The sequence below is a fragment of the Magnolia sinica genome, chromosome 6 (assembly GCF_029962835.1).
Source record: "Magnolia sinica isolate HGM2019 chromosome 6, MsV1, whole genome shotgun sequence".
NCBI lineage: Eukaryota > Viridiplantae > Streptophyta > Magnoliopsida > Magnoliales > Magnoliaceae > Magnolia > Magnolia sinica.
The window spans coordinates 7,435,843-7,499,140 of record NC_080578.1 but is presented as its reverse complement, the minus strand read 5'-3'; the positions used below and the strand labels follow the sequence as shown (position 1 = coordinate 7,499,140).

The 63,298-nt window shown below is 40.0% G+C and overlaps 4 protein-coding genes across 7 annotated transcripts in view; 3 read left to right on the top strand and 1 right to left on the bottom strand.

Annotated features, from left to right (window-relative positions):
• The first annotated feature begins 5,650 nt into the window (after nucleotides 1-5,650).
• LOC131248133 (phosphatidylinositol N-acetylglucosaminyltransferase subunit P) lies at nucleotides 5,651-13,141 on the top strand. Its single transcript, XM_058248206.1, has 4 exons — nucleotides 5,651-6,007; nucleotides 9,153-9,225; nucleotides 11,120-11,238; nucleotides 12,904-13,141. The coding sequence occupies exons 1-4, from the start codon at nucleotides 5,827-5,829 to the stop codon at nucleotides 13,026-13,028; spliced, it is 498 nt and encodes a 165-aa protein (XP_058104189.1). The 5' UTR covers nucleotides 5,651-5,826; the 3' UTR covers nucleotides 13,029-13,141.
• A 3,136-nt stretch (nucleotides 13,142-16,277) lies between these two features.
• On the bottom strand, nucleotides 16,278-31,241 carry LOC131248132 (SUPPRESSOR OF ABI3-5). Of its 3 annotated transcripts, none has more exons than XM_058248203.1 (16): nucleotides 31,096-31,240; nucleotides 28,704-28,840; nucleotides 28,459-28,499; nucleotides 27,327-28,137; nucleotides 27,164-27,235; nucleotides 26,951-27,043; nucleotides 26,736-26,815; nucleotides 24,007-24,163; nucleotides 23,410-23,497; nucleotides 23,235-23,326; nucleotides 22,856-22,924; nucleotides 22,526-22,705; nucleotides 21,111-21,306; nucleotides 18,704-19,726; nucleotides 17,709-17,902; nucleotides 16,278-16,665 (listed from the first exon to the last, which is right to left on the bottom strand). In XM_058248203.1, the coding sequence occupies exons 2-16, from the start codon at nucleotides 28,749-28,751 to the stop codon at nucleotides 16,486-16,488; spliced, it is 3,324 nt and encodes a 1,107-aa protein (XP_058104186.1). In that variant the 5' UTR covers nucleotides 28,752-28,840; nucleotides 31,096-31,240; the 3' UTR covers nucleotides 16,278-16,485. The 3 variants fall into 3 exon arrangements, with proteins under 3 accessions (XP_058104186.1, XP_058104187.1, XP_058104188.1); XM_058248204.1 differs by having other exon boundaries at nucleotides 24,007-24,160; XM_058248205.1 differs by lacking the exon at nucleotides 17,709-17,902 and having other exon boundaries at nucleotides 31,096-31,241.
• Nucleotides 31,242-44,238: 12,997 nt separating this feature from the next.
• On the top strand, nucleotides 44,239-52,023 carry LOC131248130 (uncharacterized). 2 transcript variants are annotated; one of them, XM_058248201.1, is made up of 8 exons: nucleotides 44,239-44,615; nucleotides 44,722-45,757; nucleotides 46,774-46,841; nucleotides 46,998-47,056; nucleotides 47,509-47,612; nucleotides 49,021-49,093; nucleotides 49,181-49,361; nucleotides 51,567-52,023. In XM_058248201.1, exons 1-8 carry the CDS (start codon nucleotides 44,399-44,401, stop codon nucleotides 51,650-51,652), a joined length of 1,824 nt encoding a protein of 607 aa, XP_058104184.1. In that variant the 5' UTR covers nucleotides 44,239-44,398; the 3' UTR covers nucleotides 51,653-52,023. The 2 variants fall into 2 exon arrangements, with proteins under 2 accessions (XP_058104184.1, XP_058104185.1); XM_058248202.1 differs by having other exon boundaries at nucleotides 44,501-44,615; nucleotides 44,697-45,757.
• Nucleotides 52,024-54,187: 2,164 nt separating this feature from the next.
• LOC131248129 (uncharacterized) overlaps nucleotides 54,188-63,298 on the top strand; it is an 11,383-nt gene continuing 2,272 nt past the window's right edge. Inside the window, 4 exon segments of the mRNA XM_058248200.1 lie at nucleotides 54,188-54,819; nucleotides 55,419-55,472; nucleotides 56,201-56,279; nucleotides 56,282-56,325. Of these exon segments, the coding sequence (XP_058104183.1) occupies nucleotides 54,397-54,819; nucleotides 55,419-55,472; nucleotides 56,201-56,279; nucleotides 56,282-56,325 (600 nt within the window). The 5' untranslated portion in view covers nucleotides 54,188-54,396.

Here is a 63,298-nt window from a genome sequence, read left to right as displayed (position 1 = left end):
ACGTGGAAAAACCCTCGTGGGAAAAAATCATTGCATAAAGCAACAAGCAATCCATTATGAAATAATATTATAAGAGATTGATGGACTAATTGATCCGAACAACCTTAAAATTCATTCTCAAAACCCTAGCTTTTCTTTGTAACACCTTAGGAACGTCTTAACATTAACTTCCAATACCCTTATCCCAATTACACCCAATATATATACAATCACAACTGGAATTAGAAACAAATCTCACACTTATGCAGCTCTGCGCGTGCTATTGATGGGACCTTCGATGATATCGACAGCCATTGAAGGCCGGTTGGCTGTCGATGTTATCGAAACCACCTTCAATGTCATCGAGTAACAATTCCAAAACTGTCCAGCAAGCAATTGAAATATTTTCAAATTTTCTTGATGGCATCTACAGACCCTTAATCTTAGTCAAATTGAAGACATCTGTCAACCACCCCTACTATCTTAATGGTGATTTCCCAACAAACAATAGTAAAAGATTCAAACGAAGTCCAAGTGGGGCTCTTTAGCAAAGACCTCGGCATTTATCTTTTATCGTCATGGATGTGAGGTTTATTCTTTCCCGATTGCATCGGTGCATTTTTTTTCTAAGGGAGGCAAACGAACCGCAGGCCTTTGGAGCCGATGAAACATCTAAGCTCTTTAGAGCCCACCGTGTATGTAATTCACTTTACATGAAAAAGAGTAGCCTGATAAAAAAATAAAAATTAAAAAGTCAGATGGACCACACCAATGGAAGAAAGATTAGCTTGATTTTTGTATATTCATTCATCCTGGTGATTTACTCCCATGAACGTTGTTTGATGAAAAATAGATACCATGGTCGACATTCCATCCCCATTGTTTCCCATGAGTTGTGGGTTTGGCTGATTTTTGTTAACCTCGTTATTCCATTGTGCCACATGTGCCATTGTAGTTGTAGGGGTGCACACGGGTCGGTTCGGTTTGGGTATGGGGCTCGGAACTGAACCGTTCCTAATGGTTCTAAGATATTTGGAACTGGAATCGGACTGTTAGCACCCTAGAACCGAATTGGAACCAGATCGTTAAAACCGGTTTAGTTCCGGATCGGTTCCACGGTTCTGGGTTTTTTATAATCCAGCCCAATTACATGTTTTATTTTATAATCTATCCCATGTCTATTCATGTTGTGATACATTTGATGAATGGTTTAGATATTGTATAAGGTGTACAAAAATACATTTATGGAAACAATCAAATGGTGCATTGTAAACCATAAATCATGAGTCAAATATGGAAATAATCAAATGGTTCTTGGTTCGGATCCACGGTAAGGTTTTGCGGTTCGGATCCACGAATCGGTTCATGGTTCAGTTCGCTTTTACATACCCCTAAACCGATAACCAAACCGATGTAATCGATTTTTTGATTTTTGGAACCAGAATTGGAACTGGTGCACTCTAGAACCAGACCAAACCGGGCCGTTTGGTCAGTTCCAGTCCAGTTCTACCGGTTCGATGTGCACCCCTATGCCATTGTACCACTCTCCATTTTTAAGCACTACACAAATGTCACATGCAAGTGTATCATTCTTTTGCATGTCCACATATGCTAATGTGCCAAATGAACCAACCATTATTACCCGACAAGCTTGTCCATCCATCTTTATCTCCAATGCTTAACAGACAACAAACGCTGTAATAGACAATCCACACGTAGCTCTATAACCAAATGGGCTTCCAACATGACTTCCATTGTAACCAAATGGGACCTAAGATGATGAAACGATTGTAGATGGGTAATATGTTGGTCAGATTTGATTAGATAATCTTATCCTCTTATTAATGGACGTATGTTCATTGAACTGAAACCATTTGCCATTTTGCATCTCTACCGTCCATTACATGTCCACCAAATGGTCACTTAAAATCATACTTTCATATGCCCGCCGCTTGTTCGTTCGGATATGAGGTACATACCTATATTAGATATAATTTTCAACAGGCTTGCTTTTTTACTTTTAATCCAATTGTGTCAGATCTAGCAACTCAAGTAATGTCGTGTGGTAGTGAAATTTCAATAAGAGAAATGAAAGATATTTTCAACTATCCCGTCAATTATCATAATCTAAAAAGTCATGAGTAGCCTAAAATGGATAAGTTAAGCCAGCTACTACCATAGGATAAGTGTTAAGTATCTCACCCACATGGTAGAGCCGACTACTCTCATAGTGGCCTCATGACTGAAAATGAGTGTTAACAGAAACACATTCGCGGCAAGTGATCAAAGTAGTTGATGCACCATAGCATCACACATAAGAAGCCCTAACCATCAAATATGCTTAGAAGCAGAGTACCAACAACACCAAGTTAGTCAACTTTCACGACGCATTACACACGTTCATGCAGAAAAGAGATAACGATCTCCAACACGTGGCATCATGAGAAGAACTTCCGTCCACATAATAGGATTAGGATGTGCATGCAAGCAATGACCAGCCCACGGTAAACAATTAACACACATGGGGTTGCTTAATAAGCCATGATTCCCTTCAAACCCAAACTATTGTTTCCACATCAATAGACATGAGTGACTACAAAAATCTCACGCCAACTACCGCGCGCCTCAAAACTTTATAAATATGAAAAAGAAAATTTTGAAAAGCTCCAGGCCCTTGCCAATCCAATATAAATTAACTCTACAGTAAAATATTGCCTAACTAATCTTTCTATCTTAAATTAGGAGTAGTGTAATTCAACCTATGTACATTGCTAAGTTGAATGGGTTTTAGCATGTGAGTAGTGTAATCTCATTTGTCTGTGCTAATATGTTGGACCGACCTAGTTTGGTAGTGTAGTTTCCTTTTATCTATATCGAGCACTGAATCGCAATGATAACATTTTTCTTTTTCTTTCAGTGGTGTAATTCTCCTTTTCTACACCTAAGTCGTTAGACCAAGGATGACTTAGTTCTATAACCCCGTCATTTATGGCATAGACAATGGATCCCGAGGAATTTTTTTGCAAGTTTTATTTTTATTTCATTTAATGCAATTGAGTTCCTTCTACTCTTATATTGCATGAATTGAATTACCTCTATTATCACAGTGAGAAAAAGTCCATTCAACTAAAATAAAAAAATAAAGAACTTATTAAAAAAGATAAACTCTCTCTTTCACAAATCGTCTAGTTTCATTTATAGGTGGCTAAACAGACAACTGGACTGTTTCGGTTTTCAGTGATAGACAACTACTCATAATGTCTCCATCTATCTTAGCACTTAGGTTATAGGCATTTGGTTCAAACCAAGCCATAATAGGCTCGGGCATGCCCAACACCATACACAACGACGGAATTTCAAGCCCAACAATACTAAACATAAATTTCAATCATAGTCCATCTACGATGGGACAAAACAAAATGATGGTCTGTATTTTCTAGTAGTAGCTCCACTAGGGATTGTAAGCGAGAAACATAGACGTCCTAGCCCTACCCGTCTCCAGCTTGAAACAAGCAAGAGTTCGGTGTGGTATCTAACAATGGTTCAAGCAACAATCTCATGGGCGGTGCTCCAAAGAACAACCCTTCGACAATAACGGCATTTAAAACTTTTCAGTGAGAGAATTAGCGAGCATGCAAAGATTGTGGGTGACAATCAATCATTTGACAAGAGCTTTAAGACAGACACGTGTTCGCAATGATGAACAACATGAAATTGGCTAGGAAGCTCTTGATCATCATGTTCATGGTATGATACCGGTGATGAATCATAGGCCACCATGCGATTGTGGTGAATCACATGCCACCATTCTGATTGTGAGGAAGTTGTTGCATATGCCGGCGGAGTGAATAAATCTGCAGCAGCACAACATCTTTCGAATAAGGTGCACCGTGCACAAAAAGTTTTATGATATAATCATAGATGCCGAAAGTAGTAAGAATATGATGTCAAAATATATGGAGAGAAGTTGCAACTAAAAACATAAAAACACATCTCTCCATACACAAAAGAGTGGTATATATATAGACCACAATTAGGTGCTTAAATCACCATTTTAAATGGGTTGGGTCCGATTGATTTGAACCCAATTGGTGCGATCACCGGAACAAATACGTCCCTAATTGGAAAATTCATGCAAAATCGACAGGTGTGAGTATATGTGCTCGCAGAGTGTGAAACAAAACTATTAGGGCACGAGCACGTCATACGGTCACAACAAGGCGCACATGTTGTAAAGAGATGGTCCAGCCCAAATGGCTATTTTTCATTGGCGGCTCAAGCCTTATACAAACCACTTTTCTTATATATATATTATTCCTGAATGGAGATAAGAGAGCTGTATTAAAAATAAAAATACTTTTTAAAAAAATGAAGAGAAAATTTTTAATTTTGAAACAAAATTATTTTAGTTTTTTTTTTTAAAAAAATACAATAGTGGATCGGCCTCAATTTTGAGCCTATATCCTCAAATAATAGGAAAAATAAATGGATGAATAACGTGGATAAAACACATGCATCGTAGGCGAGTCCCTGCCCGTTCTTAGCTGGAGACGAGCGGCGTAGGACGCAATCCGCGTTCGCAAGCTAGTGTGTAGCTGGTGAAAATTGCGGACCCACGTACCATTTAATTCATTATCATTCCCTTCCCTCTGACGCAGATTGCCTGTAGCCGGAAGCCGTGTGGGGCCCGCAGAGATAAGTGTAACAAATCCACTCCATCCACCGGTCTTTAAATACAACAATAAGACAATATTCTGAAAAAAAAAATAGATCCAACACTCTCATGGGCCACACCAAGTTAAATAGTTGACGTTTCCGTTCCAACTTTTTCGTGTGGTGTAGCCCACATGAGTTTTGGATATTTCTGATTTTTAAATTCATGTTCTACTGTGGCCTTGCAAAATTTATGGACGGAGTGGATTTGTCATGGTCATATCTCCGTGGATCCCACACATTTTCAACTCTAGGAATTTCCTGGCACGATCACCTCTCTAGTCCCCACACAGTTTCAACCATACGTATCTCAAACGTATGAATGGAGTGGATTTATCGAAAGCGGATTGGATGATGTGCCACCCACCAGCTATATAGCTCGTGTACGTGAGTGTCGTGCGAAGACGAGCGCGGGCGCTACTCGAGCTCGAAGTTGCACGAACAGTACAAAGGATGTATTTATTATATCCACACCGTTCATCCATTTTTCGAGATCATTTTAGATTACCATAAAAAAAATTTTATTCATATCCAAAGATCATATGGGCCACACCACAAATAGAAGTGGAGATAAGGATTTTCACTGTTAAAATTTTCGTAGGGCACACCGCAACGTTTATTTTCCACACAATCTGTTCATAAGGTCACAAAGAGACCTGGATGAAGAGTAAAATCAAATTTCATATTGATCCAAAACTTCTGTGAACACCAAAAGGGTTTCAATGGTAGACGTTCAATCATCCCCCACTGTTTTTTACAGTGTGGTCCACTTTATTGTTAAATCTGTATTATTTTTCGTCTCAAGCCTTACGACGAGCTCGAAAAATGGATGGACGGTTTGGATATAATACATACATCATTATGTGACCCACAGAACTTTCTGACGTCAATACACCAGCTATATAGCTGGTGTGGTACACCAGCCAATCCGCTTCCGGATTTATCACGTCCATCTCTGTGGACCCCACACAACCCCGGGCACAGACGGGTCACAGGCAATTCGCTCTCCTTATTTTCCTCTTCTTAGGCCACTGCAGAGACTTCTTCATCTCTCGTAATTACAAGGTATGTGGATTTCGAATTTTGAAATTTCTCGATCTCCTACGAATTTCCGGTGTTGAGAAGAGGGCAGTCATGGCGGATTCATCGCTCAACAGTCTGAGAAGAACCCTGAGCGTATCGAAGGAGAGGGCCACCGTCTCCCTCTTGGATTCAGATGAAAGGGCTGCTGTAATCTCCTTATCAGAGGAACACGGTCTAAAACCTTCCGAAGTTTATGGTTTTGTTGGGTCCATCTCAACAATCGTCACTACAGGTCTACTCTCCTTTTAAACCCTTGAATCGTTATGTAATTGGGTCTGCATATCTTGGCTTGATTCTCGGTCGTTCTTAGTTAATTGGCCGATATGTAATGACAGTGGAATTTTTTTATTTTAAGTCGTTTGGATGCCTGTAAATGGGGGCTAAGGGGTCTTTTGGATGCCTTTAAAAATGGTTTTAAGTTGTAAATGATTTACAGGTGTAAATCATTTCTGGTCTGTCCTGTTTGGCTTTAAGTTGTAAATGATTTACGGGTGTAAATAATTTCTAGTCTGTCCTGTTTGGCTTTAAGTTGTAAATGATTTACAGGTAAACGATTGTCTGTGTTTGGATAGCCTGTAAATGAAGTGGGGTAAATGCTGTAAATCATTCCAGCCTGTAACTGATTTACAGGCAAAAAAGGCCATCCAAACACAGTGTAAATTATATCCAAATTGGCCCAACATAATGGATGATCCACATAGAAGGTGCCCCCTTCACGACGGATAGTGGACATCAAAAGTGGACCCCGCATGATGGACAACCCACTTTAAAGGTGGGGCCGACATGATGGACGGATCAAATGTGGATTCCATGTCATGGGTAGTGGACATTGAGGGGCCACACATAAATGACAATTAGCATTGATGATTGGCCCCACATGCTGGATGACCTACATCAAGTGGGCCCCACATAATAGACGGTCCACATTAAAGCTCAACCCCTAATGATGAATGGTCCACATCCAAGACAAGCCTCACAATAGATGACCCACTTTGAAGGTTTGGCTCACATGATGGACGATTCACCTCAAAGGCGGGCTCCATGTGATGGAGGATTCACATCCGACATCTGACATAATGGATGACCCAAATGTCTTAAAACATGAAAGTTGTAGTCATCTATTTTTATTTTTTTTTGCTATATGCAATATGATCAATTTATGAAAGATCAACCAAAAGAACCATCTCAATTGCTCTTATAAGGGAGTTGTTATAATCTTTAAAAATGACATCAAATGCCCCTAGAAAAAGATTTTATTTAAACATTTTACCAAATGTGCTTATTTCAAATAAGAACTTATTTTAATTTTGAAAATACAATTTTATCAAAGGAGTTTATTCAAAAAAAGAGCTAGAACTAAAAACTCTTTTTTAGAATACCTCTTATTTGAAAAGCTCTTACTAGATTAGAGTAAAGATGTCAAATGAGCTTTCCATTAAATATCCACCAATCACTCATATCGGATAACAAATTAATGTATTTCTTGATTTAAGAGTTGTCTAAACCAGGACGATTGTACAGTTTAGATTGGTTTGAGCTTATTATATTCCATGTCTATAATTTCTTTGTGCATGTGTATCAACCACCACATTGTGTTGGTGTATCAAACTTTCCTAGTTTTCAAGAGTGTCTCAGCCCACTCAAACAACTTCATCTAAGTTTGGAGCCCATCCCATGTACTTTTAAGAAAGCAAAGTTCATGACATCCAAAAATCATGCTGAGTCCCGGAGCATGGGTTTTTTAGGTGTTGTATGGTATTTATAAAAAGAGGGTTTTTATACTTTTTTGGTGGGTGCCTTTGTAATTATTTAGATGGGCTGGCGCAATAACCTATGCTCGAAATGGCATGTGTTCTCCACGTGTTAGAGTGTTAAGATCTCTCGTACATTGATACGCAATCCTCTAATAGCTCAAGCTTTTAGAGAAAATAGTTGTTTGACACTACACATTTTCTACGACAATCAAAACAATCAGATCCAACATTTATTTGCCTGTAAATCATTTACAGCTTTCAGCCCCATTTGATTTATAGGCAAGAAGCTGTGATTTCATTTACAGGCTCTCTATTTACAACCTAATGACTATATTTTCAAAGATCGGCCCTCCATTTGCAGGACTTAAACAATTTACAGGCTATCCAAACATAGACAATCATTTACCTGTAAATCATCTACCACTTAAACCATTTACAGGCATCCAAACGACCCCTAAAAATTTCCATTTCTCATTGCTGCTTTATTGTTAGGAAATAAAGATGGCAACGGGCTGAGGCCATAGTAGGCATGCCTATTCTTCAGGCCTTAAATCCCAGCCTCAGCCCTAAACAGACTCTGACCCCACAATTAAGGTCCTAAAATCAGGCCAAGCCTAAACCTTTAGCAAGCCTGACGACAGCATTTGTATGCAGAGTCGCAGACCCTTTTCCTATAATTGATGAAATGGATTAACTACGACTCCGACTAAAATATATACACACCCATTCTTTCCACTTTTGGCTATGTATCAATCATTTATAATGGGTGCCAGTTACAACTCTCTTCATGGAATTCTTTAGTAAAGGGAAAGGGATGCAAAGAGTTGTGTCATGTGGGAGGCATTTGCCAATATCAACAATGAAATAAATCAATAAGAAAGGAAAAGGACCATTCAAAAATAATAATTAAGAAAGGTAAACTACAAAAGATTTACATTGTGGGAGAGAATGATTTTCCGAGTCAATCATCTCTTACATATCTTGCTTCTCCAAGGGAGTTGACTGTGTCACGGACCTCTCACAATACATGAGAAAAAAAAATATATCTAGTCTTGATAAGATGCCGGCACTTGATGGATGCATCTTATGTTAGATCATCATCATCATCATCTAGGCCATATTCCAACTAATTGGGGTCAGCTACACATATCGTATTCACTCTATCAAGGACCAAATCCTCAGTTAAACCATAGGTCACTAAATCTTTTCTCACTACCTCCATCCACATCCTTTTGGGCCTTCCCTTTGCCCTTTTAGAGCCATCCACTAGAACGGCACTCAACCAGCAAGAGTTTTGCACCCCCATTGCTGGTCCCAAGTCCAGATAAAGGAGGGTTGCATCATGTTGGCAGCTGACATCAAACTTCGGATGGCCTCAATCTCATATAAGCATTTAGTGGACTCTTCTTCTTCTTTTTTCCTTCTTCATGTACATCTTAATGAATCTAATTTTATTTTTTTCTGCATTTACTAGTGAATATGTATTTAAACTAGCTAAATGATGGTGTGAACTGGCCTTTGTTTACTTAGGAATATGTATTTAACTGCATATCACATGTGATTGTGATTCTCAAGGCTCTAAGCCTCTGTAAAGTATTGAAACTTCCACTGTTCTATGAACAGCGATTTTCCTGGCATGGGCATATATTCCAGAGTGTTGGCTACATTACTTAGGGATTACCTATTACCCCAGCAGGTCAGCTTGAATTTCTTTAGTTACTGTGTACGTTTGTAGCACAATTCTTCTGTTCTCGTAGCCTTTTTAGAAAGGCATTTCAAATGGCATTTTGTTCTCGAGTGAATCATCTACATTGCTTATGTTGAACTGGTGAAATTTTTTCCACTTTATAACTACACCATCCTTCAAGGATGCATGTGGGTGTTTATGGTTCCAAAGGTCATTGATACATAAATAAAATTAAAAAGAAAAAAAGAAGAAACAAGAAATAAGAATAAAAATTAAAAAAAAAAGGAGGGAGGGGGGGTGGAAGGGAAAGAAAAGGAAAGAAAAAGAAAAAAAGTATACAGATGTACTAGTGTCATAATATAGTTGAGCTAAGTAAAGGTCCGTTCTTATCTCAACCATGCTTCTGCCTTGGATACATATCCTATATTTGGCATAGATTGTTAATTAGTTGTTGGATCATCTGAGTTTGTATTTGACAAAGGTCTCCTTTTAGATTAGTCTTGTATTTTCTCCACAGTTCTTATTACATCCACCTGGTATTGCCGTATTGGGTTAGTAGGAAGCTGTTATCTAACATCAGTATCGCATAGGTCTACTAAGCATGTTTCTTTGGGATCACAATATTCGTTGCAGATTCTTTATTATTTTGCAATAAAGCATGCCACTCTTCATGGGCTTATTGTATTCATCAGGTACTACCTTCGGTTTCTTTGCTATGATGACGAATTCTTCTCCCAATAAGACTGAGATTCCTACCATAATTGATTCTGATTCTCCGAGTTTTGGAAGTTCCAAAGAATGTGCGACATCCATTGTTCCACAAAATAGCTTTAGATGATGAAATTGTTGATGGGGATTTAGTCATATGGACCACCTTCAAGAAATGAAGCCTCATGATTGCATTGCTGAATTGATAATCAAAGGGGAACAAAAAGTTAATGATCTGATAATTAGCAGCAGCATTTTGAACATTCAATCCTTTGGATCCTGAGTGCATTATACAACTAATCATGTAAAGTTCTAACAGGCTAATCGGAATTTGGAACCCCTTCAACTATTAGGAAATCGAGAAGCATGAGATACCCATGTTAATGTTTAGCCAGTGTTTTCAGTAGCGTTGTAGCGTAGCGTAGCGAAAATGCTACGTAGCGTACACATGTAGCGTAATTCTCTGGTAGCGTAAGCTACAGGGTATGTAGCATAGCTTAAGCTACGCTGCATGTAGTGTAGCGTAGTGTGTAGCGTGGATAGCGTAAGCTACCTGAAATCTCATTTTTTTCAAGTGTTTTTTCTATGTTAGTTAAACACCTATTTTAAAATGGTGATAACTTATACATATGATACATGGAACTACATTAAACTAATCCGGACCATCCAAATTGTGGTCCATGTCGTAGATAGAGCACTTAGATCAATCTGGACCGTCCAAATTGTCGTCCATATCGTAGATAGAGCACTTAGATCAATCCGGACCATCCAAATTGTGGTCTTTATCATGAATTTGTGATGTTTCAATAATTAAAAAGAAGTCATACTTAGAGATATGCAAAGGCAAAGAGAGAGAGGGATTTTGCATGGAAATAAGTGGTTGATGATCCAGATTCGTAGTCAAGAACTCATAGAAATTATGCATTTTGTAAATTTTATCATATGTTCTATTATTTTAATTAAAAATATTAAGGATCGTGTAGCTTACGCTACACACTATAGAGGGTCAAACGCCATGCTATACGCTACACGCTATTTAAAACAGTGTGTTTAGCTTATGCAAGTTAGCTTTTTGCAACATTGGTTCCTTTTCCACTCTTTGTGATTTTTCTCTAATATCATTGTTTTTCTTATTTTAGTGAAATGTTCTTCTTCTTGTTCTCAATCAAGTGATTTGTTGGCATTGTCTTTTCAGGTATTGGGCACTGGCAGTTCCTGCTTTTGCTATGGTCACTGTATTCTTAGCCATAGGATTTTACCTCGGCTTGAACTTCATGGTCACCCCACCCCCGACTTCCTTTGACACAATATATGGTGAGCGCCAATTGCTTGACAATCTGGTTTTTAAAGTGAGGGATTATTGTGTGCCGCGCCCTGCAACCAAGCAGATTGTTGAAGCACACTCCGCACCACATGTGGGGCCCATGGTTGATGATCCATATCATTGATCTGATGGAACCCACCCTTTGATCTTTTGCTACCAATAGAATGATTGAGCAAAATATAGGGACACATTCAACAGGAAATAGGACAATTATCATTGTCAGTATTTTTCAACATGGGAGAGTTTGAGTATCCCCCGTCTGTGGTGGAGCCCATCGAATAAGACAGTGTGGATCACCAAACTCTGGGCACCTTAGCTACCTGTAATCCCTACTTTAAATACACACGCAATATATTTTACGAATTTTTGCGCATTATATACATTACAGAATTGGTTTGGTCACGAGACTCATGACTACAGCCTTGTCTTGTTGCAAATTGACAGAAGCAACAATTTATTGCTCAAAACCCAAATTGTCATGTGTAGGACATCCAAGCTGTGCCAAACATGGGTCCCACCTTAAGGTTTAAAGATAACTTGCCATGAAAATAAGGCAGATCCATTCGTTTGATGGACCATGCCTATGCTGAGGAAATCATTGGTTGCCCATTGATTAGAATCTTATGTTCTGCCTGGTATGTGGGCCAGCCCAATTTTGCCCCAGATGATCTTCATGATGTGGCCCACCTTTTGCACAGCCAGATTTTCTCACAAGTGAATGTTAGCAGGACATAGTTATAAAATCTGCATTAATACGCATATTCACCCTTTTTTCCTGAGAAAACATTCCATCCAGCATATAATTCAAGAAGTTCACTTTAATTCGCATATTTTTTTCTCTTATGAATAAAACATGTGTAATATGCATTTCATTCTATTCGCTTATGTGTATTTATGATGCATTTAAAAAAAAAAAAACTTTAAAATGCCTTTCGAACTTCCATATTGAAAATTTAAACCCTCCATTTTGAAGTTGCATCTATATAAAATCCTTCTTAATCCTCGACTCTTTCCACTTTAAAAATAAAAAAACTGAATCTATAATCGCCCATTCTTCCTGCCATCTACATCTACCTGTCTGCTGGAAAATGTCCACAGGAAATCCAACTATCAGGCGGAAATCATTGACAATGCTTTTTTTCTTTTCTTTTTCATTGTGTGATGTTGCACTCAATCGGTAATTGTGACACCCACGTTAAAGATTTAGGATGATTAAAAGGATTGAATTAACTTCTCAAGTGTCCATGTTCCAAAATACCTGTGGCCCAACCAGTGAGTTAATGGGCCAGAATGTGGGCTAGAGCCATGGTGGGTCCGAATTTTTGTTCTAGAACATTCCAAGTAAAAACCATATTATATGCAAATGTATCCATTTCAGATGTTCTTCTGTGTCCGCTTTTTATTGCCAATCTTAAAAATGTATTTATTTTTTTTAATGCCTACACTGTATGATACTCAAAACTCTCATGGTACCATGTTTCTGTCGTATGCCGAATTGCTGACTATGGGCAGGAAAGACAGGTTGAAAGTTCACACAATGTGTTCACCTACAACCCACTTTCAGCATTTTGCCCTTGGAAAAATATGAAATTTTTTTTTATGCGGTCAACAGTGAAAAGAGTTGACGTTTCCTTGAAACTCATTTTGTTTGGCAGATGAATGCAGTAGAGAGCCCTCATCCTTCGTCGCTGCAGCAGAAGGTGCCGAGCAGCCCATTGAGCCCATCACGGATATTGCCATCAGCCACATAAATGATCTCATGTTTGGGCAAACGATGTAAAAAGGTACAAGAAAAGGGTGCAAATGTATATTGCCCAAGGTATTTCTTTTAAAAAATGTGTCAGGATCTTTTTATTTCAAAATCATTTTTTGGGATTCTCAAAAGAAGGGGGAGGGGGGAATGAAAGAAAACGAATGATGCCATCATATCTATTTGAGTTGGGGTCCACCAATCAATGGTCCGAAAGGTAAGCTGGACATGCACTGCATAACATGATGCGGGAGAGATGCATTTGTTGGAGCGGCCAGATTGTTTAGTCCAACAATTCTCTAAACTAGGTTAGTTGATAACGAAACTGTCCACAACGCCCCAAAACGCTTGCGTGCTACCCTGTAGAAAATTGAAAATGGTTACTGGCCCTGCATTTGGTGCTGGAAAGTGAAGAAAACTGGCGTCTAGGGCTGTTAGTTGTGACTTTTGAAGCAACGGGCATCCCTGGTACGGCCCACTAGATGGATTGCCCCTTTGACATGTACCATTTTGGGTTACCCACGATCCACCATTTCATTTCCCAGTCTTCACGGTTGCTAGTTAGGCATGGTTCGACAACAGCTATCATATAGAAGAATTATGTGATACTTCCCGTGCTACAGTAAATCCAAACCATTGATTGTGGAGTCCCACCGGCAATGGATCTCGATCGCGATCTCCTAGCTTGGAAGATCCCATGAACCGATATAGGGCATTTTCCAGGTGAATGGACATTTGTTGTACCTGTCAACCGTCGTACTGCAGGAGATAAATGGAAAGGCTAAGATTGTTATATAAAGGAGAAGTTTTGAGAAATAGTCCATCCTTGATTGGACAGAGACCGATGGTCTGGATTACAGAAACATAATCCCTTCCAAAAATAAAATCACCATGCACAAAGATGCGGTAGGGACCCCTATAATATAAATGCTGTAATAAGTATGCCATCTACATGTTGCCAGTGAACAGGCAGACTCATGTACCTCAATCCAAATCGTCCAAATAGTGGTAACTAATCTAGAACGTCTATATTCCAAAAATCACATGGAGTGAATGATCCTACTGTCAGATCAGTGTAAAAAAAATAAAAATTGGGTTTGGACTGCTGACAATGGGAACTTTGGACTGTATCTTACACGGCCACCTGATGCGCGTTCCAGTCTCATGAGCGTATATTGCATGCTGGTGACATTTCATTTTCGCATATGGGGGGTTGACCCTGCCAACATGAGTGGCAAAGTCTTCGTCCATCATGCAGGGCCCACCTCGGATGTGAGCCATTCGTCGTTAGGGGCCGACCTTTGATGTGGACTGTCCATTATGCGAGCCCACCTTCAATGTTATTATCCATCATGTGGGGCCACCTTCGATATCGACCACCCCTCATGTAAGCTCAACTTTTGATATGGACCGTCCATCATATGAACCCCACCTTCAATATGGGTGGGGCCACGCCATTCATCATTAGGGGCCTAACTTTGATATGGACAATTCATTGTGTGGGCTCACCTTGATGTGGGTTGTCCATAATGTGGGGCCCACCTTTGAATTGACCATCCATCATGTGGAGCCTCCTTTGATATGGAGAGAGAAGTAGACACCGTAAAAGTTGAAAGGCAAAGAATAAAAGCTTGTGGGATTAAGTAACTTTTATCACATAAATGACTTTTATAATATTGCTTACCAAACCAAATTTAAGTTAAAAAAGTTATTGACTTGCATAAGTTTTAAAACAAAGTTTTGCGGTATCCAAATGGGCTCCAAGTGGTTTAACGAGTCGACAGTTTAGTAAAGGTTGCTACTAGCACAAAGCCATAGGAATTCTACAAATAGTTAATATGTGCACATGCAATGAATCCGTACCATCCAATCAGTGAACCATCTCTTGAAGGAGTAGACCATAACTCGTGCTCAAATAAGTGAACCTTAATGGTCCCAAAAAGAGGCTATAAATTTATCTTTTCTAACATGGAAAATTTAATTAAAAGAAGGCTGCACCTAAAGAATACAAGAACACAGAAACCAAGAAGAAGAAAAAAACTACAACTATTGACAGCTAGCAGGAATGGGCAACCTTTGATGCAACTGTCTATTCCATTACACTTAAAAACCTCCTAAACTGGCCCCATTCAATTCTTGAAATTATGGCTAATCCTTTCTAGCCATAAGAACTAAATCCCTGGCACTAGATTGCGTCAAAACAAGTCTATAGATTGAATGGACACAAAAAAAAAAAGAAGAAGAAGAAGAAGAAGAAACATCCAATTGCTGCTACTAGGAGCAATAGCCCATCAATTGGCCTGCCTGGATTGATGCATTTTCCACCATTTAGCCATTGAGATCCAATCAAAATTTTGAGTGCAGCCCTTCAGTTGTGGTTTGTACGAGTGCGGCCCATGGCTTAATGACCCAAACTATTGATCCAACGGTCTTGACTACGCCACAAATCCCCAGTTAAAAGTTCATAGCTGTGTGATATTTTTGCACTTTCTTGGTTGAATGCGGAACGTTATAACACACAAGGCTGTTAATTTAACGGTTAGAATTCATTTGTTTGGGGTATGGCCATTGCCTGTGGGGCTAACAATATCAACTGTTTGGATTACCAACCAAAAACCAGAGTGGCGACGCACATCCCTTCAGCCCAGCAGCTCAACCAGTCCAAAGACAACCCCACAGCCCCAAACCCTGGCCCATTGACAACCCTTGTTTGAGGGTAGGGGTGGCACAGATCAGTACGAAAAAGCCATATACATGCACTATTCAAACTCGTCATCAGGCGACATTTGTAGAAAAACGATAGATGGCCAGAAATTCAGCTGCCGCCGGATGAGAATGGATATCTGACACATCATGTAGCTAGATCGGATGACAATTACAAAACTGCATTCCAAGATGTACATTCTTACCTTTTGTTGGCTTGCTTGTCGTAGACTAACCAAACTGAAACAATTAGCGTGCCCCTCCATTAGGATCCATTCATACCATACCACACAAAAAGAATGGTGGTATATCCTGTGCTCAGCTTCAACATACACAGCAGGCCAGCACACCACAAGCTTGCATCAAATTCCCAATCTTCTTTCATCATCTGCGGGTATATGGGTGTAACTGTGATTGGCATTCATCCCAATTTTCTTTTGGAATGGCTCCGGCAAAGACGCAATTGAGATGAGAACATGGCCACAGGCAGTCCTCATCTCACTCACTTCCTGGGTGCGGAAGTATCCCATCCAATCCAAATGGACAAAAGACCCAAAGATGCCCACAACAAAAACAGGCTTTAACCACATCAGACTTTATTCCTTCATGGATAGAACTACTTGTTATCTAGAAAAAATTAGAACACTGTAAAAACTTGATTTGCTAGAATTTACAAGGTCTCCGGAGAGAGCCGAAACGTTCAAAACCAAAACAAGACAAGGAAATACAGGAGTACCGACTTCCTAACAGGGCCACAGCAAATGCACCCAATACCTTCTCAACCCTACGACATCTCTCGGAACCTTGCAATGGCCTTCTTCTGAATAAGGGTCCGGTAGCTATCCCCTGCCTGCACCTCCAAGCTTGGGTCCACCTTCTTCGGCTGACTGCCAAGGCCCGCTCGAACTCCCCCACCCTTTGCTTGGACTGGCTCTACAATGCCACTGCCATCCTTCCCGAGTCCCTAAATGCATTGACAAAATAAAACAGAAAAGGAGCAATCGAAACCCCCAGTTTGATGTCAGAATCAGCCGTGCCTGGAAACACTTAACTAGAACATCCATTGTGTACTTGAAATTTTGAATGGTAACAGATAATCCGCCCTACAAAAAAAAAAGGAGAAAGAGAGATGCCAATTTTGCCTCCCGCTTTCTAAGTAACTAGGCAGACAGCAATCATGGGGGTCCAGCTCCATGTCTCAGTGGTAGACAGACTGTTTCAACACTGAGATCATGGGATCGAGTACCCATGTGGGGTGGGTGGGTGTGAGTGCGTGGTGTGGGTGTGTTAAAAAAAAAAAGAAGGAAAGGCAGAGAGCAATTATTAGGTCCCGAGCACCAGTACTTAAAAAGTGTGCTAATAATCCAGTGATCCAGACCATAGATCTGATATATCCTGCTGTGGATGGGATGCCCGCGAACCAATCGCCTACAGCTAATCCTTGGCTAGCCTGACCCAAGGCCCTTTCTTATGGGCATTGCCAATATTGTTAAGGTCAAAAGTGGAAACAACTCTTGCCAAATGACTGGTAGGTAATTAGTTCTTGAGATGCCCCAAAAGATCTCTCAGATACGACGATCCTAACCACTTCAATCAGTGGACTACAGATAGATGGTTAAGGGAAGAGCACCGCATAAACAAAAATGGATATAGATTGGTTGGTTAGGACATTCCAATCTGAAGATTTTCGGGCCATCCCCCACACATGGTGAGGCCCATATCAATACTGGATCAACGAACTTAAAAGCAATGGGAAACTTCATGTCCTGATGCATCAGGACTTCATACAATTCTTCATTGGAGAAACCAGTCATGTAGACGATCATCACCATCTAAGCCTTGTCCTACACGAATCCTGCTCCAGCTGCACCTTCTAAGTGGGCAGGTTTATGGAGGAGAGGATGGTGGGTTATCAATAAATTCCAGAAATGGGAGCCTTTTATCTGATAAAAGAAAATAACAGGACTAAAATGAACAAAAGAGAAAGATGAAAGAGAGGAGAGGTACCAAGCCTTCCTGCCAGCCCATGTTGCGGAGCATCCGGTTACCCACGTTGCTCTCATCGATGGCTCTATCAGCCGTGATCACCTCATAGTTTGGCACATTGCTATTAGCTTCACTGCGGCCTCCTCCAACTCCTGGAGGGAAAGGCATCGCCCCGGTATCTGACAAAGAACCCCTTCGGAGTGGCAAGTCCCGATCTTGACCAACAAGTAGTAGTAAACAAGGCATTTCTCGTATGTTAATAAAACTTGAATAGTAAACCAATTCACCGACTACAACCTGTGAAATAGGCTGATGGGAAGCAGTATCTTTACTCAACAACTGTGGGTTTTCACACATCTATGACTGGAGAAATAATAGGGACGTCGACACCTACTCCAACACATGTTGATCCAGTTCTCTCGTCTAGAAGGTCCTACTGTAGATGGCCCACAAGGCAAAGCTCTCACCAACCATAGATTCTTAAAATAAATAAATAAAGAAATATATATATATATATATAAAGAGTAAGAACAATGGTTAAGAAGGGCATGAGCTTTTTGTTTGTTGTATGCCTACTTTTTAAAAAAAAACATTTCCAGTAGTTTTGGTAGACGGAGACGGAAAACATGCAGACAGAGAGGATCTCTGACTGGTGGGAATTTTGCCCCATTGGAGCTTGGACATCCAGAGCAGGACCTGCTAGATGAATGGTCTGCATCACCTTGTGGTGGCACAGAAGGCACGAGCCTCCCCTCCCCCAACTATATTTAATCACCCAACTGTGACCTATTTACAGAGGTGTCCATATTGAAATAAACACTCATGCTTGAGGTGTTTGTGATATTTCTCCAGGAAAAACTAAGTGTCATATTTCAGGATTCCCGCCCTTTCTAAAGTTCACAAGTAGCCCGAAGTTACCAAAAACCTACTCGATACTATTCTATAACAATGGTGCTAACCATCTTGACTGGTACATGAAGCATAACGGCTCCCTAATAGAAATCATTAACGCTTACTTGAATCCCCAAGTCCAAGGTCCGACAAATCATCTCCAATAGAAGCTGATGATCCGTACAGGCTTCTTCTCTCAGCTGCACGGTCCCTGTATGTCGTCTGGGGCTGTTCCCTGGAAGTAGCTGGTTGCTGTGGCATCTCAGAAAACCTACGCTTACCACTCCCAGAAGCCACAGGTGGCGTGTATGAACCTAGCGCCGATGCATCTGTTCTGAAGGGAGTCACAACAGTGGATGTCTCAGAATTTGTTGATTGTGTCCCTGAAGTGCCCATAATGGCAGTTGAGGCAGAAACACTGCTGCCACCACTTGAAGATCCTGAGAATACCGTATCCGACTTCACTACCCCTCTTCCAGAACCTCTGATGACGCCCATTATTGTGCCTCCTAAGCTGTTACCCACTGGCCTTGGCTTTGCCTGAGGATCCACAGCTACGGTTTGAGTAGCAAAGGGTGTAGATGAGTTGGTACTGGCTCCGCGACCAACAGCTGCAGAGATAAATCCAGAGGTGCTTGTAGTACTCTCCTTCGCAGGCACTGCATCAGACTTGAACTTGTTTTTTGCAGATGATCCCATGGCAGCATTGAACGAATTGTTTGATCTATCATCTGTTGGAGCTGCTGCTTGATTGTCATCAAGAACCACACGGGCTGCTTGGCCCTCGTTATTCCTTTGTTTCCACATTGTTAACACGTTATTCATCTTCTTCTTACTGGCCAAAAGGCTGCTCTTTGATGCCAATCGTATCTCCTTGAGTTTCTCTTTTTCTTTCTTCTCTGCAGCTAATGCTGCTGCTGCTGCTGCCTGAACAGCATCAGGTAGTGACGCCTTCTCATTCGACGTTACTGTGGTAGCAGGTGCAGATATCACTACTTTTCTGTTACTGGCACCATCTGATGTTTTGGAAGGTTCATTCGTTGATTTTCCAGATGTCTTGTTGTCACTCTGATCGACGTAAGGAACATACTGCTGAGTTTGTTGATCATAAGAATACCACGTTCCATTGTTACCATCGTAGTAAAGACCTGCATTCAGTAAAAATATAAACAAAGGAAACGAAAAACAGGATTCAAACCTCTCAGAAACCTGAAATGAAAGGTCCAATTGACTCTTCTCTGCCACACTGAAACAAGAGTGTTATTACAAGGAAGCCCCTTCTTCAAAGCTGGCAAATAGGTAGGGAGATAGCTTGATTCTCAAACCTCTAGCCAATCAAGAACTCCCAAGAACTCTAATCACATCCTAAACCAATGTCAATGAATGCCCATGCAACTTCAATTGTTTAAAATATTCATTAAGCAGTTATTGTATTTATTTATAATCTTAGATATATAACCTATTATTGTATGTGCATATGGTATGTGTATGCGGGATGCAGAATCAGTTGATTGCCTTCTTATTCATTGCCCCTTTCGCTAAAGAAATGTGGGAGAGTGTGTTTGAAATATTTAATTTGGAATCGGTGATGCCGGAATCCATTGAAGGTTTTTTTCTAGTGTGCCATGGGGGAGGTGGAGGGCAAAAGGGAAGGTGATTTGGAGGCTTGCTCTCCTAGCGGGTTTATGGGCTTTATGGGAGGAGAGGAATAACCAATGCCTTTGAACCGGAGTGGGTCGGTGTCAAAAGCATTTAAAAAGGCTAAGTTGGATATTATGGGGTGGGCTTCTTCATCTTGTATTGAGTCCTTAGTTGATTGTAATCTCACCCTTTGGTGCATTGGGGATTGGTTGTGTTATTGCCGGTTTTAACAGCTGCTTCAATAAACTATCATTATCTTTCAAAAACAAAAAACAACAACAACCTACTGTGCCACTTGAATGTCATCTTCGACTGTGATTAATAACAGTAGAAGCTTAACGACTTTAGGAAATATTTGCTATATTGCAAACATTAAAAGAGTTGTGGAATACACTACAGAAATGAACTTAATAAACTTGGTATTGGGAGCAGCAAGGAAACAAAACCTGCACTAAGACATCTGTTTTCCCACTTTTCCACCCCAAAATAAATAAATAACAAGAATGTGAAGGTCTCCTGTTCTTGTCCCAATGACCGTTTGACAGCAGTGTATCCTGTCAGCCTTGAGCACATGTGTCTTAACAGTTTTCAGGCTGTAATGTGATCAATATTTGATGGTTTTTTTTTTTTTTTTGAAAGATCACTGAATTGTGTTAAGGAGAAAAAGGAACAAAACAAGAGGAGAAGGCCGCTGAGAAAGCTACTGCCTAAGCTCCAATAAAAAGCAAATTACAACCCTTGAGATTATCTACATTAGAAGCCCATTCTATTATCATACTTTTTATCGATATTTGACGTTATATGCTAGGAATCCCTATGAACTGAAGCCTTTTTCTAGTGCTTACTAAGTTTACTACGCCCTGGTCACGTGCAATAAAACGAGATACTAACCAGTGTTCCCATCATAGTAGAAGCCGGAAGCAGCATCGTAATAATAGCCAGATGCTTCATCCCAAACAAACCCAGATTGGGGAGCTGACCCACCATTCTGACCATCTGTACGTTCATTGCTGCCTTGCTCAGGGCCACCAGTGGATTGCTTATCATCTGGATTGTATTCCTTAGGAGCCCATCCAACAGCATCATACTGTGAGGACAGCAAAGAGAAAACAATGAGTAACTTAGTAGTTCTTTGTAAACAGTTAAACAGCATCACACACGCACATGCACGCACACGCACACGCACACGCACACACACACACACACACGCACACGCAGGCAGACACACACACACACAGTTCCATCCCTCTCAGAATGCATCTACATGATTTCACAATGCATCACCAACAGTCTGCCTAAGAAGCTCACAAAAACCAGAGCGAGTTAATGATATGAAGTGACACCTACATGAACAGCAAGTGGCACCAAATTTAAAGATAAGAATGGAAACAATACATGCCAGCACAATCTACCAAGTGGTATTAATAACTTTATGCGTGCAGGCCATGATTAGTGCTGCCCAATTAAAAAGCAGCAAACACAACCATAACAGAGCAACCCTGTACACAAAAAAGATTTTTTATTTTTTATTTTTAAGTAAAGGCCTTCAGTGGTAATCCTACCACGAAAAGCAAAAAGTCTACAAAACCAAAAGATAATGTTAGTGAGATGTGTGAGAAAGCAGACACTTTCCCAGATTCATTTTTTTCTGTTTTCCTATTGCTAATGTAAAGAAACGACTTAACTTTGATCACCTTAATTAAGAAATTTAGATCCAAAAAAATTTCCAGGGATAAAGCGCAGCTACAGCTGCATGTGCTATGGTCCTCTAGATAATGTCTACTAAAGGAAAGAAGTGCTATCTAATGATCAGCAAGATTCCTTTGCTCTGCCCAACAACCATAAAGTTTGGGCCAGCTTTTGGTGATCCATACAGACAAACAACCATAATGTTTGGACCAGCTTTGGTGATCTATACAGACCATACCAATCATCTGGGGGCAGCCTGGGTGATCCAGCCCTGAAGGAACAGGGCTTGGGCCACTAACCTTGGCCCAAGGGCTGGTCTAGGGCTTGAAATCTAGGACCAATGTTCGGGCCAGGCTGAAACCCAGCCCATCCAGCCAGGCCCGGCCAGTTTCCCTAGCTTATACCATATACTATATGGCTATTTGTAATGTAGAGTATAGAGTCCATATACTAGAGCACTATTTCTTTTTAGTGTAAATTGCTGGTCAGGTTCTTAAACATTTCAAACAATCATTCAAAAGAACCTCAGAAGATTTAAGTGAAAATAAAAATTACAGTTGGAACTGCACGATGAGACATGCTAGAAGTGCCAAAAAAATATGAAAAGAACAAAAAACCTGTTGAGCAAATGTGGCTGCTTCAATTGCTGCAGCAGCAAGGCTGCTTGACTGCGTAGCTCCAGATGCTCCTGGCCCCGGTCCATGAATGCTTTTCGCATATGCCACTCGTAAAATTTGGCCATTCTTCTCAAGAGTTGTTCCATTGGTTGCTTCCAAAGCTTTTGTCGCATCCTCCACCTAAATGGACCAGAAATGCATCAGAATCTTAAGTTAGAACTGTCTCTTTCTTTCTTTCTTTCTTCCTTTCTCTCTCTCTCTCTCTCTTTTTTTTTTTTGGAATGGCAATTTATAAACTGTTTCATAGAGTGCATGTAGGAATTTGCCTACCGAATGGAAGTGCACAAATCCAAATCCCCTAGAAACATGAGTAAACTTGTCCCTAACAAGACGAAGATCCTGCAAAAAAAAAAAAAGTTGAGCTTTTGTGATTGCATGGAAAAGATAATACATTACAGTGAATCATCATATCATCATCTTAGGCCCTGTTTGGTAGACACCTCAAAATGAGTTAATCTCATTTTAGTTAACAATAATCATATATTACAGATCTTGATCTCAAATAAATAATGAGATCATGTTAACAGTAATTATGTATTACAGAACTTAATGAACTCGTTTTTAAATGTGTGTCAAGCAGGGCCTTAGCCTTCTCCCAGAAACTTGGGGATCACTCATTACAGTGAACCTATTAATCAAAATTTAATACCTTAATAGGAGCATGCTTGGAGAATTCATAACGAAGCATTTCTTCATCAGCATTCTCATCCAAACCTCGAACAACTAAGACGTGAGTAGGACCTGATAGGAATACTGACTTTAGCTATTCAGATTATGGTAAGTCACATTTTAGGTGAAACCTAAGACCAGTAAAGAAATCCCACCTGCCTCCGATCCTTTCTTACCCACAGGTGCTGGATTGGATGCTCCCATATCTGCTGCAGGGGCATCATCAGTCCGGCCCTCATTACACTGTGCTTGAGAACACAACAGAACATTAATACACTAACATAAAACAATTCTAATATAGATCATCCTGGAATTGTATATGACCTCCAGCCTCTAAATCCCACTTAAGTTTGCTATATTTCCAAATATATTTGTTAACATGAGGCTTCAATTGGATCCTCCATCCATATTCCTGACTCAAAATACATGGTGCATATACATATGGGTACACACACATTGGGCAAGGTGAAGACATTGTTCAACTATCATATGCTCCATATAATACCAATATCATCAGATGTCTAATAATGAAAATTGCTAGTTCCACATAAGAGTTAAATATTTCAAGAGTTTTATCATTTTTAACAGCAAATAACACCCATCAAACAATCTAGTCGCCTCCAGTAATCATACTTGCCGAACAATATTCTGCAAATAAGCTGCCAATCCTATTGTTCACCCATTTTGGACTTAGCTCTTTTGATAAATTCATTTTATCAATAAAAAGACACTGAAAGAAACAATAAACAAACCTGGAAACAGGATGTCCGGCGTGCAAAATTTACACAGCCACATATAGTGCACATCCAATCAGATGGAGGAACCATGCTTTTACTGTTCCCATGACTCGATTTTGCTGCATTCTCATGCCCCAAATGAGGAGCACCTACTCCACCAGTTGGCTTGCTACTGCAGCACAAGAGAGTTATCAGCATATGAGGCCAAGATGCTAGTAGGTAGACATATTTCATGAGCAACAAGAATGACATACTTCCAAACAGATGTTATTGTTGATTATTCAAGGGGCCAAGCAGAAATAATATAGTTTAACAGCTTAAAAGGAACATATGTAACATTAGCATATTATCTCTAACATTTTTTTTTAGAATTGATAATTTTATTAAAGAAGCCAAAAGGCAAAGAGCAACAAGAGAAAAGAAAAGGCAAAAATCAAAACCTTACAAACTCAGCAACAGCTGGGTCAGGCTCCCCAATCCTGGATTAACAATAAAGCCTTCCTAACAATTAGTATTATCATTCCTGAAACCTACCATTCTTTTCCAACCAAATGGATCATAGAACAGCAAGCAAGGCTAATCACCACTTCAACCTATCTTTGGAACGAGGACCTCCTTCATGCCACAAAAGGAACAGCTCCTCCATAAACTTTGGCATGACCCACGGCACATTAAAAACTGAGAGAATACCATCCCAAACCCACTTCGCAAAAAGACAGCGGATGAAAATGTGCTCCACCAATTCCTCATTCTTCAGACAAAGGAGGCAACATTAGGAAACAGATCGCCTTTTTGCGCAAATTATCAACAGTAAGAACCCTATTCCTGCCTGCCAACCCAATTCCAACCCCCCACAATATACTCTCATCCTACCTCGATTCCAACCCCTCACAATATACTCTCATCCTACCTCGATTCCAACCCCCCTCCACCTCTTACCCTCTCCTTTGGATCCTTCAACCATCCGCAGGCAACGATGGACACAAGAATCTTCCAGATTGGGAAATCCTGAACTTTTTTCAAGTGGTTCAATTGTTGGTCTATTGATGAGACCCATCTGATTGAAGATTGGGCACATCCAAGTGTTTGATTAAAGATCAGGTGTCACATATCCAACGGCCCAGATATTAATGTGGAGCTGACGGCTGGGCTCGATCCAAAAACTCAAACCCATTTATTTATCGGGCCAGGCACAAGGTGTCTACAAGCACGTCGGCATGGCCGGAGCCCGGCCCTCCCAGCCCTTCAGTTTTACAAGGGCATTTTCTTAACATATATCATTCACATATTCTGCTTCCTTGTAAATGTGTAGCATAAATTACGATTGGACTGCTTAAAATTTTAGGGCATAGTACGAGCAATGGGGCACACCCAATGGAAAACCTGGATCTCTTGCACAAAAGGAGGTGAGATAAAATGATGTGGAAGGTTGATAGCTCAGGATCATGTTCGGTAAGATCCTTCTACCCTCTTCTCTGTGGTGGTATTCTTCGAAGGGAAGCTGGGGTCACCAAGCCAGTGCGCGCCATTACGATGTCCCTCCAAAGTTCGCAACATTCGGATGGTTGGTTGGTAGGAAGAAAGTCCTTACTATTGATAACCTTCGATAAAGAGCAATGGTGATTGCTAATATTTGTAACTTGTGCGTGCATGATGAGGAAGGAAGCGGATTGGCTGGTGTACCACACACCACCGGTCTGGCTGGTGTGTTGACATCACCAAGTTTTGTGGGGTCTCATCACGAGGTATGTGTTATATCCAAACTGTCCGTCCATTTGGTGAGCTCGTCGTAAGGCTTGAGCCTTTTGGGCTCATGCTCTAAAATGGTCTCGGAAAATGGATGAACAGTGTGGATATAATAAATACACCATTGGGAGGCCCATGTTACTTTGATCACCTTTGGACCATTCATACAACTCAGAGCTCGAGGAGCGTCAGCGCTGATCTTCACACGACACGTAGCCAAACCAGCCAGGTCGGTGGTGTGTGGTACACCAGCCAATCCACTTCCAATGAGGATATAATAAATACATCATTGTGAGGCCCATGTTACTTTGATCACCTTTGGACCATTAATACAACTCGGAGCTCGAGGAGCGTCAGCGCTCATCTTCACATGACACGTACCCAAACCAACCAGGTCGGTGGTGTGTGGTACACCAGCCAATCCGCTTCCAATGAGGAGACGGTAGATCATCTCTGTGCATTGTCCTTTTGTAGGATTGATCAAGGTGGACCTATTGCCAGTTTTCGTGGCCATTGCCGGGTGTGGTTAATTCCCTGTTAAGTACATGGCACGAGATGATGCTTAGGAAAGTGAGGACCGGGTTATGGAGGATGGCGTTGATTGCTATTTGGTGGGCTGAGTGGGAAATGCTAGATGTTTCAATAATGACAGGAAAATATATGGCTTCTTCAATGGCAAAATTGGAAACAAGAGTCAAAAAGGAAAAGGATGGTCCTAGGTTAACAACCTATAATTGCCGAATGTTATCATTTATCCCCTTGAAAATAGCCGGCAAGAAACCATTTAGCATGGCTATGCATGTTTGTACTGGTTACAGTGAGACATACTAATTCTTCACATACAATGATACACAACAAATGCATTGAAAGCAAAATAACAAAATTCTGCATGTTGTTCAAATAGAAAAGGCCTCTGATTTTGAACTGTACTCCTAGTCTAATTTTCTTCTATATCTATAATGAATGAGTGAATGAGAAGTTCAAATGAAAGCATCTACCTATAGTCAAAAAATAGCTTCCTGCCATCAATTATCAGACCATCATCTCCAATTCCATCCATCATGCTTCGTGCAGCTTCCTGTGTCACAAAAATGAGCATAAAAAATGGAGCTTCACAATGATCTTAAAAAAAAAAAAGAGTTTCACAATCTGCAACTTAATGGTAATAACTAATAAAGCATCAAACAGTCCAGTAAATATGCCAGATGGGTACCACAGAAGGGAAATCAATAAATGCAAATCCACGTGAAACACCAGAGTTCCGTTCTTTAATTACACGCACATGACGAAGGGGGCCCCATTCAGCCTGAAAAAGTACAGCAGAGAGTATACCTTCATGAGCAAAAGAAGCAATAGGATTCAGAATTGAAAATTAATGATGATGATAATAATAATAATAAATGAATGAACAAGCATAAGTACATACAAGAATCTGATAAAGATCTTCCTCGGTTGTCTTTTGCGACAGACCCTTTACAACAAGTGTAGCGGATGGAGCCTACAAGCAAACCACATTTCCATTTAGGCCCTGTCATTTGGGAGGAACTTGGGCAGTATCTAATTACACAAGGTTACATAATTAAGCATACCACCGATGAATGCTCATAATGCCGCCTTTCATCCCAATCTCTCCTTCTTTCTTTCCTCTCATGGCGACTGTCATCATAGCTGTCTTCTCTGTGACTCCGACCATGACTGCGACCTCGAGGAGACCTTGATCGAGGTCGTTCATCATACCCACGGGAACGAGAACGGTCACGTTGTCTTCTATGTGGGCTCTGATCTCTCTCCCGACTTAGACATCTCTTATCCCGTTCACGATCACGAGACTCACGTGACTCACGAGACTCACGCCTTCTCCAACTACGATCTCTTGATTCTCTCCTATCTCTCTCATGGTCCGAATCATAATTATACCGACCAATATCATAATCTCTCTCGCGGCTATCCTCCCTACTTTGACGGGAAATACGATGCCGATGGTCATAATCATCACTACCAAAATCATCACGATCACGTCCCTGAAACCTACCTGGCCTATCAAACCCATAATCACGGTAGTTATCTGCACTACGATAGTTGTCAACATTCCGATAGTTATCGCGGAATTTATCAACATGTGGGAATGAGTCCATCTCCCGATACTTGTCTGCATCACGAAAACCATCCATCTCATGGAACGAATCATGAAATGGTTTCTCATGTGCTCTTGGTTCTCTACCATGTGCATATTCTTCATCAAAACTACTCCTTGGTTGAGGCCAAATGCCATGGACAGGAGGAGGGAGAGGATAGTTATCTCTCTCGAGTATGTCCCGATGGAACGTACTCCTTGGATAGACATTATCCCTTGAGAATCCCTCATCCAGTAAGTTCCTGCCACCATACGATCCACCAACCCTGCCAGAGAAAATAGAGCAGGGGAAGGGAAATATTTTGTGAAATAATGCTTAAAAATATAGTGAAGTAATGGTATTGATAATTAACATGCAAATATTAAAAGGTTAAGAACAAAATAGGCACTTGACCAACATAGAATCTAAAAGATCCAAAGCCTTAAAAAGAAGCTGATTCCACAACTGACAGAACAAAAGGACGTCTAGCGGATTGGCGAAATACAACCAATGCAAATCTCAAGAGTATCAGTAAAACCATAAAACATTGGATAGATTTTTTTGCTACTCAATTACCAAGATACAAGGACCTTCAATCGACACTCACCTGAAATCTTGCTCATGTACTGCACCGTACCCCTCCAGAGCCTGTGGATTCAACAGAATAAGGCAAGTCAGCAACTAAAAACCATGGTAGGGGTAGGTAAATCCATTCCATATCCTCACTGGCCCATGGCTTTCTTTAATTGTTCATTTAGGACGAGATGCCAGTAAACATGGAGGACAATCACATGAGCCATAAGTTTCTGTATATCATCCCGGATAGGTGATTAAGAAGAAAACCGCAATTACGCTGTTAGTTTCCCATCCTTGCTGAAGGACATAGCGCCCAGGATCCATTTCTTGCAGGCCCCGCCGGTGTTACCCCTGCAAGGTTCTTGATGGATGATCTTTCAGAAGTTTCAGTGCAGGTTGTTTGGAAACCTATCCTGTAACGGATGCACAAACACAGAAAGTTATGCAATGTTGACCAAGAATCAATTCTCACGACTCAACCATCCTTTTGAAGGGAATCCTCAAAAAGCAAATCCTCCGATATACAGCCCATCTTCAAGTGTTCACAACAGAATCGTGCAAGATCTTGAAGTTGAAACTAGCATATAGTAATATACAAAGCCATCCAGCATGTATCAATGTGGAGAGGGCCAAACTCTCAAATAACATCTCTCTGTTAGAAATAGCAACAATTGCATGGCATTCCCAAATGCAGTACATTGCCAAGCAAATTTACAGAAATAGTTTATGGTGACATCCCAGAATCCTAAATGCAATAAGCGTGCGTATATCAAGATAAATCCTGCTTGCAATTTCACTCTTGCCTCAGTATAAAAGCAAATATCAAGTGGCTCCTGAAATGATTCATCTCAGATGATATGTAAATAGAGTCCATATGTTTGTGAAGCTTGACCAATTTGGTGTGTACCTATCAGCAATGTTTTCTTCTCCTTCATCTTCTTCTTTAAATAAAAAATCAGGGGGGGAGGGGGCATATTGTTACGATTTTGTACTGATTATTAAAAAAGTCATTTTGATTAAAAATTCACTATTAGTAAGTAAATAAACACAATTACAAAAGCTTGTTCCTCCCATCAAAATGAAAAGTCATTCTCTACTCTTTACTGGAACTAATCAGCTATTGCAGCAAGCATGAATAGAACAATAGGTATCATCTGATTCTTCCTCACAAGGGATGCTGAACAATTAAAATTTTCCAATAACAAGACATTGAAAGGTCTACATATTTCCAAATGCATCATACTTTTGTCCAAAATGGAAAAAAATATATCACATCAAGTATCAAAAATGCAATCTCCAACCAATGATCAGATTTGCCAAAAGAATGGCAAAAAGAAAAAGGAAAAAAACATTCACCAACAATGAAACTGAAAGCCTAGCCAAAAAGATTGACTACCACGGTTACACTTTTATTTGAACCTCCTCCGCTTCCTTGAGCAGCCTGCTGAGGACTTCCATAACTATATCTAACAAATCGTTTCAGCATAGAGACGAAAGAAACAGATATACTAGTACATGATAATATGTGCTTTTGACAGTGTCCTTTTCCATTGCAATTGTTAATCTAATAGACTGGAAATAACCAGATCATAATTTCCCACATTAGCACTCATATCAAGCCTTTGGTGTCAGAATTGCAATTACATTACTACGATTGGACTCGGAAGGAAAACAGGGCTACTTCATCGTTGTGAGTATAGTAGGAGACATCACTAAATTTTGCCATTTCCTCTTGATTAAACTAAATGTTTGGGATTCAATTTGCTTGTGCATCCAAACGCAGCCTAAAGACTGAAAACAAGCACCAGAGGAAAACAGAGACTGAGAGAATCAAACAGTTGCCAGCTTCGTCGTTCAGTCAGAACCCCTGGCCCAGGTCAAATCCAATATTCCGTTTGATTCACCGATAGCCCTTCCAATTAGTTAAGGGGTGAATTTGGATACCCACAGGAAGGCAAGGCAGACAGAATCCTTCTGTGCCCAAATCAATATCTGTTGTTTTCCAGATGATGGATGGTCAGATGCTGGCCTGAAACGTAACAAATGATGATTTGAAGTGGAGAAACCCAATCCCACTAGGGGGTGTTTGGGAGCTTGGAAAATAAAAGGTGAAAGTGACATTTTCTTTCAAAGTGAACTCCCAATAAGGGGAAAAATCTCGTTTCTTGGAAAGTATTTTCCGCACAAATATTTTCCAAGCTCCCACACAGACCCTTACTAAAGTTCCAGTTCCTACGCGAACCAAGCATACAACAGACAGATAGACATCCGGTGTTGACAGTTACAGGTACATCCAAACACAGCAATTTTACACGACTGATCAATTCCATCCGTGTAAAGGGAGATAACAGTCAAGGAGCTTAGATTTTGCTCAAATCCAGCAAGTTCTGAATTTTGGCATATTCGGGGTCGATCATTCACCGAATTTGAAGAAATTCGCATCGAATGGAAATTGCGAGCTGCGGCGAAATTAGGGTTCCGTGTTTTGCATCCTGATTTCGCCGAATCCGTGACGAACGAAAAACAGAATCGCAGCAGAGTGCGAAGCGGTTGAGTTCGGCGAATCCGGTGACCGATCGACCGCCAAAAATCATCAAAAGCGTGATTTTATTTCTGCAATCGGAGAAGAAAATGGAAAATCGATTAGAAGAAGAGCGATCGAACTCACGAATTAGAATATGGTTTTGCCGTGGATTCGTAGCTTCGGATTCCTCTTCGCAACCTTCAACGAGATCTGATGGATGAAAACTAGGGCAGAGAGAATGGGGGAGGAATTATTATACGGTTCCGCGAGCCGAGGATATGCCGAGTATCCTCGACCCTCTAAAAGTTCGTCCAGGTGAGCCCCGTGACTGAGTGATCCTGACTGTCGAGTTGGTGCGCCCGCTGTCGAGGGGCGGATTGGGGTACTACTCCCACCACGACCTAGGTAGAGGGACGCGGATTCCCCACCGGCTGTCTGTAGCTGGCTACTGGATGATGCTCTATTGGCCCACCATGATGTATGTATATTATCCCTCCATTTTTTCCGTATCATTTTAAGGCATGAGCCCAAAAATGGGGAATAATCAAATCTCATGTGTACCACACCATATAAAACATTGGTGATTGAATTCACATCATTAAAAGCCTTACAGCCTTACAGGGGCTACAGACATTTTGGATGAATATGATATTTGTGTTTTCGCTTAGTCCAGGTCCGTGTGATCTAACCAACGGGTTAAATGACAAATAAGCATTATAGTAGGTGTCTGGAATATTTTAATAGTAAGCGTTCAATCACCACTGTTTTCTTTTGTTGTGATGTGGTCCACTTGAGATTTAGATCTACCTTATAAATGGAGGACTTTAATAAAACACCTACATTATTGTAGGGCTTAACACATGCAATATGCTGGGGTTTATAGTGATTACTGTCCAATAGCCACCTCACTACTGGCCAGGTCAATAGGCAATCTTCATCTTCTATTTTGACAGGGCATTTTAAGATATGAGCCCCAAAATGATGTACATTGAAGGCTGGAGTGGAGCATAATTTATTTTTTTTTTTTCTAGCCATACTATTAATAAGGTCCCACGGACTTGTATAAAGTAAAAACACAAATATCATCTTAATCCAAAGCTATTGTGCCTCCTAGGAAGTTTTCAATCATATGAGTTCAATCCTTATTCCTTGTTGTGGGGTGGTCCACTTTTATCCTTCATCTTGCCTACTTTTTGGAATGATGCCCTAAAATGTTCCATTAAAATGGATATACAACATGGATAAAACATATACATCATGGTGAGCCCCGCAGAGACCCTTACTATCTAGGTCCAGGTGGGGTAGTACCCAATCGGGTGCCCCCTCTGTGGACATTCCACATGGTTGATCGGATTGCATGGTGACCCCAATGCCACGAATATCCTTGGTGATTGGATATGTGGGGCCCACAATGATTTATGTGTTTTATCTAGGTCATCCATCCATTTTGCCAACTCATCTTGGTGTGAGCTAAAATTTAGAGCATATCTAAAGCTCAAGTGGACCACACCATATGAAACAGTGGGGATAATGACACCCACAGTTGAAATCTTTACAAGCCCACCTGATTGTTTATTTGTTGTCTAACCTGTTTATGGGCTCACATATGCAATGGATGAAGGGAAAAAGACAAATATCAGCTTCATTTGGAAAATCAGTGGTTCCCAAGAAGTTTTCAATGATAGATGTTCAATCCACATGGTCCCTGTGAGTGGTGTGGTTGAGCATTTGATATACTTTAATTTTGGACTCATGCCCTAGAATTAGCTGGCAAAACAGATGAAATGGTGTGGATAAAATACATACATCACCACGGGCTCTCTAGGTTCTCATATATCTTAACATTGGATCATCTCAGCAATCTACTCCCCTTCCCAACCAAAGCCGATTGGAAGATGAGCAAAATAGGTGAGGCCATGATAATAGCTTGGTGGGCAAGTCCTTAACTGGGGTCCACCTAGATGTATTTGTTGTATATTGACATCATTCATCAAATTTTCAACTCATCTTAAAGCATGATCCAAAAAATGAAGTAGATTCAACTCTCAAGTTGACCACATCACAATAAACAATGGTTGTTGAAACTCCTGCTAAAGATATGGAGACTTGGATGAAAGGAAAACACAAATATCATATTGATCCAAAACTTTGGGGCCTTCGGAAAAGTTTCCACCACCTGGTTCACTTGAGATTTGGATCCGCCACAAAATAAGCTCGAAAATTTGATGGTCAGCATAAATATACAACACACACATCAAGGTTGGCCCCACGGTAAGGTCCTCACCCAACATGGGCACCTGAGCTTCCGTTAATCTACTCCTAATTGAAAAATCTTAGCCCTTGTTTCGATATCATACAATTGATAACATGGTGAGGTTTTCAATAGGCTAGGCTTGGGCTGGGTGTAAGAGCCCATTAGCTTGCCCATTTAGGGTTTTAAGGGCATTCTTGTCATATGCACCCATAATGGGGCATGGTTAGTGAACAGCCTAGATCATGCATAAAGTGGGTGGTCATGCCAATGCTTATCGGTGTTGGCCATCATGGACCGAGCTCTGCTTAAGTCCTAGGATGCTGTGTGAAAACAGTTTGGATGAACATATGTCGAGATTGATCTTAACCGTTGACATCCTTAAAACGTAAGACAATCCAAATTTGACAAAAAAAGGAAAAAAGATAATGTATTGATTTGACAAAACCAAAAATAAAAAAATAAAAATGGATGGATAAGTGGGTTTGAGTTTCCACTGGGCAAGATTTCAGGGCATGATCTACAGAACATGCACCAATTTTCAATTACAATAAGTGTGGACAATATTCAATAATCCCAACCATTGTTCTTTTGCGTTTCATTGTGTTTGAAGCAATTCATCAAAAAAAATTCCAAATATGAAGATCCAACATCAACATTGAGGGCCGCACAAAGAACATTATTGTATACTCCCTCACAGTCGCATCTCTATAGACCACGAATCTAAAGGATAAGGTTGTCGTGTGTTGGTTAAAGTCAATCAAACAAGGCCATGAGTGTGATTGAGAGTCTGTATTTAAATTTTGTGCGTGATTATGATGAGCAGGCGTGGCAGTCTTCTCCACTCAATGTTTGATTGAACACTAATGTGCCCTGTATTGAGTTAGGCTAATTAGAGATTGAATGTAAGATCCAATTAGCCTCTCAACCACCGTTCATGATAAGTGATTAGAAGATTTGCAAAATAGTGGGGTTAGTCCTTCCTAATGAATTTTCAGTCCTTCCGAATGGATTTTCTTTGCCTTATGACTTCAAAACGTTTCTTTCACTAGTAGTTGGAATTGTATACTTCTCAAAGGAATAGAGATGAGCAAATAAATAAATAAATAATAAGGCTAAACAATGTCGATTTTATTAATATTTGAATATGTAACTCATTACAATCGATATAGTATATGAATAAGTAATATAGATAGATAATCGAGGGATGAATACTTAATTGGCCTGTAAGTACAAATGATCCAGGTTGATGGTCAATAAGATATGACCAAAGATATGTGATCACCTAAGTAAGAACTCGGTTGATTGGGATATTGCCTACATCTATAGGTAAAACATTACATTACAGAATGTCTTTGTGTGAAGAAAACTGAATGGGAACAAGATACCACTAAGAAAACTGACATCAAGGACACATCAACCCATGAAACTTAATAGGGCTGAGGGTGAGAGACAAATTTCAAACCAAGATGAGATATAGTGCTAGCAAAGACTGCATTGGTGCAATTGTCACTATTAACTATTACTTTACAGTTTCTATTGATGCACTTGATGTAAGTATAGAAAATTGAATTCACGTGTCAATCATCGCTTCTTCTTCTTCTTCTTTTACCTGAGCCAGTATGCAGCTAACAACTATAAGTGGCACAGCCTCAACTCATTCAGCTTCTTCATCACTAGCACCAACTAAGGGCTCATAGATTTTTTCTTCATAATTGCTCTGATCATCCCTATCTAACTCGCCAATCACGGAGCCTTATTTCACTCTTTCGTAGTGTATTATTATGTGAAATTGTCATATCATTGGCAATCGTAATACCATGCTTACTCACCTCTCGTTGAAATGGAACTAGCTAAACCTCTACCCTTCACATCGACGTTGCTGGATGAAGTGCCAATAGGGGTTTTAAAATGTCTCTCAAAATTAGGTTTAACTCAGTGGAGTGTGGCCTTGACATTGAAATCTTATGAGTCGAATCGCTTTATGAGTTGTGATTTTATACACCGTTCGAGTTCTTGCACCACTTTGATATGCATGCTCTACGATGCTGATGTCGTGAGGAATGAGCTCACGCCAAAGCTCGAGTCAAAGGCCCATTATGAAGCAAGAAATGGTCACTAACGGGTCCTCCCTAATGTTAGGGCCTGTTTGATTTTCTAACTCAACTATCATTTTAAATGGGTAATAATTATTTACCCAGGTAATTATCACATCTTTCCCAATACATATTTGACAACTTACTTTTTAACGCTTAAATCGAGAAATTTAAAAAGTCAGTGTATGGCCCATCATGTTATACGTGACTTATCCACGCCGCTCATTTGTTACGCTAGCTGAATTTAGGGCATTAGCAAAAAAATGAGTAAGATCCAAAGTTCAAGTGAACTATACCACAAGAAATAGTGGGAATCGGACGCCTACCATTAAAAACTTCTTAGGACCTTAAAAGTTTTGGATCAAGCTGATATGTGTGTTTTTCCCTTATAAATGTTTGTGTGACCCTATGAACGGGTTAGATGATGAAAAAAACCTCAACGTGGGCCCAGTGAAGGAAACAACTTTCACTGGTGGACAAATTAGGGCCACCGTTTCCTTTCGTGTGGGCCATCTAAGTGTTTAATCTGCCTCATTTTTTGGTTCATGCCCCGAAATATTATAATAAAATATATGGACGGTGCAAATATATCATATACATTATGGTGGGTCCACGGATTTAAGTTAACATTTTTGTATTGATTTCCGAGGTGGAATTACTCTCACGTTTTCAAATCGAGTGAAAAAGTAATGATTACTTATTTACTGTGATTTACATGTATCATGGAAAATCAAACAAGCTCTTACATTACATCATACACTCATCAAAATTTGTGATGTAATCAACTTCAGACATAAATCCTTGACAGAGCGATTGCCATCGATCCACGCGTCTCTAGCGATAAGAGATAAAAATATATTGTTCCTTTTAGATCTCTTTCATCTCAGTCCACTGCGAGATTGGATTTTCACTGGACCTCTCGCTCTTCCACTCATCATTTATTCAAAAAAGTTTGGCTTGGCCCACCAATTTCATCTCAACGAACTTCATTTGACAGTCATCGAATATATCGTATCACTCAAAATAATGATCAAACGACTTTCAAGCTAATTGATGGATGCCTTTGAGTCCAAGCAACCTTCATAACTTGACGCTTCAATATTTATGCTTTTCATCACTTGTTCGACGAGATCAAGGTGTGTTTGTTACTCTCCAATGGACGGTTGGGTACGTCCCCCGCCATGGCCGACACCTCGACTACGTCCTCCACCTTGACCTCCCGCATGTTGTGTTTTTTAGAATAAAAATAAATTTTAAAAATAAAAGTTATTTTTATAAAGTAAATAAATATATTAATTATTTAAACTTTTCATAAATAGTGTATATAGCCAGTTGGTAAGAGAATGAGTTTTTGCTTATGCAACTAGGATTCAAATCTCCTCGACGAGGGTGCGAAGCACCGTTTGTGCGCGCGCAGCGTGGGCTATAGGGCTACTTAGGTGCTTTTTGGCACACGGTTCAAACTTTTTTGGGCAATGGTTCAACTAGTTTTGAACCGGGATCTACCCTGATGTTTTATTACCTTTTGAATTATTGAGAGTAATTGTGACATGATTATACATGTGGCACCTATGCCACGTGTTGCTTATGTGGATACAGTTTTTCCTGTTGGATAACTACTCCTGTCTAAATGAGTACAAAAATAACGCCCATAGGATATAGAGTCATGTCTTTTCATGGAAAGGCAATTATTTGCTGTGAATGGATATGAATTTCTTGAAGAGGCTCTTTAGCACCTCTTCAGGAAGAAATCCATAACATTTCAATTGATATAAATCCTAGATATTATAATCCAGAAGTAGACACTCTTAATCCTTAAGATTATATCATCTTTTGTGCAATAACTCTCAATTTGATCTCCTGCTGAGTTTTTTCTGAACGTCTTAAGGCATATCGGTGTCAAAACTAGAGATATGTTCAACACTTAAATGTGTAAATTTTCGTGTTGAAAATAAGATTGAGAGTTCATTGTATCCTGAAGACAATTTGCAAATTTCCTTTGTTTGCACTTGCTGAAAATTTCAAAAAAATGGCAGCAAATCTGTCTTGAGAAATTGACTATTCAAGTCAAGCCTTGAACCCAATAGATCTGATCGTTTTGTTATCGTTTTCTTCTATCTTCTGTTATGTACGAGTAACACTTACATTTCTAACACCGCATGAGATTGGTCATCTTTTAAAAATCCATGATCGGCATAGAGGGAAGTTTTCAATTTGGTCATGCAAGTATTGGTCTCATTTTGGAGGGGTACCAGTTGATTATTGGCGGTTCCACCTTAGGCTTTGACGAGCGTAATACGGTTACTAATGGCATTAATAGCTTCGACAAGCTATTTTGAATTTGTTGTGAGGTACATATCAAAACCACGCTCACTACAGGTGAGCATGCTAACTGGGAAAGACTGACAACAAATTTTCTTTAATGCAATGTGATGGATACTTTTTTTTTTAAAATGCTAACTTTATACACAATAATATGAAAATCCTAAACTTTAAATGCAACAGACTCACTAAACCCCATGCTAACTTGTCTCTAATACCAAAAATTGATGCAGGACTGATGATCCATATTAGGATGATGCGAAAAAATTAATTAACAGATTACCATAGTAAATCAATGCACAAAATAAAGCCAATCAACTACAAATATAAATAAATCAAATACTCGAGTAAGCTCAAGTTGAAGACCACATCACAGTCCTATAAAAATAGATCCATTTTTATCGATAATGGCCCAATGGAATATAAAACTTCCATCTAGCATAAGATTTGATTGCACTTTGATGTGGCTTGAATGGATTAGGGTTTGGGTTTGGAAAATAAGTTTAAAAATTTAACGTTTTATAAAATAGATGAGAATAAAAAATGATTAATGGGGGGAGGGCGAATAGCTGTGCAGACAAATCGTGTAGTGCATATGCATGTCCATATACTCATACAGGCCATGTGGCGGGACTGGGTCAGTTTGGTCAGTGATAAGTTGAGTTGATAGCAAGGGGGTTATGATTCGAGAAAGAAGAAAAATAAATTTAGTGGAAAGAGAGGGCTTAAGAGGGAGAACAAATATAAATACTTTGATAAGAATATTATAAAAAAAATAAAAAAAAATAAATAAAAGAAAGAAAAAAGAACTAGAATCACTCTAATGACTTCACCCCAAATTTTACTCGCATAAAGTTTTATTGTTCAAAAATGTGACATAAAGAAATTTAATTTGATATGTCTAACCTAAGCAAACTCACAAGTCTAAAACTATTATTGACCGTTTGAATGTATTAACGATTAAAATCAAAACATAAAATATCTAATAACCTATGATAAAACAAAAAAATAAAGTAGAAACAAATATGTGGCACATGACACAGGGATGATCTCCAGCGTGCAATAAATACGTCCATATTTGATCGACGCCCTGAATAAATGTGGTCCAACATGTCCATGGCTCGAATGTGCATGCTAGAGTATCTGTACACCTAAGCCCGAGTCTCCGAACTTATCCAACGGTTCGAATCACTAAATTGAGGTACCTAAAATATCCGGCGGCATGGTCTAACGTTTATAACGTCCATATATGGTTCACGTTAGGCTAGGTAACGTCAAGACAATCTAAAAATGCATCACTCGGTTCCAAAGATGTATCAATCAGTTCTAAATAAGCAACCGACATGCATCTTCCTAAACAACCATGCATGTGGGGTCTTTAATGTAGTTAAGAACTCTAATCGGGTCAATCGGGCCCCATGCAATAATTATCAAATCATGATGAAGCCGGGGTTGGAGTCTCATCTCCACTCCTCATTCGATAAACTCGTGTAGGTGTTTGGATGTCCTTATCATACGTATCTAGACATATAATGCACATGTAATAGCAGACAAATAAATGAATTTACAATAATTATAATTTTATAGCACGGTAGTTGAAGTCTCCTATCCAAACATAAAAATTAGTGTATTTTTTCACGTTGATTTGACATTCTAATAATGATAAAGTACCATCACTACGAAATTATCATGTCTATGTAAACAATAAAATTGTAAATCAAATTGCATTGTTTTCATGAGAAGTGTTGTAATTTATAATTATTATACTTTTGCACTACAATGCCTATATAATTCGCAATCCAAATAGCTTTTAAAGTAATGTAAATGAATTTACAAATAATGTCGTGTTATACGTATCTAGACATACAATGCACATGTAATAGCAGACAAATAAATAAATTTATAATAATTATAATTTTATAGCACGATAGTTGAAGTATCTTATCTAAACATAAAAATTAGTATATTTTTCAAGTTGATTCGACATTATAATAATGATAAAGGACCATCACTACAAAATTATCATGCCTATACAAACAATAAAATTGTAAATCAAATTGTATTATTTTCATGAGAGGTATTGTAATTTGTAATTATTATACTTTTGCAATACAATGGCTATGTAATTCGCGGTCCAAATAGCCTTTAAAGTAATGTAAAGACATCATCGTTTTAATTTTACCATCAATAAAATCAAACATGAGAATTGGTGATCAAATGTAGTTGTTGTTAGGAAATGGGTGGGGTTTGTTTGGTTTTTCAATTACAATAATAAATGGCTGTAAATGAGTAATGATTATTAACTATTGTACTTGAGCGGTGACATCACTTATATTTGATTATATTAATGATTTTGCTAAATTGTTTATTCCACTAACAAATTATTATAAAAATGATAGTTTATAACGTGAAAATGTAATTATTACAACTTACTTTACCTACTTGGCTTTCGATATGTTGATGCAACTTTTGGCTCACCCCTCTGCCAGTACTTGAGTACCTGGTGCCTGCACAAGAAGAGCACAAAGGAGACCCTGACTAGTTTAGGGGACCCTACGATGCCTAAGTTAAGCCCAGAATCTGGGTCTAATGATAAAGATTTAGGGGTGAGGTGGATGTGTCTCTGTACATTTTAACGTAGGTAGGTCATCTATTTATATAGGTGACGTAATCCCGTGGCGTATATAATTTTTCCCAAAAGGACTGATCGATATTTTTAAGGATTTTAAGATCTTTAATCCCTTTGATTTTCTGGATTGGAGTTTATCATCAGAAGGAAAAAGATTGAACCGCCTTCTTGGCTCGGCTCTAATTCCGTAGGAGGAAATAATAGTCGAGATTTGGCTGACTGAGGCTTGGCCGATCATTCACTGATCTTGAATATCAGTACATTTGGACGGCTTACGCTGGGCATCTCCCCCTCTTGTCAATTGTCGGCGAATTATGGACACCGATCTTTGATCAGTGTAGACATAGTTGACCCATAATCGACTCTCTACTGACTGATGGTCGACCCATGGCCGACCTAAAAGATAGGTCGAGCTGGCGCAGGGCCAAGGCTTGGTTTGTAGCCGATCGATGTACAGAGTCGGCCTGAAGTTACCTCTGAAAGACATCTTAAGTATCCGTAAAGGTGCACTGGTCTCCGTGGAGGTCTCGCCCTTTGGCTCGGGACATGTAGGCCTCGGTCAGGCTCAGCGCCTAGTAAATCCGGACCATATATCTCCTTTTGGCGTTCTGGACATATGGACATCGGTCAGGCTCGGCGCCTGAGGAGTCCGGGCCATGTCAATATAGTTGGTCCACTCCATAAGCCAACTCATCTGACTTGTCATATTTTTTCCCTAACATGATATACAAAGCGATTTTATACTTAAACAAACACTTGGAATTAACAATAATGGCTCGTTTACTTTGCATTTTATAAGAATTTGGAAAACCAGACAAACCCATAAAGTAATTTATAATCATTGCATATTTCCCTTGCATTACCGTAATAATTGGTAAAACAAATAAGTCATTGGGCTAATTTTTATTGTAAATTACATTAGTAGTTCATTGTAAATGTATTATCAATATAATTTTATAATATTTATTTAAACACGTAAATTGATGATCAAATACAGATATAATAGGAGATAGATGAATGAATTTGTAATCATTATAAATCTACACTATTGTATTGCAACGAAACTCTCCTATTCGAACAAAAAAATTAGTGTATTTTTTCTGTTGATTTGATATTTCAATAATATAAAGGTATCATTGTTACAATTTTATTACACCTATCTAAACACAAGAATTATCAGTCAAATTATTTTTTAAATTTTTTTTCAAAAAATAATTATTATAATTTATAATTATTGTACTTTTTACAATACATTACTAATGCAATTCGCAATCCAAATAATTTCTAAAATGTTAAAGTAGGATTAATAATAATCAAGCTTAAGAAAGGCAAAATTGATACTTAAAATAAGTTTAGACCAATCAATCTACCATAACTAATTTAAATTTCCAGTCCAAATCCTGCACTTGCTAAGCGTAAAATTGAGGCCAATGATTTGTTTAACTATAGGTTATTTTTAAGATTTTTTTATTTTTTATTTTTTATTTTAAAAGAGGCAAAGATTACATAGGGCCTTGCGTGTAATTTGACCATGCAATTTAAACTTTAATTTTTATTTTTATTTTTTTAAATCCAGGATTTAAAAGTTTAAGATAGAAAATTGCAATTTAAGCAAAAAAGAATACATTGTAAAATATGCATATTATACATAATTTAAACATAATCTTTTAAACTAATCACCAAGTAAAATATTAAATAAATAAATGGATTGTACTGGAATTACATGAATTGCTATGGGTCTTCTTGATGATTGGATCAGTTTGGTTATAGAGGTGTCCCATTTTAATAGTTGGGTGACTTGTTGGATAGGCTAGATATCGACATACTATACAACCACCCACGAAGGGTACCACATACAAGTAGTTGCAGGAATTCTCAGACAATGGTTGGACAATTGTATTCACCGACTGTATATCTTTTAATAACATGATAGTAGGCATTGGAAAAATTGCTAAGCACATGTACATGGTAAAATATCAAATATTGTATATAAGCTTTATTATTATTATTTGCAATACTTACCAACTCTCTTCTAATTATATTTTAAATAAGGGAATTGACTGGATAAACCTAGTTTTAAAAGAATAACTATTTTTTCCCACCGGCAAATCACTTTTAAGGGTCGTTTCGCACCGTGGATTGGAAGGGGTTTTCAATCCCCTATTATTTGGCAGCATCAAGTGTTGCAAATCTAGGGGGTTTCCAATCCCCTCTTTGAGGGGTTTGCAATCCATCGTGAGAGCTTGGATTACACCTAAAATCATTTTAATATTTGCAGGTGTAACATGTATGTCACTATACACTATCATTCTATCGGGCACATGGCCCACTAATGATGATCAATACTGTCCAAACATTGCCCATGTAAATCAACACCTTCCAAACATTGTCCAACACCATCCAAACATTATCCATGTAAATCAACAATTAAAAACCGTTGGTTTGTCACTCAGACATGATCTTGTGCTTGTGACTCATTCGAGACTTGGAATTTCATCATTTTCGAGCAAAGCATATATTTCAGCGGGCTTATTGCAACCATTGTATCAAAATTTATATATCTCACTAATTAAAGATATTAAAGTTGAATTAATAATTAAATTTAAATTTCTGAAAATATACCATAGATAGGTACTTTTAGATTAAAGTTGAATCAAACCCTGTGGATTAAAGTTGAATCACACTCAATGGTGCCAAACGCATGGGAAGGATTGCAAATCCAGGGAGTTACAAATCCACGCTCCCAAACAGGCCCTTAGAAATTTCAAGCCGTGCAAAAGGTGGGACATACCGAGGTAATTACCTGTGTGAAATTAAGTTGGCACACTTACATTTACATACCTATTCTACCCCCACACACTCACACTATAGTAGGCTTTCACAAGTGGTAGTCAAACCCATGAACTCTCGCTAAAACACTTGTGAATCTACCATCTAGGCACAAAAATCAAGTTGGCATACTTGTTCAGTGGGCCATGATGAATAAATATGATTGGTTGTCCATTGATTTTCATGCCATTATCCACTTGATTAGTGGACCTGCCTGATTTTTATTTCATTCATCACGGTTTGCATGGGCAAGGCGCTCAAAAAACATCACATCCTGATTGTTTATTTGGAAATCGGTTTGTGCTCTTATCACATTGAGTAAATTCAGTTGGGGCCACCGTGAATATATGTGGTTTATCCACACCGTCCATCTGTTTTTCCAGCTCATTTAACGGGTTAATCCCAAAGTTGAAGCATATCCAAATCTCAAGTGGATCATACCACGGGAAATAGTAGGAATAATGATTTATACTCTCAAAACCTTTCTAGGCCCCACATTGATATTTATTTGTCATCCAACCCGTTAATAAGATCATACAACATGAATGATGGGAAAATCAAATATAAGCTTTATCCAAAAATTTCATGAACCCCATGAATTTTTCAATGGTATACATTCGGTTCACATTGTTTCATGTGGCGTGGTCCATTTGAGCTTTGGATATACTTCATTTTTTGTCCCATGCCATAAAATTATCCAATAAAATGGATGGACGGAGTAGATAAAATACATAGATCATGGTGAACGTCACAGAGTTTACTAGTACGCTACGCGTACTGCTGAGTAACCGCAGTCCGCTTCAATTTATTTGATACTCTGGCAGAGTACGATGGATGATACGCTGACACTTGGAAGTAAGTTAAAAATTGCATACGCGGCACACAAGCAATCAAACTAAACTGCGCAAATCACGGCACCCAGCGTAGATGTACCATGGCTCAAAAATTAAGTTTATTTTATCATCTGACTACTGCATTGGGAGTTCGGGGACATTTGTTGGACGGTTAAAATGGAAAACATCTAACGGTCCTATTTTTCACAAACAGCAGGTGTCCACGAATCAGAGGTTAGGATTGCTTAACCAATATGATGTTGGGATTGTGAGTCTGCGAGGGTGAGCTGTACAACCAAGTCAGTTTATTTGAGTTAACGTATTCAACATGTAAAATTTCTGCCCGCGTATCAAGCGTCACACACAGCCAGAGTATCATGCAACTCCTCTTCCAACCGGAAAAAAAATCTGCAATGCTCTCTCTGGTTCAAACCTGTAGACGATTTTCTGAGCATCCGAACTCGAAAACTCGCAGACGAGCGGGAAAATGGCAGCAGCTTCAGCTTCAAAAGCATCATCCTCTCTCTCCCTCAAAGAATACCTCAAGAAATACGAAAACCCCAGCGAAGATCCCGCCACAAAGAAAAAGAAAAAGAAGAAGCCAGCCAAACACGATTTGATCGGAGCCGTTCGTGTCGTCGACGAAGATCCCATCTGGCAGAAACCCATAACGCTTGAAGAAGAAGAAGACTCTGATTCTGCTGGTAATGAAAATGCGAAAAAAATCCCTAACCCTATTTCAAAACCCTAGCCGACAGGAATTTATAGATTTCTACTAATTCTAGTTATTTTATTTTATTTTATTTGAAGAGGAAGAGAAGCCCCAAGTAGATGAAGATATTGAAGTGAAGCGGATGAAGAGACTGGAGGAAATCCGATCCCGACGGTCTTATCTTGCGATTTCCGATGACGGAAGTGGCTGGGTTCCGATTTTGGATGCATCCAGACGTTCAAGTTCTGGAACAGGGGCTCCGGATCTGTCCCCACCTCGTCAAGTGCGGTCCCACTTCAACACTTCCTCGTCTGGAGATGAGGGGAAGCCATTGGATCCCAGTGGTGAAGCTTTGGATTTGAGTCCACCACGTCAGCGGCGAGCCCGTTATGACACTCCCTCACCAGAACCCGGACCGCATCCAACAAACTCCGTCAGCCCAGACGGTGATTTGTCCCCGCCTCGACACTCCCATCCTAAAACAGTGTCATCGGATGCAAAAAGGGATAATTTAGGAAGACACGACTCCCTAAACCTCTCTCCGCCTCGAAGGGGTCATCGCGGCTCATTAGAAGACCCCAAACCATCAGGCTCAATTAGCCCGAATCGTGATTTGTCACCGCCACGACGTTCCCGTCGTCAAACGGAAACTCTAGATCTCAAAAGCAAGAATTCAGAAAGACATGGCTCACCAGGTCTCTCCCCGCCGCGAAAACATCAACGCCATTCAGCAGAACCCAACCCAAAGGCATCAGGAAGACGTGACTCACCAGACCTCTCACCGCCTCGACGCTCCCGTCTTCATAAGACTTCTTCAGATTCCATAGGGAAGAATTCGGAAAGGCCCAACTCACTGGACCTATCTCCCCCTCGACGTTCCCGGCCTCCTACAGTGCCATTAGATTTCAAGAGGAAGAATTCTGAGAGACCTGAATCGCAGGATGTCCCTCCTCCTCGATGGGGTCGTCATCATTCGCCAGAAGTTGATGCCTCTCGTGCTTCTTCTGAGGTAGGCCTTTCTCCTCCCAGGGGCAGGAAGGATTCTTCTTCTGTCAAAGAGGCAAGAAGGTCAGGTTTGTTCTCTAAGCAGGATTTCAAGGAAGAGACTGACAGAAAGAGGAAGGAGTTGGCAGGGTAATTCTCTTATCTTCCATGGATCATGCTTTCTTTCCTTTTCCCTTTCTTGGGAATATTGAATTCACCCCTGTATGACAGTTGATAAATTATATGCTACATTGTTGTAATTATGGAAATCCCAGTCCATAGCGCTCCATCCACTAGTTGCCTGATAAGCTTGTAAAAGCACAATGTGCCAGTGGTGTGGGATTTCATGCCACAGGAATCAAACATTTTGGCTTTCTTCTTCTTCTTCTTCTTCTTCTTCTAGTTGCCTGATAAGCTTGTGAATGCACAAGGTTAGTGGTGTTGCATATCATGCCAAAGGAATCAAACATTTAGGCTCTATCATCCTCTACTGATAAAGCTTTCAGTGAAGTTCGTCCTTCTTGGAGTGACGATAGGCTAATTTGTTGTTCTGAGGGATGGTGGTGGTGAAAGGTGACTCTAAGAATGTAACATCTTGGGCTGGAGCAATGAGAGGCTAACTTGTTGTTCTGAGGGATGGTGGTGGTGAACGGTGACTGGAGGCTAACTTGTTCTAAGGATGGTGGTGATGAAAGGAAACTGGAGGCGAACCTGTTGGTATGAGGGACAATGGTGGTGAAAGGTGACTCCAAGAATGTAATATCTTGGAATATGCCATACAACTACAAGCCATGTTTGTTTTCCACCTTAGCCTCCAAGCAAAACATTTCATTCACCCATGTAGGTCAAGAGAAAAATTCTATTGCAAAAGTTCTAGAAAAGAATGGCATTTTCCTTGGGGCTCTTTGTAATCAGGAATCGCTTCGTGCTTTGAGTTTTCTGATAAATCTCTCTCCCTCTCTCTAAGAAAGAGAGATTATTTTGTTTTGGGCTGTTTTTAGCTCTTCCTTGGCATTTCTTGCTGTAATTCTTATCTTCTTCTTTTGTTTTTGTTCAACGAAGTTCTCGCTGTTCATAAATGTTCTATCTTTTGAATTTGTCATCTTGGCATAGATGTTCTATGGTCAATGCATTGAATCACATTTGTGGATATGCTGCCCTTGTAGGTTTTCTGCAATTGATCCGTCTGTAAGTGGAAGAGGTGCAGAACCTGTTTACCGGGATAAACTCAGCGGTGAGGGAAATCATGCCCCAAAGCATTTGTTTTGAGTTTCTTATACAGTGATTTGAGTTGTAATTTGTGAATGATGCTACTGAGGTTAAGTTGAAGCATTTAATATTCTAGCATGCTTATTCACAATGACTTGGCTCTGTTTTGACATTGTTGTAGGTAATCGTTTGTCAAAGGGTGAGTTCTTGAAATTACAACAAGGAGAAGAAAAGCCCAAGGTATTGCTTGAAGTTCTGCCTGTGAAATGAGAACTATCACTTTTGTCTGGATGCTTTCCAATTTTATCTGTCTAACCTACACCCCAGTCCTCAGTCTCCTTTACTTATAGGGTGTCAATGGCTTGGCTGGGCTGGGGTTAGCCACCTCTGGTGCAAGTTCAACTATGTCTGTTGATTGCCAACCTAGCCCAGACCTAGTCCCAAAATAAAGAGCAAAACAGAAACTTATTTTATTAAAGAGAAGGGCCTTGTCTCCATTTCTTTTAGAAATTGAAATGCAGTAAGAGAAATTGTTGCCAAATTTGCTTGCTTATCTTCCTTTGGTGCATTTCTTTTCTAATTGGAAGATTCATTCTCATGGTACATGAGCGCTGTTTGTCCTTCATTTGTCGGATGATCGTCTCTTTCACTGGCATTAGCAGCTGATATTCCTCCACTATTATATTGTCCAGGAGAAGAAGTTGGAGTGGGGCAAAGGCTTAGCTCAGAAGCGGGAAGCTGAAGCAAGGGAGCTTGAGTTAGAATCAGAAAAAGACAAACCATTTGCGCGGACGAGGTAAATTTGCATGCCAAAAGACATGGTCAATTTATATGACTTTTACTTTAGATGGAAATATATCTCACATTGGAGGACAGGTACACTATACACTTGCAAATAGACTCGCTCAAATGTCATTGGAAAATAAATAAATTAATTTTATATACAAAATATATGCCTGACATTTCTGTCCTCGGTCAATATAATTTTGTCAAAAAAGAGAATGCCCTTCTTAGTCCTTCAAATTTATGATCATAGATGTCCTTCAAATTTATGGAATAGTACGGCATGACTTGAAAAAGTCAAAGAAAAGTTGGCACTTACAAGAGCACTTTTATTTCTTTATATAAATAAATACATATACATATATACACATATCAGTCTATATATAAATTTCTTTCCAATAATGCCCCTATTCAAATGAGACCTGAGAATTCAATGACGACATGTGATCATGAACCACCCTGCCTATTCTGGCCCAACCAGGGTTGCCCAAAGAACTACTGCCAAGATTTATTGTAAAACTCCTCAATTCGAAGACGTGGCTGTTGATGGGATACTTTTGAAACTAGCGTCCACTCTAGACCACAGCGCCAACCACCTAACAATACAATTGATGATGGACCTGACTGTCGGTGCCTAGAATATCCTGGCATTTTCTTTCATTCCAGATGACCCATATAGACTGATTTCCACATAGTTGGTCCTTTTATGGCTCAATGCAATTCTCCCTTCTTAATTAGCTATACAACATCGCATCTAGGGTAAACATTTTGTTTGTCACATTGGTAGAGAGAAATACACTGCAGATACCTTCAATTAAAAAGTAAAAACTAAAAAAAGAAAAGAAAAAAACAAAAAAAAATAAAATACTGCAGATAACCCTTCAAGAAAAGAGAAAAATAAGCTGCAGATAGGTTGGCAAATGAGGGTGTGAGCTGCAGGGCTCGTTGAACTATTGGGATTGTACTCCTTTGATTCTCTTTAACAATTTATTATTATTATTATAAATCTTTTAAATAGAAAAGAAATTCTTTGGAATGATTGTTGCTCAGCAAGAATTGTGAGATCTTGCACACCCTGATTTTAAGCCTTGGGAAGCTGGTTGTTATGTTGATGAACATTGCAAAATCTTTCGGTTTACATTTTACAATGTTCTCTGCTTTCTGTTGGGATCATAGTTTGATAGTTTATGAGGTCCCAATGATGATGTTCCAGCTTTAGAAGTTTCTGGTTTTGTCTTGTTCAATACATTAGTATCTGGATTGCCACCCTTAACTGGTCTATTATGCAGTTCTTTGTAACAACTAATACCTAGTTAAGTGTTTATTTTGTACCACCTGCATAGGGAAACCTCTCTTTTCTTTCTTGTTTTATAGTTCACCTCCTTTCATTCATGTCTCATAAATGCACCTTTTTTCTTCAGAGATGATCCCGAACTTGATAAAATGTTGAAAGAGAGGGTTAGATGGGGTGATCCAATGGCACACCTGGTCAAGGTAATTCACTTGCTTCTAGTAGGTAAAACAAACCAGGGCTCTGTATGGTCATTAATATTTTTTTTTCCTTTGTTTATGGCCTTGTAGAGGAAGCAGCCTGATCTGCTTCTGGAAGATTTGGGGGATGATGAGAAGATGAAAGAGTCAGGTTTCTTGATTCCTCAGACGATTCCAAGCCACAGTTGGATTACAAGGGGAATAGATCCTGCTGCAAACCGATATGGTATAAGACCAGGACGACACTGGGATGGAGTCGACCGTAGTAATGGTATGTTTTGCTTACACCTCCAGGTGCCTTCTGACCTTTCTTATTAATATATATTTTTTCTAGGGTCTTCATTTTTGTTACCTTAAGACTATCTCTATAGGGGCCCTGCTCTTGCTCCAGTGGTAGACTCTTAAGAGTTTCAACACCTGGTCAAGGGTTCGAGCACCCACAGGTGGTGAAATCCCACTAAGGCGTGAGTGTGTGGTGGTGTGTGTGCGTGTGTTAAAAAAAGAAAAGGAAAGAAGACTATCTCTATATTCTATTTTTGGTTTTTTGTCACAACTAAGTTACATGGAGGTGCATTTGGATGCACTATCGTGTTGAATTGCTATTATCAATCTGATAGAGTGGAAATAATTCAGCATTCGTACTGAGGGGCTGGGCTCCAAATTGCAGTTATGTTACTTTTGAGTTGGGGTTGGTAGGAACTTGACTGATTATGCATGCTAAGAATCATTCATCAAAGAGAAGAAAAGCTTTACAAATCATCATCCATCTAAACCAGTTCCTCTTCATTAAACTGAATTTTTGCAATTCAGTTTGCTTGCGCTTCCATAACTTGGCCCAAACATCTGACATAATAATTGTCATGACAAACCGGACCGAACACCAAACTTGGTTACCAGTTCCGTTTGACCAGTCCAAGCCAGTCTATAGACAACAACATTCAAAGAAAGACTTGAGTGAACTGAACATAATTGAACTAGTTAAAATGAAAAAAAGTATAGAAATACACCTTACTGTTGATGAGGAAGCCCACATCCACTTTTTTTTTTTTTTGAAATAACGCGCACACACTCACACCTACACACACCACATGGGTGCTCGAGCCCATGACCTCAGTGTTGAAACTCACAGAGTCTACTACTGAGCCATGAGTAGGGACCCGCCCACATCCACCTCTCCACATGAGAATCTGGCGCATGTGTGGGACATTCTGCTGTATCTGCTATTCATTGTTACATGTCAAATCAATTTGGTATGGTCATTGGCACATATATCTCACTATGCTAGCAACAGTAGTAGCTAAAACTGATCATAGTTTGCCAACCTGGACTCAGTCCATCAATGGGTCGGTTTCTCCAGGTGGGTCAAGTAAATTAATTTTTATTGTTTATATTATATAATAGATAATAAAAATAAACTAATATGTAGAAAATAATCTTCTTTAATGATCCAAACCTTCGATTAGCTGGGTCAGAATGTTTAGATTCCAGACTTTTTAACTCCTCGGGTTGGCCAAGATGACGTGAAACAAGTGGATGGCTAAAACAATCTTGCCATTCGTTATGCATATTATGACCTTCCTCAGGAGTCAAACAACCTTGGATTCTATCCTAGAAAGATTGGAACAATCGCCCACCTGATGGAAGGCTCAGATCTAACACACGTGCCTCAGTTCAAATGTGCATGTGAGCCAGGCTTCAAAAAAAGGGAAAAAATGGAGACAAAAGAACCTACTAGTTCATTTCTTCTTCTTCTTCTTCCTGTTTAAACGGAGAAGAAAGAAAAGAAAAAAAAAACAAAAAATAGAATAACTAGAAATCAGAAAAATACAACCAATCAAAAACAGGAGAAAGGAGAAGAAAACCATACAAAACAAGAAAAAGTACCAATTAATGGCTTCTCTCTTTCTTCTTATTCTTCCAATTGGTTGGAGGAAAAGGATAAAAAAAACCTTGAGAGCCTGAAACAAATAAAAGAGCGGGCCAGTCCTGGTTCCCCTGATCCAGTGACTGGGGAAGGGACTGAGCCTGGTCCATTTGGCCAAGTCCCGAGTCAAACGGCCTGGTCGCAAACTATGAAACTGATATTTGGCCAAGTCCCGAGTCAATCGTTATCTTTTAAAAAAAAACTATGGAACTGATATTAGTCCAAAAAGCATTATTTTGAATCTTGTGTGAGTTTTTTTATTACTAGGGTCCCAGTATTTTTAAACCCACACTGACAGTGGACACCTTTTTCTCTCTACTTGTGTTGTTTCTGGAGGCACGCTGCCACTGCCCATTAGGGTGGGGTGTAGATATGAATTCCCTGGGTTCTATTGTCATCTATGTTTACAGTATAGACAGCTTTCCATCTTCTTTTGACAAGTCTCTGCTTGTTTGCAATAAACTCTGTGGTTCATATTAAAGTATTTGATATTATCCAAGGATTGTAAACAATAACCCATCAGTCTCCTGTTTCCTGTATCGCTTGTTGCAGGATATGAGAAGGAAATGTTCAAAAGGCAAAATGAAAAGCGGGCGACGGAAAGAGAAGCTTATCTATGGTCTGTTTCTGACATGTGACATGAACAGACAAGAAAAAAGAATGCTGAATGGTATAGTATGCACTCGGAGAGCCCTCATAGTTGACACCAGCTACAATCTTTTGAGCTCTTACCACAGTCATGGTTGGCCTGATGGTTTTTTTTTTCTTTTTCTTTTTTCTGATTTCAAAGAACGGAGCATTTAAAAAGGAATTGTTGTACACAGCTTTATGCAAAAAAGGGTGAGGTGAGAGGGGTTAATACAACGAACGGGCTGGTGAATCTTCTCTTTTCAAGCAGATGTTCAAATTAGATGTTATCCTGGAACAGTACTGTGTGATTACGCCAGGAATTTTGTCATGTATTACAGTGAATGCATTCCAGATGTTTATAAAGAGTACCTATCACCTACAGGCAGTCTACCACTTGTAGTGCCATCTCGTTTTTCCTGTCCTAATGTCACTTGTGCAGGACATCAGAACCACAAAAATGTAGGGCCCACCATGAAGATATAACCTGGCACAGTTCAGGCCGATCGGCTCATCAGGTGGCCACTGTTGGAATCAATGGACAACTGACAATGTGATTCAAGCCACAGGTCTGGCCCACCTAGTCAGCAGGTCAGCCTAATTTTTCAAAAAGGGTATCTTAGTAGTGGGGCCTATCAAAACTTTTGGTGTAAGAAGGTTCGGCAGTCACAATTTTGATTGCAAACCATGGTTCGGTGCTCCGGAGCTTGATTGCAAAGCACGATGGGCACATCAGGAGAAAAGGAGAGAGAGAAAGAGTGTTGTGAAAGCAGGAGGGTGGGAGTGTCTACTAGAGCTGTATACGAGTCAAGCTTGGCACAACTAGACTTGGTTCGGTCAGTAGCTGACCCCAGCTTGAACGCGGCTCGGCTCAGTCTTTGAGCCTGACTGGCTAGCTCGGCTCGGTTCGGTCAGTAGCTCGGGCCAGTTTGAGCTAAGTTTGAGCCTGCGAAACATTTTCTCAAACACATGGAGTGCACATTCAATTCATAATAGTATGCAAAACAACAACATCAGTTTACAATTATTTCACCAAACACTGGATGGGCAGCATCAAAATCAAAATACAAGGGTAGTTTTATCATGTAAATTTATTTATTATATTATATTATTATTATTATTTTTTGTGTAGTGATGTGTTTCGTATCCATACCTTCCTCACTACTATGTATGCACCCAAAAACAAAACTTGGTTGAGTCATTTCATCAAACACTTGGTGAGCAATGTCAATATCAAAATAATCGAGCCATCGAACTGATTCAATCCGAGTCGATTTGAGCTCGGACAAGCTCGAACTCAGCTCGAACTCAGTTTGGAGTAATCTAACCATTGGGAGGTTTATGGCATTGCACACTACACATAACTATGCTTTAAGTGGTCACTTATCAATGCCACCCTATAAGTCTCAATGGCACAATAGCTGTATAAGCCATATGACACATGCGGTCCACTGGTCTAAAATGACATAAGGCACAAGTGTTTATGCAATTGCATGTAACAACACTCGGCGTAATTATTCAAGCCGATGATGGTAGTTTTTTTGGCTTCCATACCGGGTGGTCTATAGAGAGAGAGAGAGAGAGAGAGAGACATGCTCACCTACGCACATGCGCACCTTTGCACACGTGTTATGGGTGTCGAATCCGAACGGTCCATAAGATGCAGAATCCCATGAGACCTAAGGGGGTGGATTTTCACGCTGACCTAAGATTCTGGTGGGCCATAGCAAAGAGAAATTCAAATCAAGGGAAGAAACTGTTTGCATTTTTCATGGCCCACCAAAGTTTTGGTTCAAAATAAAAATTGGTACCAGGAGGTTTCGTGAGGTTCTGCTTCATGTGGACCGTTCAGATTTTCGAGACTCATCAGATATGATGAGTTCTCAAAAAAGTTCGTATGTAGTCTGTGCGAACTGGCTCGCAAGTGAGCGTTCCGCTATATATATATATATATAAAATTTTTGCTTTGTATTCTACAGCTAGCCAAGGATACAGTGACGAGATGGCTTGAGTTGAGATTGATGGTTATTTCCTTGCAGTCGTCAAATACTATCAGCGGAGTTTAGGAGCCAAGTTGAGAGGAAATCAACACCGTTAAGAGCTGCAGAAACATTCTCTCTGATCTTGAATCCTGAAAGATATCTCAAGTGATCCTCTCTAATCTTGAAGCCTGGCAGATATCACAAGTGAATTGTCCACGGAAGATTCTGTTTTGCCAAACGTCAGGTCTTAAAACAGACGTCAACTTTGCATGTCCAAGACCGGACAACATAAAACTTCAATTCCTTACGGCTCGTGTACACGACCTTGTATCGATGCCTCACCAAACATCATGCCCGTCCACTAATGAGGTGGGCTGCATTTTCTGAAGCATATGTGCAGCTGGCGACAGCTTGGCTTAGGTTGTGTAACCCGATCCACATGTTTCTAACATTGTGGCCCACCTGATGTGGATCGGCCTGATTTTTAGTTGAGAACTTCTTCAAGGTTGGGGCCACCTGATGGAAGGATTGGATATTACACGTGTGATGTGTATAGCCGGTATGGCTTCTACACGCGCATGAAGCCTTCGCTACTGCGTCAGAAAGCTATCTTACTTTCAACACCCGCATAAACGCTGCGAGCACACGATAACCTGCTGCGCCCCAACGTGCACCTCAGAACAAAACGTTCACCGCACCTCAGAACAAAACGTTCACCGCCAACCACTTACCCTTCGCCACGCGAGAGTTAACCTACGCACCCCTCCCTGGCCATGACGACGACGACGACGACCTTGCCATGGCATCCCCTTTTCCATTCAAAATTCCATCCCTCTTCTTCTTCTACCCTAACGACGCTTTTCTCCACCACACATCTTCCGGGCCAGTCCTTCCCAGCCCGCCACGTGGCGGCCATCCAGGCCTTCCGCCGGAGCGACTTCGACGGGTTCGCGAAGCGGGTGGCGTCGGGAGAGGCTCTGAAGGACGCGTGGCGGAGCGCCAACGAGGGTTTCGAGCAGCTCGTCTTCGATGCCAAGCGTGCCGCCGAGCGGTTCGATCGCCAGTACTCCGTCTCCCGCAAGCTCGAATCCGTGGCCCGCTCAGCTGCGGACCGCGCCCGTGAGATTGATCGGGAGTTCGGGATCGGACAGCGGTGGCGCACTTTCACCATCGATTTCAGCAGGAACTTGCCTGTGGTTTGTGTTCTTTTCCTCCCTCCCCTTTGGAATTTGTTGTTGTTGGGATATGGCATCTACAGCTGCCTTATTGATTTGGCTACACCTATTTTTTCATATGCGAATTGAAATCTACACCCACCTTGTTGTTGTTGTTGTTGCCATCGGCTGGTCCTTGTTTGGTGTGCTGGTTGAGTATGATTATCCATACGCATCTACATCTGCTTGACACTTGGCCTGCATGTACCTCAATCCAAACCATCAAAGTCATGGGCCCATTACGGATCGGACATATCCCACCATTCACACAGAAATGATGATCCCAAGTCTAACCTTCCAATTGGTGGCGATGAAATGGACAGTTAAAGTGAGGAGGGGTCGGCATTTCAAATTCTACTAGTTTTTGTTCATTAAACATAAGTTGGGCTTGTCCAGTCTACCTAGTTATGGGGCTGTATACCATCTACAGTGGGGTCCACTACAAGGTAAGCAGGGGTTGATGTATGCAGTGGCTCTGTGCATGTGCATGGATTTTCATACTGTACCAGAGTACTGATATTTTTATTTTATTAAAATTTTTTAATTGTTTTATTATTATTATTGTTATTATTTATTTGCAGTACAGGAGACAGCTGAGTGGTTTTCTGGAATCTCCAATCGGGAAGAGCTCTGCTGTGAGTATTACCTGTCTTATGGAAGCTTGATTATCCAAAATATCCTTTCTTCAGTAATAAAAAGATGTTGTGAACATCAAACAAATTGCAAAGCTTGAGATGAAAATCTGTCATGCTGGCAGGAGAGACTTCATTGGGCCACAATCATCATCATTGTCATCATAGCCTCGTCCCATCTATTTGGTGCTGGCTTCGTGAATTCTGCTCCGCCAATCATCAGGATTTGATTATTCCTGTTCGAATCTTGATGATTGGCAAAGCAGAATTTGTAAAGCGGACCCCAAGCAGCTGGGACAAGGCTAGGATGACGACAACGATGAGATGCTATCCACTCTTCAAAATCAGGAAGGATGGCCCATAACTCTCAACTAGTTGCATATTTATGCAGTCCCCATCCAGTTCTCCTAGCAGGAATGGGTATGGGCCATTTGTCACCATCCCTTGAGAATAAACATCATGACCTTAATGAGTATGCAATCTGAATTATTTAAGATGATGCAAAGTCTGAATGAGGGTATTCATGGAGCATGGAAAATTCAGAGAACCTTGAAAACCATCCATTTCTCAATCCATGTAGTAGTTTATCTCTGATGATTTATATTACACCAGATAATACAAGGTATTCTGTTTTATGGGGCCTTTGGGCTTATTATGTTTCATCTATTGCGCATTCAGTATAATTTACAGCTTATTACTTACTCAATTTTTTTTTTTTTTTAAAAATGTAGACTATCTTCTTCCTCTGGTTTGCGTTGTCCGGATGGTTGTTTAGGATCTTGATTTTAGCAACGTGGGTACTGCCATTTACTGCCCCCTCCTCATAGGGACAGTTGCAAATAACTTTGTGATTGAGGTAATTTTATTGCGCTTTATTTCTAGTGCTGCATGTGATCTGGTGGCTCATAAATGTGACTGTTCCTCACACAATCATTCTGATTTTCTGTATCGATGTTTACATTGTTTTCTTTATAATCTTAAAGGCGACTATGTGCAAGATGTGAATATCATTTTTCTACTAAATACTACAGTAACATGTTTTATTGGTTTGCTTGTTTGAGATCTATGCATATCATGTATGTATGGTTGGAGAACAAATGTGGATTATGAAAAGTCTATCCTTGCAAGAGCCTTCCACCCATGTCATTCAAGAATGGTTACATAACAGTAAATGTGGGACCTGTTAGGCAATATGGGGCTGTAATGCCTGTTCTGAAAAAAATGGCCCATAACGGGTTGTAACCAATCATTTTCTTCATTAAAAAAAAAGAGACTGTTACAAGGCCGTAATGGCTGTTACCTTATTATGGCCATAAGGCTGGCCATTATGGCTTCCATTACTGTTATTGATTACCTTGCTTCCTCTTAGGTGTTGATCCTACTTTGAAGCTTGCCTTTGGCTCGAGCTTGCGCTCTCACTTCTTAGTTGTTTGCACTTGCTAACATTTTGAAATAGATGCTTCCAGCACCCGAATCTGCTACTGCATCCCTTCATACTTCATGCAACTATAAATTCCCATCGAGAAGAGATATTAGGTGCATCTTCCACTATCTATAATGGCTGGGGACTGTTAGACCAACATAATCTAGCACTGAGTAAGGTTGTTTCATAAGCTTTAGAGTTTATTGCTTTATTGAATCAGGCAATGCATTGGAGTAGACTAGATTTTTAGATGACTCAGTCCATGCTCCATATATAAATGGGCCATGCATGGAAGCAACTGACAATTTACAACTAATCATTCTTCGTTATGTGGAAAGAGTGGTACTTGCCACGTTAATAAGTGATGAGGACATCCGAGCACCAGTCAGAGTATACCAAAGGAGGAGGAGATCTCCCATTTCTTTATGGCTAGGTGATGTATACATGGGGCCCCGTGGGCTCACGTCGAGTGCCTAGCCCGTTGAAGACCTCACATGCATGATTATGCATCTTTGAAGGCCTCACATTGGGAAGATGCATGTGGGTTACTTAGTTGGATTATTCCGACTGTTGGATCATCATCATTGGACATCTTGATCGTGGGCCATGAAATAGTTTAGTTTATTTAGTTGTTTATATGTTTGTTAATTTTTTTCGTTTTGCTTATATTTTTTGTTGAGTTTAGGTAGTTAGGAATAAATTTTATTTTATTTAGCGTCTTTATGAGAAACTTTTTATTTGAGAGTATCTTTTTGTAAGTTACCGAATGAACCCCACGGAGCATGTGAAGTTGAAGAGACAAGTGGATCAGCTTCTTAGGAAAAATGTTCATTTATGAGAGTTCGAGTCCATGTGCCGTGCCGACCCTCCTCACGCCAAAGAAAGATGACACTTGGCGCATGCGCGTGGACAATCGGGCCATCAATAAGATCACGGTCAAGTATCCGTTTCTTATACCGCGTCTTAACGACAAGTTGGATATAATGGTTAGTACCATGATTTTTTTCAAAATCGACCTCAAAAGCGGGTATCATCAGATACGTATTCGCTCAGGAGATAAATGAATCACGACCATTAAGATGAAGGATGAGTTATACGAGTGGTTAGTCATGCCTTTTGACTTGACCAACACTTTGAGTACATTCATGAGAGTGATGACCCAAGTGTTTAGGCTCTTTATGGGTAAGTTTCTGGTGGCATGTTTTGACGTTATCCTCATTTATAGTACCTCCAAAGAACATTACCATTTGAGGCAAGTTTGCGGGGTCCTTAGGACATAAATTATATGCCAACCTGAAGAAGTATTCTTTCATGTCTGACAAAGTTATCTTCTAAGGGTTCATCGTTTCTTACGAGGGTATGTCTGCAAATCTCGAGAAAGTCAAGGCCATTGTAAATTGGCCTGAATCGCAAAACATTTATGAGGTGCGTAGCTTTCACGGTTTAATTACTTTTTATAGGTGGTTCATTCGAAGCTTTAGTTCCATTATGGCTCCCATCACGGATTGCATTATGAAGGGAGAGTTCAAATGGACTAACACGACCTCCAAAGTGTTTAAAGAGATTAAGGGCAAGATGATTGAGACTCCTATCATGTGTCTTCCTGACTTTTTTAAAGTTTTCGAGGTTGTGTGTGGTGCGTCTGGTGTAGGCAGTGTTCGAAATATCAGTATCACACGATGTATTGCACCCTTGGGATACAGATACGTATCGGTTATCGCATGGGATATATCGTTTGTATCGCATAGTTTATCGCACTTTTTGGGAAACATGGGGAAACATTAAGAAAATGGTTGAATTTTTTAATGAAACTTTGGAGATTGTTAAAAAGGCCCCTAATATACACTTTTAAATCATAACATTTCAAAAAAAAGATGCACATAATAAATTTTCTTTGTATAGGGTCCTAAGCTATTCGATGTTTAACTGAACTAATGCAATTATATTTAAATTGAATGCATGATACTTATAAATATATCATAGTCATGTATGAAAACACAACCAATTCATTGAAAAGCAAAAGAAGAACTGAATAAGTAAAGTTTGAGAAATATACATATTAATGATGGGGACTAATTGTGGTAGTCGAGATTTCACATATGATATTATATTAGTACTTGTTAGGGCCCATCTTGGGGCATGTGCTGTATATCCATGACACTCATCCATTTTGTCATATTATTTGAAGGAATGGTCCATAGAGCACCATCCACACGTACAGTTGTTCATGCATGCAACAGTACCACATGTAAAGATGCCAGATACCCTAAGCGTATTGAGTAAATTCTGTGGGGCCACCTTCATTCATGCATTTTATCCAACCCATTCATCCATTTCACCATATAATTTTAAGTCTTTAGCCAAAAAAAGAAGCTTATTAAAAAATCAACTGGACCACACCAAGGCAACGGTGTGAATTGAATGTCTATCATTGAAACCCTTATTGGGGTCACAGATTCTCCACTGCCATCTGTGGTGGGTCCAACTGATCTTTAACGGTGGGCCCCACGAATTGTTTAATGGTGAAAATCATATTCTCCGCTGCCATTTGTGGTGTGGTCCAGCTAATCTTTGGATATGATTCATTTGTTGGATAATGCTCTACTATGATCTCTAAAAATAGATGAACGGTGTAGATATGATAAATACATCAGTGTGGGGCCCACGTAACTTTGATCTCCTTTGAACCGTTCGTACAGCTCGAGCTCGAGGAGTGCCAGTGCTCGTCTTCGCACGATACGTACCTGAATGCGGATTGCGTCCTACCCCTGCCCGTCTCGAGCCTCGAACGGGCAGTTCTGTGGGTGGGCCCACCGTGCAGTATCTGTACATCCAAGCTGTCAATCCCTTTTGCTCGTATCATTTTAAGGTTTGAACACAAAAATGAGGTAGATCCAACGATCAAGTAGACCACACCAAATACCAAATAATAAGCTTGGTTGCATTAAATGCAAGAGTGTGTGGTCCATTTTAGCGTTGAATCTGCCTCATTTTTGTTTTCATGCTTAAAATAATCTGAGAAAAAGGGATGGACGGCTTAGATGAAGGGAACAAACAAAAATTAGCTTGATCCAAAACTTTAATGGCCCCCAAAATGTTTTTAATGGTCGACGCTCATTCAACACCGTTTCCTGTAATGTGGTCCACTTGAGATTTAGATCTACATCATTTTTTATGTCATGCTTTAAAATATTATTTCAAAATTAATGGATGGTGTGGATATGACACACACATTACCGTGGGACCCACAGAACTTGGTGACACTACTTTTGCCATTGTGCAGTGAGTAACTCACTGCGCTTAGCGTACTGTGTAAACTCATGTGAGGTCCACCATGATTTATGTATTTTATCGTCTCCGTCCATCCATTTTACCAGATAATTTCAGGGCTTCAGCCCAAAAATAAACCATATACAATGTTTAAATGGGCCACACCTTACAAAACAATTGAATTGAACATCCACCGTTGAAAATTTCTTCAGGGCCACATAAATCTTGGATGATTGGATCAATCTTAAATTCATATTTTCCTATCATCCACGTTTGTATGATCTTATTAGCGGTTTGGATACAGATAAACATCATTGCAAGGCCCAGAAAGATTTCAACGTTGGAAATCAGTATCACCACTGTTTCCTGTGGTATGATCAACTAAAATTTCTAAGTTTTGGAATCAACCCCTTAATTTATATGGGAAAACGAATGGACGGCGTGGATTGACCACATACATTAAAAGTGGGCCCGACTGAGTTTACTGAGTATGATAAGAGCGTGCTCAGTAAACCACCACGCAGCCGATCCCCTTTTCACCCCTCCCGTGCCCATCTCCTTCATTTTCCCTCTCCTTCACGCAGCGAGGATTCCGGAGGATGATTTCTCGTTCCGTTTCCTCAATCCAGCCTGATTTCTCACTGAATCTCCGAGAAATCCGCACAAGCACGCTCCAATCAGCGAAGAAAGAGGGAAATTGAAGAAAATAGCCAGAAAAAATTGAAGAAAGAGAGATACAAATGCTTACCTGTTGAATGACCCACCTCCGATCACCGCCACAGCCTATGGCTACAGGTACTCTCCTATCTCTCTCTCTCTCTCTCTCTCTCTCTCTCTCTCTCTTTTCTAATTCAAATTTTTTTGATTCTCCACAACCCCGAGTGTCCGTGAGTCTGGTTGTCGATTTCCGACAATAATGGAGGAAAAAATACCGCAGTATCGCATGATGTGGGTTGTATCAGTGATATCGACGATATATAGCGCGATATCGCACGATATATCGTGCGATATCTGAATTTTGGGATTTTTAGTATCTTCCGGGGGTTATCGGACGAGTGTCGACTCGCTGGGGGCCGATAATGATAATATCGGCCGATATATTGGCCGATAGTATTGATATTTCGAACACTGGGTGTAGGTATAGGTGGAGTACTTAGGCAGGAAGGACACTCTGTTGCCATTTTAGTGAAAAATTGAATGAGGCGAAGCAATGATATTCTACATATGACAGGAATTCTATGCGGTAGTTCCATCTTTGCGACATTGACAACATTATTTACTACTACAAGAGTTTGTCTTATTTTCTGACCACGGGGCCTTGCGATACCTTAACTTTCAAAAGAAATTAAACCCAAGGCATACCAAGTGGGTAGAGTTTCTCTAGGAGTACATATTTGTTTTGAAACACAAGGCCGAGGTCGAGAACAGACCTGCGATGCCCTTAGTTGTTGAGTGGCATTACTCTAATCCATGAGCATAGAAGTCACCGAGTTCGAACAATTGAATGGAGAATATTCTGCATGTCCAGATTTTGAGAAAGTGTACATGTCACTTTTGGATGATTAGTTGAGGAGTGGTAGCGAGTTTGTCTTAATTGTTGAGTTTCTATTTAAGGGTGACAAACTCTGCATTCCCCTCACATCCCTATGATTTTTTCTTGTTTGGGAGCTTCATGTCAGAGGAATAGATCATTTTGGTAGAGACGAGACTATTACCCTTGTCGAAGATAGATTTTATTGGCCCAGTCTCAAGTGAGACGTTAAAATTATTGGGCAATATAGGACTTGTTAACTGACAAAGCAGAAAAGGAAAAACACTGGATTATATATGCCTTTGCTAGTGCCACACGCTCCATGGTAAGATATCGGTATGTATTTTGTTCTTGGCTTACTCAAGATTATCAGAAAGCACGATTCCATCTTTCTGGTGGTGGACCGTTTTTCGAAAATGGTCAATTTCCTTCTATGTTCCAAAACGTTTGATGCCTCCAACATTACCAAGATTTTGTTTGGAGAGGTAGTTCATTTGTATGGTTTGCCAAAAACCATTGCGTTTGATAAAGACATGCAATTCATGAGTTATTTTTGGAAGACACTTTGGCACATGATGGGTATAAGACTTCAGTTCTCGTTGGCATGCCATCCTCAAACTGACGGTCAAGCAGAAGTGCTCAATCGAAGCTTAGGAAACCTATTGCGATGTCTTGTGGGTGTCCATACTAGGGTTTGCATATAATAGTTCCGTTAATAGGTCGATAGGCATGAGTCCTTCAGAGGTAATACATGGTTACAAGCCTAGGAAACCTATAGATCTTATTCCCATAGCGGTCTTCTATAAACCTTCAGAGTCCGCAAAGCGTAATGAGATTAGAAAACAGATTAATATGAGTAACGAAAAGTACAAGATATTTGCCGACTCTCATTGCAGGTTTCAAGAATTTCAAGTAGGTGACTGTGTCATGGTTCGTATAAAGGCCAGAACGGTTTCCGTAAGGGGCCATTAGGAAATTACAAGCTCGTAGTGCTGATCCTTATAAGATATTGAGAAAATTGTGCTCTAATGCATATGTTGTAGAACTTCCACCTGATATGGGTGTTAGATCTACATTCAATGTGGAAGATCTTGTGTCCTTTAAGGGCCTAACAGCTTCACCCTCTAGCCCTTATTGCAACCTTCACATTGACGCATATAGCTTTCCCGAACTGTCCCACGAACCATGGCCTTTGCCAGATCCTTCTTCCCAACCTTTGTCTTCTCTACCATCTATACCCAATAGAAGAGAAAAGATTGAAGATATTTTGGATGAGCAAGTGGTTTCCACCAAACACAGAGGTTTTCAGAAGTATCTCGTTAAGTGGAAGAACATGTCAGAATTAGTCTGTACGTGGATCACAGTGGCAAAACTTCAGAGGTTAGACCCGGATCTCATTGAACCTTACCACAACTTTATTTTGCCAGAGGCGAACTCTTAGCCGATGGGAATTGATGAGGACATCCGAGCATTAGTCAGAGTATACCAGAGGAGGAGAGCTCTCATTTCTTTATGGCTAGGTTATGTATATAGGGGTGTCAATGGACAGGGCTTGGGCCTGAAAAATCAGAATTTTGAATAGGGCTGACCCAAAACAGTTCAAAA

What these genes read in the sequence shown, in the direction of transcription:
- LOC131248133 (XM_058248206.1), top strand. Translation starts at nt 5,827, where the DNA reads ATGGCGGATTCATCGCTCAACAGTCTGAGAAGAACCCTGAGCGTATCG. An exon ending in CTCAACAATCGTCACTACAG is followed by an intron (nt 6,008 to 9,152) that starts GTCTACTCTCCT and finishes TTCTATGAACAG; the next exon opens with CGATTTTCCTGGCATGGGCA. An exon ending in ATTACCTATTACCCCAGCAG is followed by an intron (nt 9,226 to 11,119) that starts GTCAGCTTGAAT and finishes TTGTCTTTTCAG; the next exon opens with GTATTGGGCACTGGCAGTTC.
- LOC131248132 (XM_058248203.1), bottom strand. Translation starts at nt 28,751, where the DNA reads ATGGATCCTGGGCGCTATGTCCTTCAGCAAGGATGGGAAACTAACAGC. An exon ending in AAGGATGGGAAACTAACAGC is followed by an intron (nt 28,500 to 28,703) that starts GTAATTGCGGTT and finishes TTGAATCCACAG; the next exon opens with GCTCTGGAGGGGTACGGTGC. An exon ending in ATTATGAGCATTCATCGGTG is followed by an intron (nt 27,236 to 27,326) that starts GTATGCTTAATT and finishes GTTTGCTTGTAG; the next exon opens with GCTCCATCCGCTACACTTGT.
- LOC131248130 (XM_058248201.1), top strand. Translation starts at nt 44,399, where the DNA reads ATGGCAGCAGCTTCAGCTTCAAAAGCATCATCCTCTCTCTCCCTCAAA. An exon ending in AAACCATTTGCGCGGACGAG is followed by an intron (nt 47,613 to 49,020) that starts GTAAATTTGCAT and finishes TTTTTTCTTCAG; the next exon opens with AGATGATCCCGAACTTGATA. An exon ending in CAATGGCACACCTGGTCAAG is followed by an intron (nt 49,094 to 49,180) that starts GTAATTCACTTG and finishes ATGGCCTTGTAG; the next exon opens with AGGAAGCAGCCTGATCTGCT.